The following is a 72,089-nucleotide window of genomic DNA, read 5'->3' as shown; positions in this document are numbered from 1 at the left end:
ATGCTTACCATCCTAGAAAGAGTTTATGGATTAGAATGAAGGAGCAGCTAAATATTGTATTTCAGTTTCCAAGAATGAAATTAAAAATGATTTGGTTTCAAAGAATGGGAAAAGAGAAAAGGGAATTGTTCTATTCTTTTCACTGCATGCTAATACTGTTCATCATCTTTCAAATAGAACCTAATCAAATGTTCCCCAGATGGGTGTCTAAAAATCTGTCCTCTCTTCTTTCCTTTCATTGTTGCTGCTTGAGTTCAGGCCCTCATATCTGCCACTGGAAATATTTTAAAACAAACTTCTGGTTGGTTTACATACAGCCAATTTATTTAGTTCCATTTGACTTGTCATGCTGCCACTCCAGCTACCATGCTTAAAATGCAAATAAATCATTCACTTACCAGTATTAAAATTGTGTTGACACCCTGAAATCCCTTGACTAGGTCTAAAATGTAGGCATACATTTTGTAGCATAAGCCTAATCTATGTATTTCTACTTCATTTGCTACAAATCTCTCGTCTTCCTACTCCATCTCTTACATTGTGGTCCATGAAACTTTTTACCTCCTTGGACACATTAGGCTCTTTCATAGTCTACAGGTTGGCACAAATTAAAGACCCAGATCAGATATCATGTTCTCATTATGATATTCTTTGCAATACCCAAGAAAAGTTGTTCCAATCTCTGTGCTCTTTTAGAACTGTATATGTATCAAAATAAAGCTATATATATATAGCTATATTAAGCTATATATATATATATAAACAGGTAAAATAAGTTGAATGTTCATTTCCATCTATTTTTCTTTTCCTTAATATCTAACATAGTGCCTAGTATAAAAGAAGTAGTAACAAATGCTTGTTAAGTAAATGAATAAATTTGCTGAATTTAAGGTATAGTGAAACTCAGTTTTCACATGTGAATTTTAGAATTTATATTTGCTGCCGTTTCACTAATCAAGTTTATTTCTTTATTCTAGAGTTAAGTATAGTAGCAAGCAGAAGAAAGTTTATGGATAAAATTCATTGACAGTAATATATTTTCTTAACTATGGATTGAGTTTTGCCTGCTGAAGTAAAATACACCCTCCTTTACCACCAATTGTGATTTGTGCCTTCTTAGTATGCCAATGTAAGGATAAGGTTTAAAAATATGTTCTATATTTTTACCCTTGGAGATAGTAATTGCAAAAATTTACAGTATTCTTTTTGGAAAATCTCAACAAAAAATCAAAATTAACTCAGAAATTGGTGAAATATAGGAATTTTAAATGTATTTTTTTCCTAGAGTTGCTCTTCACATTTTAGAAACTAATTAGAAACTTTTTATAGCTTTTGCCCTTTACTTATATCACATATGTTTGAAAGCTTAGATTTCTCTGTCTTTCAGACAGTGAGAGAAAAACTTATTCAAGATGAGTGAAAAACTGCACAACGTGTTTTGCTATTTCAGGAATCCATTCTTATTAGTATCAGCATCCATCAGGAAAGTTCTAGAAATGTAATGGCTGCCCCTCTCCCTTAACCCCCAACAAAAATTTCCTATAGTGTTTTTAGTTTTCATCTCCAAGAATTCACATTAAAAGGCTGAGAGTTCATGTCATAAAGATGTTAAGAAGTGGTTGATGGAGTGGAGAAGGGCAAGTATAAATCTTTCCTACCTGACGGATAATTACTTTTAAACCAAATCTGCTTAATTATGGAGCTAGAAAATATAAGTTAGAAATGATAAAGCAGTAGCAAGGTATGATAAATGTTATGAGAACTTATAAAGCCTATTTTACAGTAGTCATATAACATCAATATTAGAATAAAAATAAATCTTACTAAAACTGCCCAGAGCCCTCTTTGAAAGCCATTCCACTATGACTCAAACATCTTATTGTTCCTTGTTATTGGTTCTAAAAGTGTTTGTGATAGTCATTATAGTTTATTCAATGACTACTCAATTACATATATTATTAGCCATTATTAATATAAGCTTACTTTTTTATCCCTATATTTCTAAACAACTGTGCATTTTCCTTTTGAATGCTGGCACAAGGTACAGAACACAAAATTGTATCAATATGACTAAATATATTTTATATTATACTGATTAATCTTTCTGAAATTAAATGTTATTAAATAAAACTCCTTAATATGAAAAATAATAAAATAGCATTAGCTAAAACTTTAGGAGTTATAATTCAGATTTTTTTAAAGAAATATGAGTTTTAGGTATACATACTTCCTTTCCATTCTTACCCATACATGCACATATATTGTTGTAATTATAACCATACTCCAAATTTTGTTTGCTTGATTTAGCATTGCATTGTATGCATTTTTCATTTTGCCATACATGATGAGTCATTTATTTGACATACTCTAATTTAAGTATTCTTCTTAATGAAGTTTTCTTGTGTCTTAATTTTCAAATCTTGTAGCTAATGCTTCACCCAATTTCCCTTCAAAGGTTACATTTTACATACAATAATACAAAATGAAACTGGGAAGTAGATATAATAGTGAGATGTCATTTTCTCACATATGTAAATTGGTCTAACCACCACCAGTCAAGGTATATACTCTTACAACATCTCAGAGATTTTCTCATCCTATCTTGTTAATGATAACAGCCATTCTCTGCCTGCCCACTGTCCATAACTCCTGGCAATCACTGATCTGCTCTACGCATACATACTTTGTCACTTTGAAAATATTTTATAAATCAAACCATATAGCTTGAAGCCTTTTAGGATTGTGGATTTTTACTCAGCATAAATATCTTTGAAATCTGTCCAAGTTGTAGTATGCATCAATAATTCATTGTTTTTCACTCCTGAGTTGTATTTAATTATATGTATGTACCACAGTATAATTATTCACCAATTACAGGCCATCTGAGTTGTTTTCAGCTTTTGGCTGTTACATAATTGCTATGCACAATTTGTATTTTTGTGTGGCCATAAGTTTTTACCTCTCTGGATAAATACTCAGAGATACAATTGCTGGTCATATGGTAAATGTATGCAGTTTTCCCAGAATGGATATAACATTTTACATTCTTGCCAGCAACTTATGAGAGATCCAGTTGCTCCACATCCTTGAGAGAATTCAGCACTGCCATTACTTTGTAGCTGTTCTAAATAGGTGTGTAGTTGTTCAGAAGCATTAACATAGCAGATCTAGTATGGCTATCATTATTTAGGCCTGCTTATAAGATGGGCTCCTGGGTGGCATCTTGGAACTTGGATTTGAAAGAGCTTCTGTTATTCCCAGATAAGGACAGCTCATGGTACCTGAACTCTTTGTACAATTTAGTTTGCATTGAACACTTGCTCTCCTTCTGGGAGTCTGGAAAGTTGACATACTCCAGGAAGAGGGTGCCTATATAGCCCATGCCCAGTTAAAACCCTGAGCACCGAGCACTTAATGAACTTCCCTGACAGCACTTCACCTGTGTTGGCACACCTCATTGACAGGAAGTGCGTCCCGTGTGACCACAGTGGGGGAGAACGGTGGTAGGTTTACATCTGACTTCTACAGGGATTCTTCCCAACACACTTCCCCTTTGTTCACTGTACTTCTACTGTGTCACTCCTAAATCACAGCACTAAGTATGCCTGTATGCTGAGTCCTGTGAGTACTCCTAGTGAATCAGCAACCTGGGGTGGTCTTGTGGAGCCCAACACAGTAGTAATAGCTCCTTCATCTTAATTTGCATTCCCTTACTGACTAGTCATATTGAACACCTTTCATATACTTGTTTTCCATTTGCATAGCATCTTTAATGAAATGTCTCATTTATTTTTAATTAGACTTTATATATATGTATTTTTACAACTGAGTTGTGTAAGTTCTATGTGTATTCTACATAGGAGTCTCTTATCAGATATATGGTTTGCAAATATCTCCTCTCAATGTGGAATTTTTCATTTTATCCTCAACATGGCAACAATTTTAATTTTGATGAAACCCAATTTATCTATTTGTTTACGATCAAGTCTTTGAGGGATGTCTAAGAGTACCTCACCAAATGCTATGACCAAGAATATTCTCATATGTTTATTTCTAAAAATTGTATAGTTTACCATTTTAGATTTAAAATTGTGATCTTTTGAGGTAATTTTTACATGACCTGTAAGACTTAGATAAAATTTTTTGGCCTATGTATATCTCAGTGCTCGATCTCCATTTGTTGAAAATATTATCTTTCTTCCATTTAATTCCTTTTGCAACTTAAAACAACAACAACAATTGACTATAATTAAATTGTGTTGCTTCTGGGTGCTCTCTTCTGATCCCCTGATATTTTGTCCTTTCCTTCTCCAATACAATGTATCTTGATTGCTCTAGCTATTCAAAATTCTTAATATAGTATAATTTCTCCCACTTTATTCTCCTTTTTTCAAAATTATTTTAGCTATTCTAATTCTTTTGCCTTGAAATATAACTTTTAGAATAATCCTGCCAAATCTACAAAAAGTCTTGCTGAAGATTTCGGTAAGAATTGTGTTAAACCTGTGTAATTGACATCTTTACTATATATAGTCTTCTAATATATGGACAAATATGTCTCTCCACTTATTTATATCTCCTTTGATTTTTATTAGGATTTTGTAGTTTTCAGAATGTAAGTTTTAGGTCTGTTCTACTGGGTTTGTATCTCAGAATTTCTCTTTTTTTCAAATGATTGTAAATTGCATTATATTTTTAAATGTTGATGTCTATATATTCACTACTAAAAATACAATTGATTTTTGTATATTTGTCTTACACCCTGAAAACTTGCTGTTCTCTCTAATTAATTCTAAGAGTTATTTTTGTGGATTGCTTGGGATTTAAAATTCATTATGTTGTCTGCAAATAGGGACAGATTTATTTCTCTTTTTTTGACCTGGATGCCTTTTTTTCTTTTACCTGCTGATTTCATTCTTTTTCCCTTTGTCTTTAATTTTCAGACTTTTGAGTATGATGTATCTTGGCATTTTTTTTTTTTTTTTTTTTAGTTTTATACTGTTTGGAGTTTGCTCAGTTTCTTGAATCTGTTGGTTTTCATTGTTTAAAAAAAAAAACTGTTCTAAATTAAGTTATACTTGATGTACATATTATATAAGTTACAGGTGGACAATATGGTGATTTAATATTTTACATTTTAAAATCGGGTGGAGAGGGAGGTGGGAGGGGGGATCGGGATGGGGAATACGTGTAACTCTATGGCTGATTCATATCAATGTATGACAAAACCCACTGAAATGTTGTGAAGTAATTAGCCTCCAACTAATAAAAAAAAAATATTTTACATTTTATGAAATAATCACAATATCTCCAATTACCATTCTCACAAGAAAAACTTGCTACAAAGCTATTGAGTATATTCCCTATGTGTACATTACATCCCCATAACTTCTTTTTTTCTTAATAAAAGTGTGTTTATTATTTAAAAAAATTTTTGGGATATAGTTAGTTTACAATATTGAATTGGTTTCAGGTGTACAACAAAGTGAATCTGTTACACATGTACATAATCCATTCTTATATTCTTTCCCCTCTGTATACACCATCACAAAGTATTGCAGAGTTCCCTATGCTATCTAGTAGGGATTTAGTTATTAGTTATTTATATTTTATATGGCAGTGTGTATGCGTCTGTCTCAATTTTCCTTTTGGGCCTTTTAATCCCCTTCATAATTTTCACTGTTGCTGGTTTATGTCTTCTGTCATATTTGGAATAGTCAACCACTATTCCTTTGAAAACTTTTTCAGCCTCACCCTCTCCTTCTTATGAATTATTATCACATGATTGTCATATTTTTATTGGCCCACAAGTTGCTGTGGCTATGTTTATCGTTCCAGCCAATATTTTGTCTAAGGTTAAGATGCAGTGGTTTCTGTTGTTCTAATCTCTGAGTTCACTGATTCTTTTCTCTGCCCCCTCCATCCTGTTTTTAAATACATCATTGTAGATTCTTTATTGTTGCTGTTACTACACTGTCTAGTTATTGATTTTGTATTTGGTTCCTTTCTCTTTTCTTGCTGTTTTTTTCTATTTCTTTGAGGAGATATTTTATTTTTGATTAGCTTTAAGCATTCGTAATTGCTAGTTGAAATATTTTATGATGGCTTTTCAACCGTTCTCATGCCATATCTGTCACGCCTGCTATTATTGACTTCTATTGACTGACTTTTTTCATTCAAGTTGAAATTTTCTTGGTTCTTTATATGACAAGTGATTATCAGTTGAAAACATGACATTTTGAGTATTATGAGACTGTATTTTATTTAACTTTGTAACTTCTTTGTTTTAACTAGTGTTAATGACATCATTATAGAAGGGGAAGGAGGGTGGGTACTACATCCTTATTTCCGGGTAGTTGTGAAATTCCAAGTTCCCTTATTGGCCTCCACTGACTAGAGAGAGAGTTCTTTATTACTGGGTGGAATTTTCAGCTGCAAATATGCCTGTGGAAGGACCAAGATGGCCTGAAGAGGCAAGAATGCCTTGTTAGTCCTCCTCAGATGACCTCCACTGTTCCTGCTGGAAGAGGGAGGGCTCATTACTGTTGATTGGTGATGAAAGCTTGTCTTTTCATAAGGGCTTTTTCTGATGACAGCCCAGGAAACAGGGATGCCTCATTTTCACAGGTAAGGGTGGAGTACAGACTCTTCACATGGTTTCTATTAATACTGGGAAACAGGATGAAATGCGGGCTTCTTACTCAGACTTCTGTGTTGTAACCCCAGCAGTGGTGTGGGTGCCATATTACAGCCTTGTGGGCATGGAAGTCTTGGCTCCCCTCTCACCTTTTGCTGCTGGGGTGGAGATGGGGCCACAGATTCTTCTGTGGTGTTTGCTTGAAATATACAATGTTTTGACTCAATCAAACACTTCTGTCTTACTACTCTGCCCTTTTCCCCCTGGTCCTTTGGTTGTGGAGAGCCAACTTTTATTTGTTTGTTTGTTTTGCCTATGGCTATTGACATTTCTGAATTGCTAGCTTCTCTAGCACCAAGACTGGGGAAAATAGGACACAATTTTTAAAACTGTTCTCACCAATGTGTCATTCCTTGAGTCCCAAGGCTCCTGGCTGGTCTGTCTTCTCTCCACATTTCAGAGTTTGTTTTATACACACACACACACACACACACACACACACACATATATATGGAGAGAGAGAGAGTATCTAGAGCTTTTAGTTCTATTTAGTGGGAAGAAGAGTATAAAAGTACTTATACACCATCTTTTCCAGAAGTGGAACTACCAAAACTGTAGGCTTTTATTGAAGATTAAATGAAATAAATTTTATCAAGGGTGAGAATAGTGACTATTATTTTGCAGCATTTAATAATTTTTAGTATCCAATTTTGACATCTGCATAAATATTCTGAAAATTAATTAAAAGAGTAATTATATAAAATGAGAAATTAACTTTCCTCATTGATGCTATAATATATATCAAATTACACATTAGTTTATCATCTTCTATCAGTAACTTGCATAGTTTGTTGGAAACTGAAGATTTTTAGAATACTATCTAATAAATGAAAGTCATATTTCTTCTGTACAGTACTCGCATAGATTTAATTATTTTGAAATCTTTGATACAAGCTCTCAATTTATATTTCTTAAGCATAATTGCTAAAAAGAAATTGCATCAACTGGTCTCACTGCCCTATTGCTTTCCCATCTGTCCTTGACATTTAAATGGATTTTCTGAAGATGAAAGAACATAATACAAAAGAGAAAAGAGAGAAAGTGATCAGAGCATTAATAGAAAGAGGTAAGACTACTGAATTCTCTCTTGCATTTATCAGCTTGAAACCTTAGTCAACAGTTGTAGATAGACTTCCTAGTTAAATTGTTCCACATCAAATGTTATTCATAAGTATTTATTCATAAATATTATATAATAGGGTACAACATTTTAAAAACAGATAGTAGCTAAAGCATAATCAATTTAAAAGAATCATTATCCTATTTTTTCTTTATATGGCGAGTCACGGATTATTACACCTACTATCTTTCAGGGACTTGGCACAAACACTGTTACTGAGAATTTGCAAATTTTCTGTTTCCTGCTTTTCTTACTGTTTCATCCTAACCCTCCTGCTTACACAGCACCTTCTCATATTTTATATGTGTCCTTTCACTATTATTACATTAAATGTTACTCATTCCAAACTCTTTGCATGGAGTTCTGTGTTCTTAGGAAGAAAAGCACTTTATAAATCTAATAAGTAAACCCAACTTTAAAATCCAATAAAGAGGAACCTCTAGAAATTATTAAAGATTTCACTGACAGAGAAATTAAACCTTGATATCCCATTTCCTTATCTTTTCACTGCAGTAGAATCCATGAAATCAATATATCTGAAATGAAGTGCATACAGTTCATTCAGAAGAATGGCTCTGGCACAAAAGTGAGCAGCTTCTAAAAATCATCAAGGCTGCTCATTCTTGAGAGAGTATGCACAGATTTTTAACATAGTTGTTCTCTTAAATTTATCTGAATTTAGAAAAGTGAATGCCAGCACTTTTGACAAATCCACAAATAGATGCTAATGGGCCTCAATATTAAAAACTGAAAGTCTCATAACATAGTCACAATATTATAAAAATGTCATGCACATTACACATTTGAAACTCATATGCATCATGATTAAACAAGTGTTATTATCAATAGGGCAGTTAAACAAATAGTTTATTTGGAATTTAATTTGGAAGCACCAGCATCTAATCTCCCAAAAAGAATATAATCAACATCTAGATCAGCTTGGCACAGGAAATATAACCTTCCAAGAAATAACAGACAATAGTACACACAAAGGGTTTGCGTGCTAAGTCAGTCACTTCAGTTGTGTGCAACTCTTTGAGATCCTGTGGACTGTAGCACACCAGGCTCCTTTGTCCATGGGGATTCTCCAGGCAAGAATACTGGAGTGGGTTACCATGCCCTCCTTCAGCGATCTTTGTTACTCAGGGACTGTACCTGAGTCTCTTATATTTCCTACATTGGCAGGCATATTCTTTGCTACTAGTGCCACCTGGGAGATCTTCATAATCTTCTATTCTGTCCATTATATATATATATTTAAGTTTAAGGAATAAATATATGTTAATACATACATACTGCTATGTCTAAATGTCCAACTGGAAGATAAAATAGTTAATGATATACCAAACACACGCCAGTTATCATATTTTTATATACAGTTCATTTTTGTGTACAGTCATTAACTATCCCAAATTCACCTGCAGATTAGGATGTAGTAGCTTATTCTAAACTTGTAAGCCACAGTTTCTGGTATGCTCCTAGACTCTTAAGAGATGCTTCATCTATTATACAAGCCTCTTTAAAAATATGGTCTAAGGTTGTACTGGGAGATTTTCACTGCACTACCCTCATTTAGAAGAGCTTTGTTCAGGAATAGACACCTCCTCCAAGATCAGTCAAAACATGGGCTACTAGCTGAAAAAGATTCTAGACCAAAAAAAAAAAGTATTCTTATGGGAATTTTAAAGGACAAATGGAAACAATCTATTGGTGGGTAGCTGTATCAGTCAAGGTCCAGTCAGAAGAGATTAGCCACACCAGATATTTGAATAGAGAGAAGTTAAATAGAAACGTGGTAGATATGTAAGGGATTCTTAGGTGGCACTAGTAACAAAGAACTTGCTTGCCACTGCAGGAAACATAAGAGATGTGGGTTCGATTGCTGGATCAGGAAGATCCCAGGAAGCAAGGCATGACAACCCACTCCAGTATTCTTGCCTGGAGAATCCCAAGTACAGAGGAGCCTGGTGGGCTACAGTCCACAGGGTTGCAAAGAGTCGGACATGACTGAAGTGATTTAGCCCACAGGAACAACTTAAAAGGCAGGAAGAAGCATTAAGTTTATCATTCCTAGAGAGAAACACTTACCACCCCTAACACTGCAGAATAACAGAAAGAAATTTGAATTATTAAGACAAGAAGTTTGGACAAGAGATCCCACAGAGCTGAAACCCTGGCTTCTGAGGAGGAATCGTTGGCCAATGTTGCTGAAATTCCTGACTTTGGAGAAGGAAGTATAATTGCATGATACTCAAGCCAGATCTTTAAAAAGGGGGCACGGGGACTGAGGTCTTGGAGTGGGGCATGGTGTGGAGAAAACAGAAAACTTGATTCATCTCCCACAGAAAGGAACAGGTCTTTTTGAGTAAGCATTGCTAGGGTAATGCTCACGGAAACAAAGAGAAAACAACCAAGAAGGAACAAATCTTTTCTTCCTTCTCTTGCCTTCTGCTCTTCTGACACTTCCTGCTGACAGAGGCCAACAAAGAGTGAACACAACAGATCTAGGGCTTTCAGAACTTCAGTACCAGCATCACAGAGCAGATACTAAAAGGAGGCATTTGAATCTGAGAAAGAAAAACTTAATAACATTATATCCTGTTCCTTTGGCCACTCAGCTTTCATATGTGCTTTTTTAATACATATTTTAACTTCCATAAAACAACAAGGTCATTTATGTTTTCATGTAATAAGATGCAATTATCTTGTATTCAAGTGAAGATATCCTTGCATTCTGCTGAAATAAAAAGGTATAAAATACCAACAGTTATTGTATCTGAGTCTGGGAGACTGTCACATTACCTGTCTTTGATCTATGCTAATTTACCTTCAAACTCAATTGCAGTCACATCTGCATATTTTGTTCCCTGAATTATAAATCCCCTTACCTGAGTGGTGAGTTCTGATATTGAGTTATAAATTTAACCTTCTACAAAGTGTGGATAAAATAGTGAGGGGAAGAAAGAAGAAAATTGCATACATATACATGCACGTGCACATACATATGTTCAACAAAAAGGAAAATATATAAATACTAATATAAATACCAACATAAATATATAAAGCAAGGAATTCATCGCTCTGTAACCAATCTTGAAGGCATAATTGATATCTTCAATCTTAAATTATTTATTCCATTTTTCTTTTGTCCTTAAGCATAGGCTTTAAGGCTGCAATGGATATTTATGACTTCCTCCTTTCAGAACTCCTTCTATGTTTTCTTTGCCTTAAGCTAGTCTTGTCATGTTTCTTTTCTTATTGTGGTTCTTCGAGCCTTCATTCTTGAAGGGTCTAAAATCTTAGTGGTTTTTATTTTTTTCAAAGCTCTATTTTTCCATTAGCTTACATTATTAGACATTAAAGTATTATGAGACTTCCCAAGGAATTCTCTGGGTTCCAAATATAATCTTTCCTGCCCTTATTTTGTAGCAGCAACCAACTTTCCCCTTGGTAATCTGTATCAGTCACTCCAGTGAATAGAGTAGCCACCCTGCTTACCCACTGGTTCAGTGGCATGGAAAGCAGGAAAGGTGGCCTCTCAAGTTGCTATTGCGTAGAACAAAGGTATCTTTGGTGGAGATTTCCATTCCTTGGAGACACCTCCAAAAACAGCAGAGACCTATGTTGAGACAGTGAAGAAAGAAAATCTCTGTGATTTAAGCTGTTACTAGTAGCAAGAGGAGTCACTCCCAGGACTTGATCCTCTGGATATAGGAGAAACAGCAAATATGTTGGTCAATGATAAATACAGATGTTGGGCCCTAACATATAAAAGGCTCTTCTTTCAAATGTTTGTGATTCCTCCCCCTCCCCACCCCCCAGATTGGCACTCTGAGTCTTGAGTAGGCATTTCCATCAATGGATTAGGACAGCTACTGCTAAGACCCATGAATTCCATGAGCAAAAGCCCTTGACTGCTCTTATTTTGCTAGGAAATAAGTTTCTTCACCAGAATCAATGTTGTACAAATGTCATGATGATGAATAGGCCATAATAGAAATCTTTGGATGGTGATGTTGGCAGAAGCATTGAGGGCAGAGAAAGCAAACCCATATCCAGAATACATGTCTATTCTAGTGAGGACAGAGCTCTGTCCCTTCCTTGCTGCAAGTGGTCCAGTGTAATAAACCTGCTAACAAGTGATTGTTTCGTCCCCCCAGAGAATGAATCCATACCAGAGTTCACTGTTGGTTTGCAGCTGGCAGATAAGGAACTCAGCAGTAACTAGGTAATTTAGCATTGGTGAAGGACATACATGTGGGTAACCCCTCCACGAATCGTCTCCACTCCTGCCATTATGGCTACCATAGATGAACTGAGCAAAAAAAAAAAAAAAAATAAGGTGCTGAATAAAGAAGCCAACTAATGTCCATAGAATGTATCATTTTGTCAACCAAAAACCTCTTCTGCAGTGGATGACCTGTGGGGAGCATTAAAATAGGACATAATTGCTTTCTAACTCTGTACCCACTCTGACAGATCCATCCATACACCTCTTACCCAGGTTTCACTCTCACTAATTTTTAAATCTTGTCCTTTTCAAGTTTCTAAGTATCCTAAAATCATTAGCATCTACATGTGCATTAATGTATTAAAAGACTTGGTCTTTTGACCATCATTTGGCCTAGATGAAGTGAAAAGCCAAATATATATTACACGTGAAGTTCCAAACACTAGAATAGTGCTTCTCAGATTTTCTCAATATGTTCTTTATGTGTCCTCTTGCAGATTGATGGCTGCAAATGCCCAAACCTATCATTTCATAATAAGAAGCACACATAAATAGTCATTTGTCTCATAGTTAGGTGGTTAGTGTCTTCTAGGGCTCAGTAGCAAGAAAGGAACTGTGTCTTGAACGGGTAAATAGCTGTTTGCAGAAGAGAACAAGGATTTTCCAAAAATATCATAGAACTTACTGTGATTCTTCTATAAGTCTTGCTGCTGCTGCTGCTACTGCTAAGTCTTGCTAGGGGTCCCATAAAGGCGAAGTGAAAGGAGTTCAGTCATGTCCAACTCTTTGTGATCCCATGGACTGTAACCAGTCAGGCTCCTCCATCCATGGAATTCTCCAGGCAAAATACTGGAGTGGGTAGTCATTCCCTTTCCCAGGGGTCTCCTGCCTTGTAGGCAGATTCCTTACCATCTGAGCCACCAGGGAAGTCCAGATGTCCCATACAGCATCCCCATTTTCCACAAACACTTAGAAAAATATCAACTCTATTATTCATAAGGCAAACAGGAAGAGTAATGAAGACCAGCCTAGATTTTCTGCTAGGCCATTTCTTGCTCTGGTTCTCGCTAAAAACTGGCAAACTTACAGGTTACCTAAGGTATATGATGCTCCCAAACCCAAAAGACTCATCAAGAATTGCATTTCTCTTCTGTACAGGTTCTCTTCCTGCAACTTATCTTTGAGTGTGAAGGAAATATTATGACATGTTCTAAATCTTTGTACTCACAGAAACGTCCCTGAGTTATCAGGTCCCTGGGCTTGCTTTTAGGTTTCTATACCATCCTCTCTGTCACATAGATCTCACTAAGGAATCTTAAGTTCTTGCTACTTCATGTTCATAAAATCCAATAAGCCATAATGTTAATGAAATGATGTGATCTTTCACAGAATATCCAAACCATTAAGATCTCTGTGAACTATATTACTGCAGTGAACCAGAGTAGATATAGTCCTGAGGCAAGATATTCAAATGTATACCATTGGTCCTGCTGGCTAAATTTAACAGCTTTTGATAGCCTTTTCAAATTGATACGTAGAAAACTGTACTATTCAGGTCAATAGCTGCATATAAAGTACCCAGAAATGTGTCAGTTTGCTCCAAAAAATAAACTGTCTGCAACAGTGGGGGCAAGTGGAATCTCTGCCTGATTCAGATAAAATAATCCATGTTCTCCAAGAATCATTCATTCTCTGAACAGTTAAAGGGGGCAACTTAGAAGAGTGCTGTCATAAGAATGATTATGCATCTTTCAAGATTTTGATGTTTTCCCTAATACCTGCAGTTTTCCAAAAATTGTGGTAGACTGCTTCTAGCCTACTATACTGGAAGAAAGGAAAATTCTTAGGGTCTGTCTTCCACTTCATCTTTCTTCCTATAATAGCTCTATATTATTGTTTAGATGGCAAATGTGGAGTTTCTTCAAGTTGCCAATTATAACTATTTCCATTATATATTGAGGAACTGGAGAAATAACTATAGGAAGAGACCTCAAATATATTGGACTCAATGTGATATAAACTTTGGTAAAAATCTTATTTATCATCTGAATTAAATAAAATAGTATTTTAGCTGGTGGACGATAAACAGTTATAGGATTTTTGTATTCTCATGATTTGCGAAAATTCAGAGAAAGTCTTCAGTAATTTCCAAAAGGTTTGGACATTTCCACAGTGTGTAATTGCTCAATTAAATGAAATCCTCTTTGGGATATGCTTGAAATAACCATATACTTATAGTATATACTTGTGACAGTGTTTTTGGGTCCCTCCTCAAGTGTATCTAGACTTTTGTTCAATCCATATTCTTTAAGTCTATGAAAAGACATAGTCCTAAAAACTGAACAATGATTTATTATTGTGGTGAATCAATTTATGTTTTTGACCACCAGATTTGGAATCTTGTTTTGTAGATCAAGTACATTATTAGTAACCAGAGGACATACTCACTGGTAGAGGAAATCATGATCAATTAACTATCAACAGCATCCCTGTGGATCAAAACTTTCTAATTCCCACTTTATCCTTTATCCCTGCTGTTCTTTTTAGTGTGAAATAGGTTAAGTACTGCCACCAGCCTCTGTGTTCCTGGTATCCACTTATCTCTACTAAAAGCAAAGGCTCATTTCTATTGCATCATCTCCATCATCATACATTTCTACAAAGAAAAACTAATGCAGAGCATTTCAAGATTACTGATGTTTTACTCACTAGTACATTTTTTTGATATTTTAAGCAATGGAGAGTCTTTTGAACCTATGAGGGTAAGTGTTAGGAAAGTAGAAATATATATTACATATGAGAATTCTATAACAATACTCCTTACACTCTAAGTATTCAGATTTCTTTCCATTAATTATTTTAAGGAAGTTTTAACATCTTAAATGAAGGTCATAATTAAGTTCAAACTTTAGTCAGTCAACTAAGTAAACTGTCACAGTCATTTCCAGGTGTAGACGTTAATGCATTAATCCAAAATCTCTGGTGAATGCATTCACACCAACAAATTCAGTGTTTTATCCTAGCCTAATTCATCTAATATTCTTAGAATATATTCCCACACATATTTCACATGTTTCTTCAGCTGTGAACCAGCAAAATCTTGAAATTATTTTGCCACATAGGCTACTTCTTCCTGGGGTATTTTTATACTTGCCTGTCTGAAACATGCTACAATATGTCCCTACTTACCGGGCCTAGTGACAAGAAGTTGTTACAAGGGTTTCTCTTAGACAAAACTAGAATTTCTTTGAAATAAAGCTGCTACAAATGATTTTATTGTAGGATATTCAAGCAAGAAAAGTGAGGGGAAACTTCTTCCAGAAACTCAGAGTGACAGAGTTCAAGGTCCTCAATGTCTTCTAGGTCCATTCAGGTTTAGATGCTCAATCCTTTATAGTCTTTGCTTTAACATGCCACTGAGAGAATTGCAGGGAGGTGAATTTATCCTTACACTACAATCCTGCAACCCAAACAATAAATCTTTGTGTTTAGTTTTAGATATATTGGCCCTAACTGCTTTATGATAGTCACAGAAACTGTGTTTGCTGATGGTGCCTTGGCCCAAGAAATTAAAGATGAAACCATGTCATTTTGTTTCTGTAGACACATCAATGACCTGAGAAGATCAGAAGTATAGACCTTGTAGTAGTTGGCACTGCTATAATTAAAAAGTACAGTAGCTTATTTGATCTGCTGAGGCACTTGCTACAGGAGGCCCTTCAAGACAGGCATGTAATAATGAATTTATGTAAGATGATACTGTGTGTCAGGGATTGCTAGTATTTAATTTTCCATTGCAACAAATGCATGTCACTGCATTAAAGACCAATAATATGACTGACACAATACCCAAATAATATTCTTTGCTGCAACTGTTGACTAAAAAAATGCACAACACAAAAGTTGCATGTTAAGGTTTATTTGGGGTAGTGTGAGGACTGCAGCCCAGGAGACAGCACCTCAGATAGTTCTGAGAAACTGCTCCAAAGATGTAGGGGGGAAAGACAGTATATATGTGATTTTGGCAAAGAGGGGGTACACATAGTCAAGCACATATTTTTCGTAGAAAGTTTCTGCTAGTCTCATGAAGTTTCTGCTAGTCACAAGAAACAATCATCACCATGAAAGATTTTAGTGTTTTTCTAGATGTGATGATATATAAGAATCGGGCTTATAAAATCAGATTCTGAGAATATCTAACTACCTAAAGACCTGTCCTACCAGTTTCCTGGAGCACAGAGTGCCTCATTTCTGCTCTACACCCCGAACTCCTTCAGGGTGTATGATAGGTCAGCATATATAGCAGCACATGATTTAGTCCTTGCAGAGGTAGTTGTCAAGCACCCACAGCAAGTGCCAATTTGTAGTTTATACAACAATTACTTCATTAATCAGTGTCCAGTCCAGAGACAGAAACCACACCAATTATTTGAGTAGAGAGAAGTTAACCTAAGAAAATTTTAACTAGGCATAAAGTTTGATTAGTTAGCTAAAAAGAAATAAGAAAAATACTCTTTTTTTCACAGAGGTTACATTGTAGGAAGTAATTGCTACCTAGGACTGTAAGAATAAAAGACAGAGGTTGTAATAACTAAATTAGAAGCTTAGAGGAGAGGCCTCATGAACCTGAGAATCATATCCCTAAGGAGGTAATGCCAACTTCTTGGGTATTGTTGTCTTTGATGGAGGAACAACTAAACTGGTTATACAAGGGTTTCCCAGGTGGTGCTAGTGGTAAAGAACCCACCTGCAGGTGCAGGAGACATAAGAGACGCGAGTTCGATCCCTGGGTCAGGAAGATTCTCTAGAGAAGGGCATGGCAACATACTCCAGTAATTTTGTCTGGAGAAACCCATGGACAAGAGGAGCCTGGCAGGCTACATTCCATAGGTATAGTCCAACAGAGTTGGACGTGACTGAAGTGACTTAGCATGTGCCCGCACACACACACACACACACACGTACAAGTGTTGGAAAATTTGCACACTGTATTCACTGTGGCTAAAAGAAAATAACTGCAGTCTTGGTGAATAAGAATAGATAGGCTGACACCAACAGGAACAGGAAGTGGACAGGAAGAAAACTGGAAATGAGAAGGAAGGAACGAGTGTCTTCTTCCTTGTCCAAATTTGCTATCTCATTCTAGTGTCTTCTATTGACAGAGTTACTTAGAAACTAAGAAGTAAAGAATAAATGTGGTTTATAGGATTTAAGCCTGAGTATCACAAAACTGATAAGTAAATGGGTGTTTGGAGTTGAGATACAATAAATTAAAAAGTGGCACAATAGCTAAAGAGAAAGAATCCATTGGGAGAACAGCCAAATCAATGTTCTAATATTACAGGGAAGATAGTGCGCTCTTTCTACAATCAATCATTTCCCTGAGTCAATTGTATATATTTTGTCAATGTCATAAGTGGGTACATCCTTATAACAATCCCTGCTCCCGTATTTGACATTTAAGTGAGTCCATTCCTTCCCACCAAATAAAATACACCTAAACAACCCTTCAATTTAAAGATGACATGACAAAAAAGACTAAGCTCACAGCTAATTCAGAAAAATTAGCAGTTTAATTCAGTCTAGATATGCAATTCTAGAAAATGGACATCTACTTCTTATTTTTAAAATTTTGTCAACTGCTGCAAGTATATTTTATGTGGTAGTTCTTAAAGTTTGGGTGCAGTGAATTCAAATGTCACAATCCACTTTCTGATTTGTTATACACATAGCAATTTGACTGCTTTTTTGTTTTTCAATTTCATTTCTAATGTATGGAATGGAGATTTTGAGACCAAACCTCCTGACTAACCCAGAATAATTGTGTTGGATAATTTCTTTGGGGAATTTGGAGAATTGCATTTTACCTGAGGCAGGTATAACCATCACTAGAAATTAATTGACTTTAACTACAAAACTTATTCTCATGAATTTGGTTTCTTTAAGTATGTCTGCTAAGAGCTTATTATCCTAGGGCTTGTTGGCAACTAAGCTTTCTGAATCATAGGATGAGAAACCAAATCCTTGAAAAGAAGTGATCAGCCTGAGGCAAAATGTTATTCCAAAAACCCATCATTGTTCCTGACAGGAACTATAGCTTCATTCCACTTACAATGAAGTATTAGTGTGGTAATAAGGCAGAATTTTAGATACTTTCATTTTTAATGTTTATACTCTTTTCTTATTACAGAGAAATTATTATAGGTTCTATATACAATATTATGCCTTTAAATGTTTAAAATCCAGAATTGAGTTTAATTGCATGCTGACATTACACAATATATTCAATGTTAATATTGTTAATTAAGTGATTTTAGAGAAAATTATAAAAATGATTCTATAGTTTCTCTAGTCATCATTTATAACTCTTTATGTTTGTATGTCATTATTTTATCCCCAAATGCAACTCTTCCATCATCATTATAATAAAAATTATATCAAAGCAGTGCATTTGCTTTACTTATCTGTCACATATTCTTGCTTTATCTAAACTAGACAAAGAAATTTTTCTATAAATTAATGTATTATAAATTCTATTACTACCTAGAGGGATCAAACCTTCTTAAAACATATGTGAATATTATAATATAGCTATTTTACCACAATTTCTTAATTTTTAGGCTGAGGTCTCTAAAAATTGCATTCTATGCAACTTAATATTTTATATATATGTGTGTGTATATATATATATGAAGTTGCATACAACATACCTATAGTGATGTGCTAAAATTTATAAAATGATAGTCATCAACTTCTGTATAAAGTACATTAAAAATTAACTAGCATAAAGAAACGAAGATTTGTAATGTAGGTCTAAGGCCACTCTATGTTTCATATAAACAGGGCTAATAGTTGCTACTATTGGTTAACTATTTTCACTGTGTTTATTCTTTGTTGTTGCTGTTGTTGTTCTTTCTTTAAGTCGTGTCTGACTCTTTGGGACCCCGTGGACTGCAGCACGCCAGGTGTCCCTGTCCTTCACCATCTCTCTGAATTTGCTCAAACTCATTTCCAATGAGTCAGTGATGCCATCCCACCATCTTATCTTCTTTTGCCCACTCTCCTCTTGCATTTATTCTTACAATGAAATAAAATCTTATCATTTTAAATTTGTCACTCGAATATGTGTACATTTATGGTGCCAATCCTGTATCTGCAAACACCAGGCAGGCAACATTTTTGTTCTTCCAGGAAATTATTCCTTACCTCACTATGTTCTGTGAAAATTAATGTTTACATAAGCATGACATGCTAAACCACAGAGCAGCTAAAATTTTAACACAGAGAAGTACAGAAAGAATTTTATCACTCTACTAAGATTGGAACAAGTCTCAAAGTCTGGCCTCAAAGACTGTTGCTGCAAGAGATAAGGCTTAATTGTGAAACTGTGGAGCATTCATGCTTCAGAGCATTATCAAAAATAATAGATCAATTAGCTGGTGATTAGTGGAGGCTAACTGCTGGTGTGATGCGAGTGGATGCACGTGATTTAAGAGAGATCAGGGAAAAGACAATCAAACAGAGCCCTCCAAAACCATGGCCTCCCGGGGTGACTGTAAGCATGGTCAGGGCTGTGCCCTATGAAGAGTGACATCAGAAGCAGCACATCGTGGATTAATACTTAATTAAGCTGTTAAAAATATATCTATCCTGATTATAGATAGATAAAAAAATATTACTTCAGTTCTCCAAATAACATAAATGTGCAAATATTTTAGACAATAAGATTAATAAATGTAAAATAATTGGTGTTTTATGATTTCAGTTTTAGGTATTACATTTAGGATAGATGAAATGTCTTTCTACCAAAAATCAGGAAAAATCAGATTTCTCCTGTGATCCCTTCTAGTCATTAGACTAATTTTCTCTACTCTTAAATATAGTTACATTGGATTAAGAAGATATTGATATCTTGATTCAGTAGCCTTGAACCTCCAATATTTTGAAGTGTATTACAATTAAAGTTTATACTTTTACAGAGGTTGTTTCAAAACTTAAATTACCATCATGTCTAACTATTAGAAGTACTAATATTAGAAAAAGTTCACAGTTGGTTCTAACTGTTGCTTCTTAACCTGAACACAGGTTTCTCAGGAGGCAGCTAAGGTGGTCTGGTATTCCCATCTTCTTAAGAAATTTCCAGTTTATTGTGATCCATACAGTCAAAGTCTTTAGCATAGTCGATGAAACAGAAGCAGGTGGTTTTCTGGAATTCTCTTGCCTTTTTGATGATCCAAAGGATGTTGGCAATTTGATTTCTGGTTCCTCTGGCTTTTCTAAATCCAGCTTGAACATCTGGAAGTGCTGGGTTCATGTACTGTTGAAGTCTAGCTTGGAGAAATTTGAGCATTACTTTGCTAGCATGTGAAATAGTGCAATTATGTGGTAGTTTGAGCATTCTTTGGCATTTGCTCTTCTTTGGGATTGGAATGAAAACTGATCTTTTCCAGTCCTATGGCCACTGCTGAGTTTTCCAAATTTGCTGACATATTCAGGGCAGCGCTTTCACAGCATCATCTTTTGGGATTTAAAATAGCTCAGTGGGAATTCCATCACCTTCACTAGCTTTGTCTGCGGTGATGCTTCTGAAAACCATTTGACTTCACACACCAGGATGTCTGACTCTAGGTGAGTGATCACACCATAGTGGTTATCTGGGTCATTAAGATCTTTTTAGTGTAGTTCTTCTGTGTATTCTTGCCACCTCTTCTTAATATCTTCTGCTTCTATTAGGTCCATACTGTTTCTGTCCTTTATTGTGCCCATCTTTGCATGAAATAGTCCCTCAGTATCTCTAATTTTCTTGAAGAGATGTTTAGTCTTTCCCATTCTATCATTTTCCTTTATTTCTTTGCATTGATCACTTAGGAAGGCTTTCTTATCTCTCCTTGTTATTCTTTGGAAATTTTCATTCAGATGAATGTATCTTTCCTTTTATCCTTTGCCTTTTTCTTCTCTTCCTTTCTCAGTTATTTGTAAGGCCTCCTCAGACAACCATTTGGCCTCTTTGCATTTCGTTTTCTTGGGGATGGTTTTGATCACTGCCTCCTGGACAATGTTATGAACCTCTATCCTTAGTTATTCAGGCCCTCTGTCTATCAGATCTAATCCCTTGAATCTATTTGTCACTTCCACCATATAATCATAAGGGATTTAATTCAGGTCATACCTGAATGGTCTAGTGGTTTTCCTTACTTCAATTTAAGTCTGAATTTGGCAATTAGGATTTCATGATATGAGCCACAGTCAGCTCCTGGTCTTGTTTTTGCTGACTGTTTAGAGCTTCTCCATCTTTGGCTGCAACAAATATAACTGATCTGATTTCAGTATTGACCATCTGGTGATGTCCATGTGCAGAATCATTTCTTGTGTTGTTGGAAGAGGGTGTTTGCTATGACCAGTATGTTCTCTTGGCAAAACTCTGTTAGCCTTTGCCCTGCTTCATTTTGTACTCCAAGGCCAAACTTGATGTTACTCCAGGTATCTCTTGACTTTCTACTTTTGAATTCCAGTCCTCTGTGATGAAGAGGACACCTCTTTTTTTGCTGTTACTTCCAGAAGGTCTTGTAGGTCATCACAGTACTATTCAACCTCAGCTTCTTTGACATTAGTGGTTGGGGCATAGACTTGGAATACTGTGATAGTGAATGGTTTGCCTCGGAAACGAAGAGAGATCATTCTGTCATTTTTAAGATTGTACCCAAGTACTGAATTTTGGACTCTTTGTTGACTATGAGGGCTACTCCATTTCTTGTAAGGGATTCTTGCCCACATTAGTAGATTTAATGGTCATGTGAATTAAATACATCCATTTCTGTCCATTTTATTTCACTGATTCCTAAAATTTCAATGTTCACCCTTGCCATCTACTGTTTGACCACTTCCAATTTACCTTGATTCATGGGCCTAACATTTCAGGTTCCTTTGCAATATTGTTTTTTACAGCATCAGAGTTTTATTTCTGTCATGAGTCACATTCATGACTGGGCATTATTTTTGCTTTGACTCAGCCTCTTCATTTTTTTCTGGAGTCATTTCTCTACTCTTTTCCAGTAGCATATTGGGCACCTATTGACCTGGGAAGTTCATCTTTCAGTGCCATATATCTTTTTGCCTTTTTATACTGTTTATGGTGTTCTCAAGGTAACAATACTGAAGTGGTTTGCCATTCCCTTCTCCAGTGGACCATGTTTGGTCAGAACTCTCCACCATGACCTGTCAATCTTGGGTGGCCCTACACTTCATGGCTCATAGTTTCATTGGGATAGACAAGGCTCTGATCCATGTGATCAGTATATACAAGTATTCTATTTTGTATATTTTAAATGTAAAATGTATACCTTAAAATGAATTGAAATAGCATTTTACAGGATTATTTAAATCTTGAGTTTGACTTTCAAGTGTTTTACATTAAATAACATGTTTTATAGGTTTTATATCCACATCTAAGCAGCATTTTAAAAATTAAAGGTATCCTTCCTCAATGGAAAAATAAAGTAAATCATGTCATATTAGTATTACATATCAATAACAGTTTCAAATATTGTCACCTTTGAATTCCCTGCATTATTTACACTATTGTATTTAGATATGGATTTTTTTTTACCATAGTTGCTCTATGATATAGATAATATTGATGGTAGTGATAAAAATATAGATATGAAAGTATTAACACTGAATAGATTGCAACAAAGCTACTTTAAATAAAACTGGAAAGTCAGTATCATCAATGAACATGAAAATTTCCTGATTGCAATACCTAGTATTTTTAAAAGAAAATAGTGAACATCAACAGATGAAATGGAAATAAGTATGACATTTTTCCTTCTTTTTAGAACTTTCTCTGCTATTAAAATATCTATATCAAAGGATAAACACAACTCTGAAAATGAATACATATACACATTTCTAATGAATATATATATATTATATATATAATGAAAATGAATACTTATCTATCTAGGACAGATAACCTCAGTCTGTGAAACAAAAAGAAATACTATGGAAAATTAGAGGTGATTTCCATAAAAAACACAATGTAAAGTTTCTTCTCTCTCAGCCATATCAGAGCAATAGATACTACACTCACCTTCCCATTGTGAGCAACTATAATGTGCATAAAATGTATAGAGCATTTCTTTTTAGATGCTGGGTGAAACAGATCCAGGACTAGAATCCTTGAGGGAAGGATAACACAGAATAAGTTCTAAAATCATGTAGCTTTATTCCAGGCATCATTTTTTTTTTTTTTGACTGAGAGCATTTGCATTTTACTTTTTTTTTTTTTTTTATTATTAGTTGGAGGCTAATTACTTCACAACATTTCAGTGGGTTTTGTCATACATTGATATGAATCAGCCATAGAGTTACACGTATTCCCCATCCTGATCCCCCCTCCCACCTCCCTCTCCACCCGATTCCTCTGGGTCTTCCCAGTGCACCAGGCCCGAGCACTTGTCTTATGCATCCCACCTGGGCTGGTGATCTGTTTCACCATAGATAATATACATGCTGTTGTTTTGAAACATCCCACCCTCACCTTCTCCCACAGAGTTCAAAAGTCTGTTCTGTACATCTGTGTCTCTTTTTCTGTTTTGCATATAGGGTTATTGTTACCATCTTTCTAAATTCCATATATATGTGTTAGTATGCTGTAATGTTCTTTATCTTTCTGGCTTACTTCACTCTGTATAATGGGCTCCAGTTTCATCCACCTCATTAGAACTGATTCAAATGAATTCTTTTTAATGGCTGAGTAATATTCCATGGTGTATATGTACCACAGCTTCCTTATCCATTCATCTGCTGATGGGCATCTAGGTTGCTTCCATGTCCTGGCTATTATGAACAGTGCTGCGATGAACATTGGGGTGCATAAAAAATCTTTAGTGAAAAATAAAAATAATCTTATTAATTAAGTCATTATTTTTAATTAATAAGATTATTTTTATTTTTCACTAAAGATTTTTTATGCCATATAAATATACCCTTGATAATATTAAACATATGGTTTTACAATGTAAAACAACTTTTGTCCAGATTTTTTGAGGAATAACTGACAAACATAATTGTATTTGATATATAATGTGATGATTTGATATACATATACATTGTAAAATAATTATCAAGGTCAAGATAATTAACACATCCCTAAACTTACATAGTTCATTTTTGTGTGGTGAGAATGCTTAAGATCTACTCTCAGCTATTTCAAGTATAGAGTACAGTGTTACAAACCTCATCATCCGTACATTAGATTCTCAGAACTTATTCATATTATAACTACATCTACATACACTGTGACCTACATCTCCCCATTTTCCCCTCCCTTCTCCAGGTCTTGGCAACAACCATTCTTATCTGTTTCTATGAGATCAGCTTTTTATTTTTTAAGATTCTATGTATAAAAGATACCATATAGTATTAGTTATCGTGTCTGAATTATTTTGTTCAGCATAATGCCCTTAATTTTCATATATATTGTAAATGACCTGCAGAACATTTAGGTAGAGCTGGTAAATCCATAATTTTGGATTTCACACATTAGTAGATGATGTTCAAAACGAAAGGTTGAAGAAATTGCACTGAACCCACCAGATTTTCAGTTAAGATGCCAGAAAGCCTCTATTACAGGAATAGCCCTGATATCAGGGCCAAAAAAACAGGACTATAGATGTCTCTGCTTTTTAGTATGTTGTCTAGGGTGGTCATAACTTTCCTTCCAAGGAGTAAGCATCTTTTAATTTCATGGCTGCAATCACCATCTGCAGTGATTTTGGAGCCCCCCAAAATAAAGTCAGCCACTGTTTCCACTGTTTTCCCATCTATTTGCCTTGCATATCTATATCCTATTGAACCTGCTTCTCCGGAGAACTTCAACTGATACAAAGGGCTTGTATATGTGGGGGAGGGGCTGGACCGGAATGCTACAAATGGTGAATACTTAAATAAATGTAAAATGTTTCTCTTCTCTGTATATATTTGAAACATGTGGACTGTTGGTTAGTTCTATTTCAGTTTTAGCTGAGTAAACTCCTGGAAGACTGACCTTCATTAGATAGTAAGCACAAGCCTAAGCAAAATACCAAACAAACATTAAAAAAAAAAACCAAAAAACCCCCCAAAAAAACAACTTCCTAAAACCTTCCAAAAAAAAAAAAAAAAATCAGACAGATTATAGAAAGATAACAAAATCTGAAAAAAGAAGTCACCATAGGGTGAGTGTCCTATTTTTACCACTTTTAGTCCAAGGATAGAATCTGAATTATAAAATCTGCAGTGTTTGTGGTCTGAAAAACCTACAGAGGTAAAGGCAAATACAGCAATTGTAGAATGTGGGATGATCATGATAAGATAGCACCTCACACATGTAGGGATGGCTGTTCTCAAAGACATAACTTATTACTTATGTAATGACTTTATAATCAATGGATTCTACACTTTTTAAAAGATACCAATATCATATTATGGTTTCTAAAATGACTCAGTTGAAAATGGAGGAATTTCTTTGATAATTAGGTCTGGCACTAATGATCCAGTTTCTCTGCTGCTGGAAGACAGAGAATCTTGTGCATACTGTCTATGATATATAAACAGGTGCCAAACATTTTATTATTTTATTAAACATATGTCTCAGCCATTAAAAATTTGACAAAAACCTAAGGATCAGAATACAAAGATTCACAAAACATCTGTCCTCTAAGAATCACTGTCTTCAGTTCAACTTAAATAGGGAATCCACGGGGCGGTCCTAAGATGGCAGAGGAATAGGACAGGGAGACCACTTTCTCACCCCCCAAATTCATTGAAAAATCATTTGAATGCTGAGCAAATTCCACAGAACAACTTCTGAACACTGGCAGAGGACACAAGACACTCAGAAAGGCAGCCCATTCCTCTGAAAGGAGGTAGGACAAAAATATAAAAGATAAAAAGAGAGACAAAAGAGTTACAGACAGAGACCCATCTGGGGAAGGGAGTCTTGAAAGAGGCGAAGTTTCCAAACACCAGGAAGCCCTCCCACCGGCGGGTCTGTGGGAGTTTTGGAATCTCAGAGGGCAACATAACCAGGAGGGGAAAAAAAAAAACAAAACACAAAATTCGTGCTTAAACTCAACTCCCAGTGGAGAAGTAGCCCAGTTGCGCACGTCTGCCAGCAGCCAGCGGGGACTGAATAGGGAGGCGTGGGTAGCATGCTTAGGGTAAGGACCTGGCCTGAATGCCCTGAGGACAACTTGAGAGTGCTAACATGAGATAGCAATCCAAACTGGGATAGCCAGAGAAAGAGAGAGAGAAAAAAAAAAAAAAAAAAAAGAGAGAGAGAGAAAGAGAGAGAGAGAGAGAGAACTTTCCAGCAAAAAGCTATAAGTCATAGCTTGGCCTGCTCATAGAAGAAAGGATTGAGCAATCACCAGAGGAGAGCTAGCCGGTTGCAGACCAGTTCATCCCCCCCAATGGAGGCAGAGACGCAGGCACGCGCCAGCCAGAACTGGAAGGCAAGGGGCAATCTTGGCCCCAGAGACAGCTTTCTCCATCAAACCATGAGGAAGCTCCCAGTTGCTAACCAAGTCTTCCTGGATCCTAGGCGGTTGACCTCCACCAGGAAGGTCGCAGCCAGAGATCAGCTTCCCAGAGGAAACACACGGCACACCTGAGATGGCGCTCTGACAGCGCACCCAGGAAGCCAAGGGGCTGGGACTGGGTAGGTGATAAGACGCACCGCCCGCCTGGGCAGAGTGCACTCGCCAAGCACCTGGTACCCTAAGCTGCTCAGACCTGGGAAAGGCACAAATTATTGGCCCAACCAAGCCTGTGCTTTTGTGGAGTACCCGAGACCCTGAACCTGAGCGGCTTAGTCCTGGGAAGTGCACGCATCCCAGGGCACAGGACATAACCCTGAGCATTAAAATAAGGCAGCCAAAAGTCACACAGAACCCACAGACACCTGAAAACTCACTACTGGACACCTCATTGCACTCCAGAGAGAACAGATCCAGCTCCACCCACCAGAACACCGATGCAAGAAAGCTGAGCGCAGAACAGTTGATGCTTTTGAACTGTGGTGTTGGAGAAGACTCTTGAGAGCCCCTTGGACTGCAAGGAGATCCAACCAGTCCAGCCTAAAGGAGATCAGTCCTGGGTGTTTATTAGAAGGACTGATGTTGAAGCTGAAACTCCAATACTTTGACAGAGGATGAGATGGTTGGATGGCATCACCAACTCAATGGACATGAGTTTGGGTAGACTCTGGGATTTGGTGATGTACAGGGAGGCCTGGTGTGCTGTGGTTCATGGGGTTGCAAAGAGTCATACATGACTGAGTGACTGAACTGAACTGAACTGAAGGAATTCCTGAGATGTAAAGATATCATTTAAGAGAAAGTGAAAGGACTTGGGTAAAATTATTGAGAAAGGCAAGGAAGGTCATGACAAATTTGTTTCCAAATACTGTTTTTACAAATACAAAAGCTTAACAATTTATCAAAAGTAAAAGAAGATTTGTATTTAGATTCCTATATTTTTAAACTCCACAACTAATCTGAACTGCTAAGAACACACATGATTTTACACTAGCTTGCTAGACACCTTTTGTAATGTCTGAGTTATGAAAGGTACACAAATGTAGAGAGAATTTACATGATTTCATTGCTAGGTTATGGTAAGGTTTTAAGGAGACAACAGAATGAAGGTTGAAAAAAATAAAAAAATAAAAAAGCAGGCAAACAATGACAACAAAAGAACCTGGGAGGTGAGCTCAATGTAGTGGAGTAGGAGGACTCTAAGCTCACTCCTCTGAGGAACTTATCAAAAGTACAACTCCGTATAGAGCAACTTTTGCTGAAATTGACCTGAAGGCCTGCAGAATGGCTCTTCTACAACAAATACTGTGGGGGGAGGGAGGAGGTCCACACAGAATCTGGTAGGAAGAGAGAAAAGAAATTTAGTCAGAACCCACACCCCTAGCTGATGATCCAGAAGAGAAATGGGGTTATAACAAGTTTGGGGACCCTCCACGGGGCCTGACACTGGGGAGATGAGTCCCAACTGGCTTAAAAACCAGTGGGGCTTACTGAAGGGCTCTAGAAACTGAGACGTTGCTCTGAAGAGCCCGGGCACAGACTTTCTTTCTCCCAGTCACAGCACAGAGGCAGCAGATTGGAAACTGCATCCTCTTCTGGCTGGCTTTCCAGGTACAGTCTAGGATGTTAGCCCCTCTTGCTCAGGCACTGACCCCCTCTAAGGTGGAGGCTCGCATTGCCAATGACAGTGAGCACACTACGCGGGAACAAGGCCAGCTCTGAGCCTAGCTCGGCTTCTGTCTAGGCAGAGGCAGCTGTTGCCAGCACACCCTCCTGGGCGCATAGTTGGGAGGTAGTGAAACCAGCTCCGGGATGGAAACCACCGCTTCAGGCATACATATCCACATGCAGATCTGGGTAGGAGTGGATCAGCTCAGTAGAAAGCTCTAACATCTTTTGCACAGACCCAGCCTCAATGAACTTAGAACATTTTATCATATCCTATCCAAAAGTAAACTCAAAAGGAATTAAATACCTAAAGAGTAGAAAGAGTAGAAACCATAAAACTTGTAGAAGAAAACTGGCAGTATACTCTTTGACATAAGTTTTAGCAATTTTTTTTTAAATATGTCTCCTCTAGCAAAGGAAACAAAAGCAAATGTAAATAAATGAGATTGGATCAAGCTTAGAAAACTGCATAGCAAAGAAAACAAGAAAACAAGAAGGCAATATATTGAATGGGAGAAGATATTTGCAAATAATATGTCTGATAAGAGGTTAATATCCAAAATATAAAAGAACTCATAAACTCAATGTCAAAAATCAAATAATCTGATTAAAAATTGAGAGAAAATCCAAGTAGGCAATTTTCCAAAGAAGATGTATAGATTGCCAACTGGTACATGAAAAGATTCTCAACATTGTCAATTACTAGGGAAACATAAATCAAAACTACACTGAGATATCATCTCATACTATCAGAATGACTATCATCAAAAAGATAAGAAATTAAAAATGTTGCAAAAGCTGTGGATAAAAGAGAACACTTGTACTGTTGGTGTGACTGTAAATTGGTGTAGCCACTATGGAAAACAGTATGGAAGTTTCTCAAAAAATTAAAAATAAACTACCTCTTCATCCAGCAATTCTACTACTGAGTATATAGCTGAAGACAACAAAAATATTGATTCAAAATGATATAAGCACCCCAGTGTTCACAGGCTTCTCTGGTGGCTTAGATGGCAAAGAATCTGTCTGCTATGCAGGAGACCTGGGTTCAATTCCTTGGTCAGGAAGACCCTCTGGAGAAGGGAATGGATACCCACTCCTGTATTCTTGCCTGGACAATTCCCTGGACAGAGGAGACTGGTGGGCTACAGTCCACGGGGTCACAGAGTTTGACACGACTGAGTGACTAACACTTGAACACTTGAATGATCATGGCAGCATTACTTACAATAGCCAAGATAGGAAAACAGTCTATATGTATCAACAGAATAGTGGATTAAGATGTTGTGTACAAACTCAGCCATGCAAAAAATGAAATCTTACCATTTGTGACCCAGGGATTGAACCCAGATTTCCCTCATTGCAGGCAGATTCTTCACCATCTGAGCCACCAGGGAAGCCTGTAGATGGACCAGTAGGGTGTTATACTTCGTGAAATCAGCCCAACAGACAAATATAAATACTGTATATTTTCACTTACATGTGGAATCAAAAAGTAAAATGAATATAATAACACAGAAGCAGACTTATTGTTACAGAGAGTAAACTGGTGGTTACCAGTGGAGAGAGGGGTGGGGATAGAGCCACTAGGTGAAGGGAATTAAGAGGTACACCTATATTACAGGGAATACAGTCAATATTTTATAGAAATTCTATAAAAATATTAAATCACAATGTTTTGCAACAGAAACTAACTTAATATTGTAAGTCAACTATAATTCTATTTTTAAAAATAACTGAAAAAGAAAATGAGCCAGTAGAGTTTCTCTGTTGCTTACATACAAAGCTGAGTGAAAGAATTATGTCGGCTTATGGAAAAATCAGAGAAAGATTGGTTATTCACAAAAATTTGAATTTCTTAACCACTAGCACTGTGAGTAAATGTAAATGTCTTTATATGTAATTATTTTCTACAGCCTAGTAATTTCTTTTATGTTTCTTTTTAGTTCAGCAAATGTTTATTGAGTACTTAATAACTCCTAGGTGCTGAGGAAGCAGTAAGGATATACAGATGCCTTGCACTCTGTTCCTGATCAGATGATGTCTGTAGACTAAAGGCAGAGAGGCTTGTCAAAGTACATAAGTTGCAGTGCAAAAGTGCGGCATAAAGACATGAACAAGTTGCCAAGGAAGAGAGAAAGAACAAGTAAGTGATACTCAAAAGCAGAATGAGATATAGGTTGCCATTTATCATTCTCTGGTGAATTCTTTTCTAGCTAGGCAGAGTCTGCGCTTTTCATTTTTTATTTCAGTGATTTTTCCCTTTTTATAAAGATATTTACTGTATTTTTTACCATATTCAAAACTATTTCAGAACTTTCCTCATTATTCTCTTTAAAATTTCTTATTTGCTAAATGCATCTTTCATTTTTAAATTATAGTATGTGAATATTAATAGCTAAGGATTTTTTCTGATTTTTACATTTTTTTCAGCATCGGAAAATAAATTGACTTGAAAAAATTAAAAGAAACCACTGATCTACTTCCAAATAAAGCATTGAATAGGAACATTGCAAATTTTTTTTTGTGTGTGTGTGTAATAAAGTTTTATTAAAGTATAAAGGAGATAGAGAAAGCTTCTGACATAGGCATCAGAAGGGGGCAAAAGAGTACCCTCTTTGCTAGTATTAGCAATGGAGTTATATACTCTCCAGTGAATCCAAAGAATGTCTGGAGGCTGCAAATACCTCACCAGACCCACTCCCATAATTTACATTTTAAGATAACAGAGTTGGCCAAAAGGTTTAATCCAAAGATTGTCCTCAGGCAGTATACATCCTTGTAAAGACCAGACCTACTCCCGTAATTTATGTTTTAAGATAACAGAATTAGCCAGAGGGTTTAATCCAAAAACTGTCCTCAGGCAGGATACATTTTTGTTATATAATCCTAAGGAATGTAGAGGAAAAAAAGTAAAAAAATTTGTCCTTTCTTCCTCCTTGAATATCCCAGACCTCTCTCTCCTTGGGGACTCCTAGACTTCTTATCAACCTGCCTGGGAAATGACTCTCTCATTCCCCCCTTTTCTTTTAGGAGAATTATGTTGCCTAGGGAAAAGGGGTGTCATTCTCATTCCATAACTGCTTCCGAGCTGACAAGGGGCGTTGTCCCTAAATTGGTGAGGCAACATATTCTCCTAATCCTCATAGTGAGGATGTCTGATCCAGGGGGTCCAAGTAATAGTTGGAGGAGGCTGTGGCACTCATAGGAGCTCGGACAACTATTTGTAAACTAAAAGCTTTTAGACAGTTAGAAAACCCCATTATACAGTTACAGATGTAAGGCAAAATAGTCATTAAACCAAGTTAAAATCAAATAAGTCACATTATGTCCATAGTTACATCAGTCCATCTTAAGGTTTTTAGATGTCATCAGTTTAAGAAGAGGCATCACATGCGATTGTTGAAGGTATTTGCAGACCTGGAGAAAGTCCTTTCCTTGAAGTGGAGATGTCCACCACGGGAAGCCTTCCACTGATGAAGAGGGGAGTGCTCCGCAGACCCAGCCGATTGTGGAATGCAGCATAGGAGTGAGCTCAGGACAGGAAGGCATTGTCTTGAGGATCAAACGGCAGACTGAGGATTTATGGAGACAGCAGAAGTAGGCTCACATAGATTATCAGGCCCATCTGAAACATACAAAGTCAGAGCATAGAAAGTAAAGACATAAAATGACATCACTTAGTTCTGGTCAGGGTGCCATCTCTTAACTTGAGTGTGATATACCCATGAACCAATTCCTGGCACTCTGACAGCTTTGGGAGAAGAAAGGATAAGCTGGTAGTCACCTGAAATAAAACATAATTTTATAAGATGAGGCTCAGATCACCTGGGGAAGGGAATGATTACCCACTCCAGTATTCTGCCCTGGAAAATTCCATTGACTGTTTAGGCCACGGGGCCCCAAAGAGTTGTACACAACTGAGGGACTTTCACTTACTTATTCACTCACTAAATAGACCAGGTGTCTCAAAGGGTTTTATTTTATTTTATTATTATTTTTTGAAATTGACACATGTGAATGCATTCCTTTATGCATGCAAACATTGAGAGTTTCATTCTTTACTATTGAAACAGGATTGGATACAAGAAAAGATAAGTTCAGGTACTTACTAGTCCATGACAAAGGCAAAGATAATAGTCTTTTTATGTCTGAATTCTCCCATTCTATGAAGCTATAAATTATTCTACCCACACAAACAGACAAAAAAATTAAACACTTAAATAGAATAAACCACAATCAACTTGTCTCTCTTTAGTCCTGTGGTGTCTGTGAAGTCTTTTTTTTTTTTTTTTTAATAGAAAGGATTACTATTTACAACATGGACTAACTTATCCATGTTAGCTCTTTCTTACTTTTTGCATTTCCAAGTATGGATAAGAATTCTTAACTACTTCTTATATAGCATGAGGATTAATGATTCTAAGAAGCTTTCAAGATAGAATTTCTTTCAAGTATAAAGCATCATTAATAATAAAGAAAAAGGAAATTAAACCTTAGCATAAATATCCTTGCACGTGATGACAAATTAATATCCTGATGGACAGGCATTTCATATTCCTGGCTGTGAGGCAGATTTTGTAGTGTACCATTATTATTCTACCCAGGTACACAGATAATACTTACAATGAAACTTATACACTCCACGCCTAAAAGTACGTGCATAAAGAGCACACACACTCAATCAAATCTCTCATGTTCTTCACAAGTTTACCAAACAGAGAATTTAATCCCATGAATGGATTAGAATTAATGTAAAAGTGCTTCCTCTTCTTCAAAATTCAAAAATACGTTGACCCCAAATAATATATGTGGGGCTTCCCTAATGGCTCAGACATTGAAGAATCTGCCTTCAATGTGGGCGATCTGGGTTTGATCCCCAGGTCAGAAAGACCCCCTGGGGAATGGAATGGCTACCCCACTCCAACATTCTTGCCTAAAGAATTCCATGGACAGAGGAGCCCGGTGGCCTATAGTCCACGGAGCTGCAAACAGTCAAACACAATTGAGCACATGTATGTATGTATATAAATAATATATTCTCATTTGAAGGCTGTATCTAATAAAGAATCTTTGAGACCTAACATATAGTAAATGATTATTGTATAAAACCATGAAATGTCATATTCTAAAATGATGGGATATTAATTTTAGAAACGTGAAAGTGTTACTCAGTCATGTCCACCTCAGACACCAGGGAGTATGAATTAAAAATCAATATCTTTGAAACGTATGCATAACAGTTTTGCTGGTAAGAAAAATAGTTATATTTTTCAAGTCAGACCAAATTCCATGATTGCTTAAATAGACAATTTTTAATTCTTGCCAGCATATGTGACAATCTAATATGCAAAGACACACACAGGCATTTGTAGGAGAAGAACAATTAATTCTGATATGTTTAAATAAGATGGTACTTCAATCAAAATATATATTCCAAAACAATTCTCTGTGATGCTTTTGAATCAGAAGTTTAGAGATGATAGTGTGAATGAGAATGTGGATAGTAAAATATCAAACCTGGCAGCACACAACTCCAATTTAGAAAAGAAATTAGATTTCCCTGAAAAATAGATTAGGAGAGGAAGTGGAGACAAAGTGTAGCAGAACACAAAAACAATTCAAGCAACCCTTTAGAAACTGGCAGAAGGAGTTGCACCTCTGCTTAATGAGGTGGATGATTTAGACACGAACTCCTCAGGTTTTAAATGGTGTTGGAGGGGAGGAATGTAAACTAGTTACTGAGCAAACTGCCTGAAGACTTTAAAGTCTTCATGCTCAGAGTCTCATACTTCCTTTGCATTGTTGTAGTTCTAACACTTCAAAATATTTGATTACCTAAAAATGGAAAATATTTTAATTAAAAATGTATAAAGTCATAGTGAACAAATAGCTATCAAGTGCTAAAATTGAAAACAGCATGACAATGCTAACTGAAGTTGACAAATGGAGACAACGTCTAACACTCTCGTCTAAAAAGAGATGAGATGATTACGTCCCTAGTTATCTAAAATATTCATTGAGTTCCTATGAGCTGCCCAATCTTTCTGTGCTGCAGGGATAACCTTCACCGGTTTGGCATTCTAGTGGAAAAAGACAGAAAACAGAAAAAAAGAAACAACAAGAAAGTTATAGGGAATATTGAAGGGCTTCCCCAATGGCTCAGGAGGTGAAGAATCTGCCTGCCATGCGGGAGAAGTGGGTTCAATCCCTGATCAGGGAAGATCCACTGGAGAAGGAAATTGCAACCCACTCCAGCATTCTTGTTGGAGAATTCCATGGACAGAGGAGCCTGGCTGGCTACAGTCCATGGTGTTGCAAAAAATGAGACATGACCGAGAGACTGAGAGAGACAGAGAGAGAGAGAGTACTGCGTATTACGATAAGAATGAAACAGGGGAGGAAGCTAGGAAGTGCCTGGGCTTGGGGTGAGCGTTGAAATACAAAGAGATGGTCAGAGGAGGACTCACTGAGAAAGTGAAATGAATGAAGGAGACCTGAAGGAGACAAGGATTCAAACCTCCTGGTTCTCAGGGGAAATCATCTCCAGTTGAAGCTTGCTGGTACAAATGTCCAGAACCAAAGTGTTGCAATTACTCCAGGAATATCATGGAGCAGTTGGAGGGCAGTGAGTGAGAAAGAGAAAGAGAGGGTAAAAAATGAAGACAGGGGAAAAGATGCAGTTTGGCTGAAGCCTTGTAGGCCATTAGAAACGTTTGCTTTTACTCTGCATGAAATAGGCATTGGATGCTTCTGTGCAGGAAGTGATGCGTTTTTATTGAAATACATAAGAACATATTTATCTTTTATGTGTTATATGTTATATATATATATATGTAGTATTTAGATATTGCCTAAAATAATACTTATATCCTTGCTAACTTTAAAAGTGTGAAGTCATTTCCATTAATCCTTATGTAAAAAGGTCATATTATTTACAATAGGTATCTTCTTAATTTGGCCTGTTGTTCAAAGCTACTTCAGTAGAATACCCTATAATACTGAAGTTAGAGGACAGGATTATGGCAGAAATCATTGGTTTTCTCCCTAAATTCATTCTGCTTTTTGCCAACAGTAGTAAAATGGCTAACTGAGAATGCTGCCCTCCAGATATGATTGCATTTTTCCCTTCCCTGACAGATAGGTGAGACCATGTGAGTGGATTCTGGCAAGCAGTAGTGTCCTCCAGCAGTTCTTGAGATTCGTCCTAGAGAAAGAGGGGTGCACACAATGTGTCCCTTATTTTTCTCTGCTTCTTCATTCTGTTAAATGACAGCAGCATTTTATAGCGCTTGAGTTGCTTTCTGAGCTCACATGTGCACGTTAGCTTTATGTCTCTGGACACAGCATAATGACGATGCGGTTATAAGAATGTGGGCTCTAATGCAAGAATGGCTCTTCAGATTCCAGCTTTGCCGCTGGCTTGGCTGTGTCATCTTCAGCAAGCTATTTAACTTCTGTACCCTTAAGTTTTTATTTCCTGTAAAATGGGGTTGTTGTGAGAATTAAATGACAAGAGAATTAAATGACAAAAAATGTGTATTTTTTACACATATAATGTAAAAAAGTACCTCACAACAGTATACCTCACTCATATACTTCTACTGCTTTGCTGCTGTTCAATCACTAAATTGTGTCTGTCTCTTTGCCATCCCAGGGACTACAGCATGCTTCGGTCCCCTGTCCTTCACTATCTCCCAGAGTTTGCTCAAATTCATGTCTATTGAGTTGGTGATATATTGAGTTGGTGATATATTGAGTTGGTGATATGTCTACTGAGTTGGTAAATACTTTTGTTTCAATATGATAAATTGGCCCAAAATGTGAACAGTTTAGAAATCACAGTTACCAAGTTTCACAATGTCCTTCCTTAAGACATGGGCAAGGAGGAGGATCACCTAAAATAGTCTTTGTATTTATTTTCAGAGCCACAGTACCAAGACAAAACTATTTTTCTATCCGATTTAACCCAAGTACAATCCAAATTTGTATTTTATACCCAAGTTCCCAAACAGCTGTTGTTTACCCTTGTTACCAGGACCACAATAATGCCAAGTACATAATAGCTGCTCAATAAGTTTTCATTGAGTAAATACATGAAATTAAAAAAAGAAGTTTGAGAATCTTTAAGACCTTGAGGACTTAAATAGTCTTCAGCTCTGGTCTTTATTTTCAGACCATTAAATAAAGCTTCACTAAAGTCAACCTAGTACAATTTAAAGGCAGCTATATGGTGGAAAATATATATTAAGTGCCTTTTCCAGAAGGAAACTCAATAAATGAGTAAGTACAAAGAGGAAAAATAATCAACATTATCTTTATCTGGTGATTATTTCTAGTATCCTATCCTAAGGCTACTATCCAAACACAGAAAAAAGGCTTGGAAAAATAAATAAGCAAAAAGCTTTTTTTTTTTAATGCTGCTAGAATATAAGTTTTAATGAATGAGACAAGGTGATGTTACTGCCAGAAAATAGCCAACCTGGTGGAAAAGAACCTAGAGGACTCAGTTTGAATACATGCTTCTCTTTGAGCAAAGTTAGAAGTAAGGATATTTTGGTGCCTTGGAGACTATGATGTCTGTTTATAAGCAGTCCATTTAGACCAAGACTGCCTTCCTTGGAGGGAAAATTAAAAGAAAATTTTTGCAAAGAACAGAGGAACATAAGATGCATGTGGTGCTACACCTGGGTATAAAGGTTTTATGCTGTCCTTTTCATTTGTTTTTATCTCTGTACAGTGGAATTATGGGTAATTTTTCTCCCATTTTGAACTTCTCTGTACCTTTCCAATTTCCGGGAAAGAGCATACTGTTTTTAATAATCAAAACAAACAAATACTAAGTGAAGCTGTAAGTTAGCAGAACCTAAAACTTTCAACTAGATAGGTAATATTACCTGAAACTGTCATAAATAAGATAACTTTTTAAATATGTTAAAAATAAGGATTGGCTAGAGAAATAGTTTGAGTGAGTTAAAAGTTATGCAGATATTGTGAGTGTTGTGAATTGTGAGATGGTGTGACTCTTAAAAACAATTGTATTTATTTGTTTTTGGTTGTGCGAGGTCCTCATTTGCTGTATGGGCTTTTATCTACTAAGTGTTAGTCGCTCAGTCCTGCCTGACTGTTTGCGACCCCATGGACTGCAGCCTACCAGGCCCCTCTGTCCATGAGATTTTCCAGGCATAGGTACTGGAGTGGGTTGCCAGTTCCTTCTCCAGGGGATCTTCCCAACCCAGGGATCGAACCCAGGTTTCCTGCACTGCAGGCAGATTCTTTACCAACTGAGCTACAAGGGAAGCAGGTGCAGTGAAAACTGCAACCGTCTCGATTTGGGATGTGGGCTTCTCTTCCTGAGGAGCACAGGCTCTGGAAAATGCACAGGCGTCAGTAGCTGTGGCAAGTGGGCTCCACAGTTTTGGTTCCTGGGCCCTAGAACACAGCTCAACAGTTGTGATGCATGAGCTTAACCGCTCTGCAGAGCGGGGGATCTCCCTGGACCAGGATCAAATCCAAGGCTCCTGCATTGTCAGGTGGAGTCTTCACCACTGAGCTACCGGGGAAACTGCTGAGGTAGTGTAAATCTTACAGGAGTAAAAACCTGGAGGATACATGGGGCAGAGCCAAGAATTAATAATGAAGGCTCATCTTCATAGCGAAGAAATAAATAAAAAAAAAAAAGCAATTGAACCTGTGAAATAGGTTATGGGATTTCAACTTATGGATCTATAAATTATGGGATTTCAAATTGCAGATTAAAGGGATACCAACAGACCACAGTATGAACAAGCAATTTGACTTTGGGCCAGCTACCTAAGGGAGATACCACCTATCTCTAAGAATGTTTATGAAGATTTAATCAGGTAATACAGGGCAAACAGTCCTCATCAATTTTTTTCCTGAAGTGGTGGCACAGAAAGTGAAGGAAAAAAACATAAAAAAGCTTTAACCCATCTTAAAGAAAGAAATTCAGAATTATTTGGTGAGCACTAGAAATTAATAGAAATTAAAGTTAGATATTAAAAGCTGATATTTTTCAAAAACAGAAATATATTTACCTTCTGACAGCTAATTTCTATTAAACTACTTATAGTATAAATAAAAAATATAAAAAATTACAATAAAATAATCTTACAGTGATGTACACCATATTACAATTCTGATACTATACCACTAAATATAAACCTGCTAATTTTCTTTAGCACAGATGGCAACAAGAATAAACTGAAGAATATGTCAAATGTCACTTGGGTGTTAAACTCCGGAATCAACACATTATGGATTCTAACTGAGATAGCCAACATTATCTTGACAGGATAGACTGTGCGTGAACAAAGTGAAAGTGAAAGTGAGGTCACTCAGCCCTGTCTGACTCTTTGGACCCTGTGGACTGTAGCCTATCAGGCTCCTTGGTCCATGGGATTTTCCAAGCAAGAGTATTGGAGTGGGTTGCCATTTGCTTCTCCAGGGGATCTTCTCGACCCAGGGACTGAACCCAGGTCTCCCAGATTGTAGGCAGACGCTTTACCCTCTGAGGCCCTGGGGGAGTCCCTGCATGAACAGAAAGACATGCCAGTTCCTTGGAGTCAGTGCTAAGCAAGCCGTTCAATGCGCCAAGTGGCAAGTTGGTGTTCTTTGGGAGAAATCATGTATCAACATTCATGATAATCTGTCAACATATATGTGGACATGGGAGTCTGGGACCAAGAATGTTTAATTACTAGGAGGGGAAGAATTGCTGTGAATTCAGGTTCAGTCTCAGTCAGCAACCTTTCTGTGGCTAGTCGCTTCCCATGAAGTTTGCCTACTAGGAGAGAATGTGTGGGTATGCAAGCTGCAATAATTTCTTTCACTTAGCTCTTATATTTATAATCTAAATTCATAAATTATCATTCTGCTCTTTACCTGTCATCTTTGCTACAGTGGCATTTGTTATTATAATAAACTATGTGGCAAAGACAAGGTCAGTGTTAATATCCAGAAGATGGAGAGCTGAGTTATTTATCATACCAGACTAACTTTCACAGGATTTTCCCTCAACTACCCACTTGTATTTTTAAAACAGACTACATACATATATATTATATATATGTATATATATAAAATAAAGCTCAACTATTGTACTTTATATATATATATATAAAATAAACCTCAGTTATTATAGTTTTCAATGTTAATCTTCTACTACAGACATACATTTACAACCAAAAGACTAATTACTCGGTTCAAGTCAACTTTGCAGAAAATTCAAGAAATAAAATAGATTATTATTTTGGTGAAGTGATTAAAATATGTAAACCATGTTATAATAGCAGGAGATACAATTAATCAGAAAACATAAACATTATAAAGTTCATATTTCAAATTAGCTGGTATAATACATTGAAAAGAAGATCGTTGAAAAGAGATCACTCAGGAGATAGCTAAGAGTAATAAGGTCTTAATCATTAGCAGGGCTGAAAGGAGAAAGAGTTGTAATTAGGAAACTCTTAGTATGTGTCTTGCACTGTAAGCACAGAAATGGCCTGGCAGATTAAGCAGACAAGTTTACTGAAAGGATATCGGGTGACTCAAAGAACTGAGGAGACTAGATTACTTCTATCAGGTTCCCAGCTGAACTTTCAGTAACAAAGCTACAATCCTGGCTATCGAAGTGACCCAATGAGAAAGCATTCTTTTTCCACGGAAGCCACTGATTGTGATGTTATGCAGCTAACATCATTGCTCTTATTGCTATGACCTAGAATTTAACGTCACTGTTAATTCTTTTCCAGGATCTTGATAATGCAATCATTGTCAGGCACCTCTCACATCACCCCTTGCCAACAGTGGATTCTATATAGAAACTCCTTCCTTAGTTTGCTTCTTTTTGTATTAGACCCTCAAACAAGTCTGTTTGTTACAGATCAGGTCCTAGATACAAAGATCCAGGAAGCTGATTTTTCTTCTACATGGGGAAAGCAGAATTCAAAGGATGGAGATTTCCTGAACATAGCAAATGTGTTCAGAAATGTTGAGTGTCCCAGAAAACAATGATAAGTTGTACTATAAGCATACATTTTAGAATTTATTTCTTTTTTTATTGGAAGTGGTTGACACGATGTAGTAAAGGAGAGGAGTGAGGTAGAATGAGATGGAGAATAAGGGATCAAGGAACTTTAAGCTTTTTTATTTTGTTGTTTTGTTTGTTAAAACTTAAGCAGTTGTCTAACTCTACAAATAATATAGCAAAATGGACTGTCATTTAACTAAATGTTGCACTATTATATAATTAACTTGAGTTTACACATTTTAAAATGAAGTAATGGATCTATAATATTGGGCACATAACAACACTGTAGATGAAAACAAGATGCATCAGAGTTTTTTGACCTCAAGAAGTCAACACAGACATATGAGAAATTCTAGATCAGACTGTTAGACCAGTACTTATGTGTGTGCTATTGACAGAGGCTGGAAGTCTAGTGGTAGCTTAATGAGGGGTGAAGATTCCTCAGTGACTCTGCCCTTAGCTAGAATGTTAAGGGTACACATGGGTTACATTTGGTTATATGTGCAACTATGTTTATGCTCTTATTTCCCACATATAATAGATTGAGGAGATAGCCAATAATCCTTCATTAAGCACATATTTGAGTAGGATTCACCAAATATCAGGAATTTTGCAAGGTACAAAGGATACACAGAAAAATAAAACAAGACCTCTGTTCTGATAGAACCTGATAATGTGATAAATGTTATGAGAAAATTAAACATTGGCAGTATGAAAGCAGGCACAAATTCTCTAATATAACAGAGGTGGCAAAAAATAGATCCCTTAAAAAAGAAGTACCTAAAGGGCATTTTAAGAGAAGAGTCAAATAAAGCATTAGGAGAAGAATCATTGAGTCAAGACTTGCAGCTACAAGTGATTTTTTTTTTTTTAATTAGCATCGTCACTTTCAAACATTGGATCTTTGAAAATAGAAAAAAAAATGGTAATAAGTTTATCAATATCGGAGTTTTTTCAAGGCAACCACAAATATAATTTCTTCCTATAAACTAATAAGGAAAACACAAAATAATAAATAAACAAATAAAAAATATAAATAATAATAAAAACACAAAATAATAAAAGTCATAAACTGAAAAATCATAATTTCTTATATAAGAAGTATGGTATAGATAAACTGAACCCAAATGCTTCTGATTGAATTATGTTTTCATACCCAGGAATGTTTAATATTGAACAAAATAAGGAAATCATGAGTATCATTCAACAACATCCAGGCATCATAGTAATATACTCCATAATCATTATTTCACAATATTTATTTTTTATTAATCTATATTAGTTACAATACCAACCAAAACCCAACAAAAGCATGTTCTTTCTAAATTTATGATGTTTCTCTTTTTCAGTCTCAGAAGTTTTACTTAAGAAAAAATAATGCTTAATCTTTAATCAGTTCAAGTGTTCAGAAAGTGTCCTGGGGAATTCTTCGGTCTTGTGTTGCATTTCCCACTGCAGTGCTTTTTGGATGTGCTAAAGTGATGTAATAATCTCTTTCCTTCACAGTCCAGGTTCTTTACTTAGGCTGGACCCTTTACAAACATAGTGATAATGTGCCTGTCTCCCCAGACACCTAGCTGACCTCACAGCACTTTAAAGTTCTTCATAATACAGAGTCTCTGGTACCTGTCAGAACTTCCTCACAATCTTCAAAAAAAAATTACAAAGAAATAAATTTAAAAATAATCTGCCAAGTAAATTATTTTATAATATAATGCAAATATAAGAACTAGTCCCTGAAAAACTTGAGATTTCAATGCTTGAGAATCACTTCTATGAGTTTTACAACATAAAAGTAGGTGACCAGTGCTTCAGTATTGGGACAAAGATGCCCTGAAATGTCAGTGGTATTAGAAAGTGAGAGAAGCATCTCTAAAAGATGATGAGAAGAGAAACTCACATGACTGATAGTTAATATTTTTTAAAAGGTATCTTGAAAGATTCTTGCATCTTAAAATTAAATAGTTATTTTTTCATGGTTTAAAGGAAAAAAGAGAAAAATATATCAAGTACAATGAATTTAACTTAAATGATTAAATAATCAGTTGCTAATCAAATATCTTGTAACCTGAGATGTTTGCAACAGCTTTTGGAAAGCAATGAGATCATTTTTTAAAGTTCAATCTAAACTAAACAAATGGGGAGGGAGGGGAAGCATTAAAAACACATAAAATAAAACAGATGCAGACATTGAAATGCACTTGACTAGACCTAAACAGAAGTAGAATGCTAAAAGAAATAAAAACTTCTATCTTCTCCACTAGAAGTGGAGCCTGATTTCTTAGGTTGCTTTTTAGTATCTCTTCTTGTTTAACTCAAAATTTCTTACACTTGAAATTTAAAAATCAGTTAGAACTACAAGGATAACCCTACTGTTATCTTCAGAGAGTAGGTTGAATTTAACTGCTGAGTTCACGACACTATCATCAAAATAGAGTACTTTTCCTTCCCCATAGAAAACTCACCTAGCTAGGATCCTCATTCACTTCAAAACAGTCGGCTTCAAGAGAATTGCCTTGAGTTAACCTGCAAATGTGAGTGAAAGTTTCAAGGTGCAACTCAAGATTTAATACAATTAATTAATCATTGAAATAATGGGGGTGTCCATAGACCATCAATTAACTACTTTAAAGAAATGTTCCATCTCTCACTCAAAGTACCAGTTTTAATGGATGTTTTTAAGTCACATTTAACACATTTAAAGTGATCATTAACTCAAAGACTAAGGTATATGAGTTCTCTCATAGAGTAGCAGGAAAATAAGTTGATTTATCAAATAAAGTGCTAGAATTTCTGCCAGAGTTTTACTCCAGGAAGCAAATGAATTCTCTCAATCTAGCTATTATCAATTTATCAGGAAGTTGACAATCAAATTGAATCACTCCATGAAGTGAATGAATGAGATCTCCACCCACTGCCCCCATGGATTTTTGCATTTTCAGTAGCTAATTTTTTAAATGGTGGTTCTTCAGAAATATGACATAGCAAAATGAAATCAAATCATGACAAAAAGTCTTTTTTGAACTAGGATAGTTTTTTTTTAAGACAGTTAAATCTTACTTAACAATCTCAAAGCCTATTAGTCTGTTTGTGCTGCTATGGCAGAATGCTGTAGACTGGGTGTCTTATAAAACAGAAATTTATTTTCCATAGTTCTGGAGACTAGGAAGTCCAGGTTCAAAGCACCAGCCGATTCTGTGTCTGGGGAGAACCCACTTCCTGTTCATCTAAGGCAGTCTTCTTGCTATAACCTCAACATGGCAGAAGGTGCAAGGGAGCTTGCTGGGGTCGCCTTTAGAAGGACATCAATCTCATTTATGAGAGCTCAGTCTTCTTGACTGAATCATCTCTCATGTACTAATATTGTCACATGAGGAATAGGTTTCACCATATGAAATTGAAGGGTACACATGTATCCAATCCACAACAATTCTATTTTCCAGATTATTCCAGCCCTTTGTAGGGCTTCTTTGTTCATATGTACTTTGTATATATATGTGTGTGTGTGTGTGTGTATATATATATATATATACTGCTTGTGGAAAAGCCTGATTTTAGGAAAATTTTCTGAAGCCATAGGTAATTTGGGAGAATGAGGAAAGTCCTTTTTATCATAAAAAGTCATAGATTATTATTTGGGTCAATTTCTGCTTTTAAATATAAAGAGGAACATCATTTTATTAAAGTTTTGCACTTTAAACTGTACATTTGAAAATAAATAGTTCATGTCTTATTTAGCTTGACACTTACTCTGATGACTAGGTAAATGGAAATATTTCTTCTCTTTGTCCTCACTCTTTCATTTCATTATGTGATACTGATGACAAGCTTTTCACCTAGATTGCAGCTAGCAGTCTTTGAGCATCGCCTGCCAGAAGTGATTAATACCAATCAAACAGAGTTTGTTCAGTTGGAAAGACTGGCAGAAAACATTTATCATCTTCTCAAGGCATTAGAGTTCCAGATTGGCTCTGTGCTTGAGATAAACAGGATATAAATGCATTTGCTCCAATATTCACCTTGTAATCGCATTTATTGAGTCTATTTTCCCAAGAAATGCAAGTAACTGTGCTTGCACTCTTCAAAGGCCTTCAAAATTAAATTGCATACCTTTAAATTTTTTCAGTAATAATTCTAACATCCGTATTGTAAATTAGAGAGAAACCAAGTAATACCCAATAAGACAAAATGTCTTGATCAAAATTTCTGAGATTTCTTCTTAGATAATGAAATATAAATGAGCTATTACCAGCTTCATGTTTTGAGGCATTTGTTTATGTTTCCCTGGTGTTGCTGTTTAGTATAAAACAAGTGTACTTTGGTGAGGGGGAAGGGGAGATGTAAGAAGGGTACAGGCCAAAACTAACAATCCTGTCTTTTTCAGGGAGTTGAAAACAGGTAGTTGAGATAGAACCCAGAGATGACAGAATGAGAGCAATGAGAAAAACAAGAATGTAGCATTTGGTAATCTCATACTGCTGCCCACGTCTCACCAACTCCCTGCCTCTGCCTCACCAGCACCGACCTGTCCCATCTCTAAAATCCTCAAAGCTCACTCCCCTTCTTCCCTGCCATGCACCTTCCAACCTCAATACTGTTTGGTTCTATATGATCATCCAGGGTCTGGGTATAATGCAGTTTATTTCCTCCTCTAATCTCTTTCTGGTCTATTATTTGGTGTAAACTCTATCTGGGTTTCCCCAATTTTTTTTTTAAGAATCTACATTGAAGCTAAAAATAAACATTAGAATAAGCATTTCTGCTATAATAATTTTAAATATCCTCAAGGCAATGTGGTCCAGGCTTCTCAATGACTAGGGAAAAAAAACATAAACAAAAGAGAAGCACATGTGGAGAGCACACAGCCATCGTTTCATGGTTTGTCCTTTCCTTCACTTAGTAAACATTTATCTAGCATTTGCCTTGCATGGCCAAGCCCTCAAGGGGCACACTGACTAATGGGCTAGACAGAACAACAAAAAAATCAATTCTCACAATACCTTACATCAAAATAAATGTGTGTATATAGTGTATATCTAAGAGGCCCACAGAGAGGGTGTTTGGAAGGACACCCAACTGTTAGGGAAGAACAAGGGAGAGTCAAGGCTGTCTCACTGAGCAGTGGCTATAAAGACGGAGGCATGAAGGAGCAGGATAAACTTAGGGAATGAAAAGTGGTTCAGTTTGCCCACTGATGACAGATGATGAGAAGGGAACAGGGAGCAGAGTTTTGATCAGGAAAGGTCTTATTTGTCATAAATACTTTGAGCATTACCCAGAGTCAGTGAAGCCATGATCATATCTCAGAAAGAGTTTAAACAGGGAGTAATATAATTAGATTTACAAATCACAAGGTTAATCCTGGTAAGTTTATTTTTTATTTTTTTTTTTTTAATCCTGGTAAGTTTAAAAGATGATTGGAGAGCAAAAAATAAAAACCAGGAGACAAGTTACTGCAATTATCTAAGGGAGAAATTATGAGAGCTTTGAAAGCAGTGGAAGCAGACATTTTCAATTCAGGTTTTCAATACAGAAACCTAAACAACCTATACTTATATGTCATGCTGTTGCTTTTTAAATTAACTACTGCACATATTTATGCAATATAGTCGCCATCAACTGATGTTGCTCTCTTGATATTCCTACTCTGAAACTCACAGTGGTTGCAGTTTTGCAGGAAACATCCTTCTTCACATAGTAGAAGTCACATACTGACTTTTGTCATAGGGGCAAACCTGGCAATTAGTTAATAAACTCAAGACATCTTGTTTTATCCTTTGATGACCTTAAAATATGAAAATGCCTAAAATTAGTTTTACCTAAAAATTCTGCTTTTGACGTGTAAATATAGCTTTAAGAAAACCATAATAAAAGGTAAATAGAAAGTGCTATAAAACATAGTTCTTCAAACTAGACAGGTAAAATAATCTTAAAATTCAATTATTCTTACAATGAGTTTGGGATTCCTAGGAAGTAGGAATCCCAAGCCATAAACGGTTTCTTACTAATCAGATTTTAGGAAAAGTCACACATAGAAAACTGTTAAGGTGGAAGGTCAGAGTTAGTACTTCAAGAACTTACTGAAAAGCATGTGTTACTTAAAACTGTTTGCTCAAGTCAGAACCTTTATTAACTGCATTCTTTTCTTCTGGAAGATAGAATTCAACTATAAATTATTTGGATAGACTACAACCTCCACCTTATTTTACCAAGGCTTTTATCCTCCTACACAGAAGTGTATTTCTTAACACAACTCAAAAGACATCAAGTTCCTCATCCAAGCTATTCACCAACTCTAAATGGGATTTGACATTACGAGGTCAGCATTGCTTTTCCTCATAGATGACTAACAAATTTACGGAGACATAAGTTCACTGTTCTCACATGGATCACTGCGCAACAGACCAGTGGTTTTTGATTGTAACATTTAGGTTTCAGTTATTAAATGAAAGCGGAAACTCAGGCTGTGACAAATTGCTTGGCACCTAAACAATGATCCAGAGAGGTGGCCATAAGGAAAGCTAACTTATTTCCAGGTTTCAAGAAGAAGATTGGCCAATAATAATGAAGTTACATCATTTTGTAAAATTTTATGAAATTCAAATATTAGAATAAAATATGATTTACAGTCTTAGTGTTTCATTGGTTTACACAAAATTCTTAGAAATTATAATGCATTTCAATTTTTCTTAAAATGTTCACAAAGCTAACATATCATAAAAGTAAATTTTAAACAATTATAGTTTATTTTGTTATGCATTAACCTTTTAAATAAATTCAGCACCTTAAAAGCATAGGAAACTAATTGTCTTATTAGTGGAGAAGCTAAGCAAATAAAGAGAAAAATCCAAGTACACATCCAGTGAAAAGTTGGTTCATAGTTTTACAGCTATATCTGCATTGTCAAACATTCAAATGAAGAAATCATTCATGCATTCCAATATGCCCAAATTCAGGCAAGTTTTAACTTAAGACAAGTGATTTAGGAATGGCTTGTTCATAGGAAAAATCAATAGTGGCATATTTTGTCACTTTATCAACTTTTGCTTCTAATTCAGAGCAACTAGTAAGTGACTGGTCTGGACAGGTGCCTTGTCTTATTTATGCACCCACCATGGTAATTGCACACTCTTTCTTCACTTAGACGACAAGTTTTTCATGCTTAAAATAGTAACTTCACCTCTCTTTCACCCCTCACTTCCACTTCATTGCTTTGCCTTCATCTCCACAGCTGGAGAATGTGTTTTCAATATCTTTGGTCATAAACCTAAAAGCATTTTCGCCATTGAAAGCATAGATACTCAAAGAATCAATGTGATAATGCTTGGTAAGTAGAGGTGAAGAAGCACTAAAGAATTCCCTTTCCCAATGCGTAATTCATACCTCGATTTAATAAATATATATTAAGAAAGCAGTATATGCCAAGTACTAGGGATAAAAAAGCAGAAAACAAGCAGAACTTCCAGAAATGTCCTTTCTAGTACCGACAATGACAACTAAATTGCAACAGAGCTGGTGGATACTATAGATTACTTGCCCAACATCCATTCTTCCCTTCTTCTTCTTCAATTATCTGTAAATCCTCCATGAGGTCAGGAATCCAGCCAGTGTCTTCATTAGTCAAAGCCAGTGGTCCTCAATTGCAAGTAGCTTTGCCCTCTAAAAGACATTCAGCAATGTCTGAAGACAGTGCTTGTTATTGCAACCTGTAGGATGGCAAACAGTGTGCAGAGTCTAAGGATGTTGCTAATACCTTACAATGCACAGAGCATAAAAGTATCTGGTCCAAAATAGCAATGCTGCCACCCTTGAGAAACCCTTGTCTAAACTGAGGTTAGTAGCACCATCCCGTCCTCACTTAGAAATATGAGCATGAGATGATAGTTTTCTTCTAGCAACGGCTATTTGTTCAGTTGGTCTAATCAGGATAACAGGGAAAGGCTTTATCTTTCATCCTTTAGACTTAAATGATGAGACACTTTGCTCTGTTATTACTTGCAATTACCTTGGGTTCCTTGGACCGTCAACAAAAGAATAAAGCCAGAATCAGGAAGCGTGCAGAAACTCATTCTTTTGCCAAGAGAACTAAACCTTGATAATAGCGTACTTTGTGGGCTTTAGTGTGAAATAATACATTTCCTCATTAGTTAGCATGTTGCAGGCTTTCTGTTACCTAAATGTAAAGTTTCCTAAAAGAAGGTAATATTAAGAATCATATGTATTGACATCTAGAGGATTTCAAAGGAAAGACAGTGAATAAAGCCTAGAAAAGCCTGGCATGGTCTCTCCAAAGAGGAGGTATCCGAGTTAAGTCCAACTGGCCAAATAAAGGTGCAGTATGGGAAGGTACTACAAGCAGAGAGAAAAAATCCTTCTTCAATTAGCACTGCAAAGAAATAGAGGAAAACAACAGAAGAGAAAGACCAGAGATCTCTTCAAGAAAATTGGAAATATCAAAAGAACATTTCATCCAAAGATGGATTCAATAAAGGAAAGAAACAGTAAAGACCCAATAGAAGCAGAAGAGATCAAGAAAAGATGGAAAGAGTACACAGAACTGTACAAAAAAGATTTTAATGATCCAAATGACCACAATGGTGTGGTCACTCACCCAGAGCCAGGCATTCTGGATTGTGAAGTCAAGGGGGCCTTAGAAAGCACTGCTGTCAATAAAGCTAGTGAAGGGGATGGAATTCCAGTTGAACTACTTCAAATCCTGAAAGATGATGCTATCAAAGTGTTGCACTCAGTATGTCAGCAAATTTGGAAAACCCAGCAGTGGCCACAGGACTGGAAAAGGTCAATCCTCATCCCAATTCCCAAGAAGGGGAGTAATGAAGAATGTTAAAACCACCGGACAATTGCACTCATCTTTCATGCTAGTAAGGTTATATTCAAAATCCTGCATACTAGGCTTCAGCATTACATGAATTGAGAAATTCCCAAAGTCCAAGCTGGGTTTAGAAAAGGCAGGGGAACCAGAGATCAAATTTCCAATATTTGCTGGATTATAAAGAAAGCAAGGGAATTCAAGACAAACATATGCTTTTCTCTCATTGACAACACTAAAACCTTTGACTGATTGTGTGACTATGTGTAAAACGTTTGACTGTGTGACTGCGTGGATCATGATAAAATGTGTGGAACAGGACTAGCTGTGGAAAACTGTGGAGACAGGAATATCAGATCATCTTACCTGTCTCCTGAGAAACCTGTATGTGGGTCAAGAAGCAAAGTTAGAACTGTGTATGGAACAACTGACTGGTTCAAGATTGAGAAAGAAGTATGACCGGGCTATTGACGGTCACCCTGTGTATTTAACTTCTATGCAGAGCACATCATGAGAAATGCCAGGGTGGATGAGTTACAAGCTGGAATCAAGATTGCCAGGAGACAAACACATGGAGATTAAACAATACATTTCTAAATAACCAACAGGTTACTGAAAAAATCAAAAGGGAAATAAAAAATAATTTCTAGAAACAAATAACAATGAAAATATGACAACTCAAAACCTATGGGATGCAGCAAAAGCAGTTCTAAGAGGGAAGTTGATAGCAATACAACCCTACCTTGAGAAACAAGAAAAGCATTGAATAGACAACCTAACTTTACACCTAAAACAACTGGAAAAAGAAGAACAAAAAAACCCCAAAATTAGTAGAAGGAAAGAAATCATAAAGATCCAAGCAGAAATAAATGAAAAAGAAATGAAAGAAACAATAGTACAAAGTAATAAAACTAAAAGCTGGTTCTTTGAGAAGATAAACAAAATTGACAAAACTTGGCCAGACTCAAAAAAATAAAGGCGGGGGGGGGGGGGGGGAGAGAGAGAGAGAAGAACCAAATCAACAAAATTACCATGGCTGATTCATGTCAATGTATGGCAAAAAACCACTGCTATATTGCAAAGTAATTAGCCTCCAATTAAAATAAATAAATTTTAAAAAAAGCAACAAAATTAGAAATGATAAAGGAGAGGTTACAACAGATAATGCAGAAACACAAAGGATTATTAGAGACTATTATGAACAACAATATGGCAATAAAATGGATAACCTGGAAGAAATGGACAGATTCTTAGAAAAGTTCAGTCTTCTAAGACTGAACCAGGAAGAAATAGAAATTATGATCAACCCAATTACAAGCACTGAAATTGAGCCGTGATAAAAAATCTCCCAAAAAACAAAAGCCCAGGACTAGATGGCTTCACAGGAGAATTCTATCAAACATTTAGAGAGGAGCTAATGCCTATCCTTCTAAAGCTCTTTCAAAAAAATTGCAGAGAAAGGAACACTTCCAAACTCATTCTACAAGGGCACCATCACCTTGATACCAAAACCAGAAAATGACAACACAAAAAAAAGAAAACTAAAGGCCAGTATCACTGATGAGCATAGATGCAAAAAATCCTCAACAAAATTTTAGCAAGCAGAATTCAGCAACACATCAAAAAGCTCATAAACCATGGTCAAGTTGGGCTTATTCCAGGAATGCAAGGATTCTTCAATATACACAAATTAAACAATCTGATACACCATATTAACAAACTGAAAGATAAAAATCATACAATAATCTCAATAGACGCAGAAAAAGCCTTTCACAAAATTCAGCACCCATTTATAATTAAAACTCTTAAAAAAATGGGCATACATACATCAATATATTAAAGGCAATATATGATAAGCCTACAGCAAAGATCATTCTCAGTGGTAAAAAATTGAAAGCATTCCCCTAAGATCAGGAACAAGACAAGGGTGTCCACTTTCCCCTCTATTATTCAACATAGTTATGGAAGTCCTAGCTACAGCAGAGAAGAAAAAGAAATAAAAGGAATCCAAGTCAGAAAAGAAGTAAATCTCTCACTGTTTGCAGATGACATGATACAGTACATAGAAAACCCTAAAGATAGTATCCGAAAATTAATAGAGCTAATCAGAAAATTTAGCTAAGTTGCAGGATACAAATTCAATACCCAGAAATCACTTGCATTTCTATATACTAACAATGAAAAATCAGAAAGGGAAATTAAAGATAACAAACATATGAAAAGATGTTCAACATCGCTCATTATTAGAGAAATGCAAATCAAAACTACAATGAGATATCACCTCACACCAGTCAGAATGGCCATCATCAAAGTCTGCAAACAGTAAATTCTGGAGAGGGTGTGGAGAGAAGGGAATGCTCTTGCCCTGTTGCTGGGAATGCAAATTGATACAGCTACTATGGAGCATGGTATGGAGATTCCTTAAAAAACTAGGAATAAAACCACCACATGACCCAGCAATCCCACTCTTAGGCATATAACCTGAGGAAACCAAAATTGAAAGGACATATGTATCCCATTGTTCATGCAGCACTATTTGCAATAGCTAGAACATGGAAGAAACCTAGATGTCCATCAACAGATGAATGGATGAAGATGTTGTGGTTCAGTTCAGTTCAGTTCAGTCACTCAGTCATGTATGACTTTTTGCGACCCCATGAACTGCAGCACGCCAGGCCTCCCTGTCCATCACCAACTCCTGGGGTTTACCCATCTCATGTTCATTGAGTCGCTGATGCCATCCAGCCATCTCATCCTCTGTCGTCCCCTTCTCCTCCTGCCCCCAATCCCTTCCAGCATCAGGGTCCTTTCAAAGGAGTTCAGCTCTTCACAACAGGTGGCCAAAGTATTGGAGTTTCAACTTCAGCATCAGTCCTTCCAATAAACACCCAGGACTGATCTCCTTTAGGATGGACTGGTTGGATCTCCTTGCAGTCCAATGGACTCTCAAGAGTCTTCTCCAACACCACTGTTCAAAAGCATCAATTGTTCTGCATTCAGCTTCTTTATAGTCCAACTCTCACATCCATAGATGACTACTGGAAAAACCATAGCCTTGACTAGATGGATCTTTGTTGACAAAGTAATGTCTCTGCTTTTTAATATGCTGTCTAGGTTGGTCAAAACTTTCCTTCCAAGGAGTAAGCATCTTTTAATTTCATGGCTTCAATCACCATCTGCAGTGATTTTGGAGCCCCCAAAAATAAAGTCAGCCATGAAGTGGCATGTTTTTGCCACTTCTATTTGCCATGAAGTGATGGGACCACATGCCATGATCTTAGTTTTCTCAATGTTGAGCTTTAAGTCAACTTTTTCACAGCTCTCTTTCACTTTCATCAAGAGGCTCTTTAATTCTTCTTCACTTTCTACCATAAAGGTGGAGTCATCTGCGTATCTGAGGTTATTGATATTTCTCTCGGCAATCTTGATTCCAGCTTGTGTTTCTTCCAGCCCAGCATTTCTCATGATTTACTCTGCATACAAGTTAAATAAGCAGGTGACAATATACAGCCTTGATGTACTCATTTTCCTATTTGGAACCAGTCTGTTGTTCCATGTCCAGTTCTAACTGTTGCTTCCTGACCTGTATACAGATTTCTCAAGAGGTAGGTCAGGTGGTCTGGTATTCCCATCTCTTTCAGAATTTTCCACAGTTTATTGTGATCCACATAGTCGAAGGCTTTGGCGTAGTCAATAAAGCAGAAATAGATGTTTTTCTGGAGCTCTCTTGCTTTTTCGATGATCCAGTGGATGTTAGTAATTTGATCTCTGATTCCTCTGCCTTTTATAAGACCAGCTTGAACATCTGGAAGTTTACTGTTCACGTATCGCTGAAGCCTGGCTTGGAGAATTTTGAGCATTACTTTACTAGCGTGTGAGATGAGTGCAATTGTGCAGTAGTTTGAACATTTTTGGCATTGCCTTTCTTTGGGATTGGAATGAAAGCTGACCTTTTCCAGTCCTATGGTCAGTGCTGAGTTTTGCCAATTTGCTGACATGTTGAGTGCAGCACTTTCACAGCATCATCTTTCAGGATTTGAAATAGCTCAACTTGAATTCCATCACCTCCACTAGCTTTGTTCACAGTATTGCTTCCCAAGGCCCACTTGACTTCACAGTCCAGGATGTCTGGCTCTAGGTGAGTGTGAGTGATCACACCATCGTGATTGTCTGCATCGTGCCGGAGCAGTGGAGAGGAGCTACCCCACGTCCAAGGTAAGGAGCAGTGGCAGCACTTTGCTGGAGCAGCCGTAAGGATGTACACTATGTCCCAGGTAAGAGAAATCCAAACAAGACAGTAGGAGCTGAGAGAGGGCATCAGAGGGAAGACAGACTGAAACCACAACCACAGACAAATAGCCAATCTGATCAGGCAGATCACGGCCTTCTCTAACTCAATGAAACTAAGTCATGCCATGTGTGGCCATCCAAGATGGATGAGTCATGGTGGAGAGGTCTGACAGAATGTGGCCCACTGGAGAAGGGAATGGCAAACCACTTCAGTATGCTTGTGTTGAGAACCCCATGAACAGTATGAAAAAGCAAAAAGATAGGACACTGAAAGATGAACTCCCCAGGTTGGTAGGTGCCCAATATGCTGCTGGAGATCAGAGGAGAAATAACTCCAGAAAGAATGAAGGGATAGAGCCAAAGCAAAAATGACACCCAGTTGTGGTTGTGACTGGTGATAGAAGCAAGGTCCAGTGCTATAAAGAGCAATATTGCATAGGAACCTGGAATGTTAGGTCCATGAATCAAGGCAAATTGGAAGTGGTCAAACAGGAGATGGCAAGAATGAACGTCAACATTCTAGGAATCAGTGAACAAAGATGGACTGGAATGGGTGAATTTAACTCAAATGACCATTATATCTACTACTGTGGGCAGGGATCCCTTAAAATAAGTGGAGTAGCCATCATAAAGATGGCTAAGAGTCCAAAATGCAGTCCTTGGATGCAGTCTCAAAAACGACAGAATGATCTCTGTTTGTTTCCAAGGCAAACCATTCAATATCATGGTAACCCAAGTCTATGCCCCAACCAGTAATGCTGAAGAAGCTGAATTTGAATGGTTCTGTGAAGACCTACAAGACCTTTTAGAACTAACATCCAAAAAAGATGTCCTTTTCTTTATAGGGGACTGGAATGAAAAGTAGGAAGTCAAGAAACACCTGGAGCAACAGGCAAATTTGACCTTGGAGTACAGAATGAAGCAGGGCAAAGGCTAATAGAGTTTTGCCAAGAGAATGCACTAGTCATAGCAAACACCCTCTTCCAACAACACAAGAGAAGACTCTACACATGGACATCACCAAATGGCCAACACCGAAATCAGATTGATGATATTCTTTGCAACCAAAGATGGAGAAACTCTATACAGTCAGCAAAAAAAGACTGGGAGCTGACTGTGGCTCAGATCATGAGCTCCTTATTGCCAAATTCAGACTTAAATTGAAGAAAGTGGGGAAAACCACTAGACCATTCAGGTGTGACCTAAATCAAATCCCTTATGATTATACAGTGGAAGTGAGAAATAGTTTTAAGGGACTAGATCTCATAGAAAGAGTGACTGATGAACTATGGATGGAGGTTCATGACATTGTATAGGAGACAGGCATCAAGACCATCCCTGAGATAAAGAAATGCAAAAAGGCAAAACAGCTGTCTGAGGAGGCCTTACAAATAGCTGTGAAAAGAAGAGAAGTCAAAAGCAAAGGAGAAAAGGAAAGACATACCCATTTGAATGCAGAGTTCCACAGAATAGCAAGGAGAGATAAGAAAGCCTTCCTCAGTGATCAGTGCAAAGAAATAGAGGAAAACAATAGAGTGGGAAAGACTAGAGATCTCTTCAAGAAAATTAGAGATATCAAGGGAATATTTCATGCAAAGATGGGCTCAATAAAGGACAGAAATTGTATGGACCTAACAGAAGCAGAAGATATTAAGAAGAGGTGGCAAGAATACATAGAAGAACTGTACAAAAGATGTTTTGGTACATATACACAATGGAATATTACTCAGCCATAAAAAGGAACACTGTTGATTCAGTTCTAATGTGGTGCATGAACCTAGAACCCATTCTACAGAGTTAAGCAAGTCAGAAAGAGAAAGATAAATATCATATTCTGACACATATATATGGAATCTAGAAAAATGGTACTGGAGAATTTACTTACAGGACAGCAATGGAGAAACAGACATAGAGAATAGACGTGTGGACATGGAGAGAGGCGAGAAGAGGGTGAGATATATGGAAAGAGTAACATGGAAACTTACATTACCGTATGTAAAATAGATAGCCAATGGGAATGTGCTGCATGGCTAAGTCAAACGGGGACTCTGTATCAACCTAGAGGGGTGGGATGGGGAGAGATTTGGGAGAGAGTTTCAGAAGGATATATGTATACCTATGACTGATTCATGCTGAGGTTTGACAGAAAACAGCAAAATTCTATATAGCAGTTATCCTTCAAATAATAATAAGAAGAAATTGCCAGGAGAAATATCAACAACCTCAGATATATAGATGATACCACTCTAGTGGCAGAAACTGAAGAGGAACTAAAGAACCTCTTGATGAGGGTGGAAGAGGAGAATTAAGAAGCCAGGTTAAAACTCACTATTAAAAAAAAAAAAAAAAAAGACTAGGATAATGGCATCCAGTGCCATCACTTCATGGCAAATTGAAGGGGAAAAGGTAGAAATAGTGACAGATATCCTCTCCTTAGGCTCCAAAATCACTGTGGATTGTGACTGCAGCCATGAAATTAAAAGATGATTGCTTCTGAAAGAAAAGCTATGAGAAACCTAGATCACGGTTAAATAACAAAGACATCACTTTGCTGACAAAAGTGCATATAGTCAAGGCTGTAGTCTTTCCAGTAGTCATGCATGGTTGTGAGAGCTGGACCATAAGGAAGGCAGAGCACTTAAGAATTGACGCTTTTGAATTATGTTGCTGGAGATGACTCTTGAGAATCCCTTGGGCAGCAAGGAGATCAAATCAGTCAATCTTAAAGGAAATTAATCCTGAATACTCATTGAAAGGACTGATGCTGAAGCTGAATCTCCAATACTTTGACCACCTGATGCAAACAACCAACTAAATTGGAAAAGACCCTGATGCAGGGAAAGATTGAGGGCAGAAGGAGAAGAGGGTGACAGGATGAAATGGTTAGATGGTATCACAGATGTAATGGAGCAGTACTTGGGCAAACTCCAGGAACTGGTGAGCAGGAAGTCTGGCGTGCTGCAGTCTATTGGGTAGTGAAGAGTCTGACATACTTGTTGACATAAAAAACAGCAACAGGAAGGTATCATACAGAGAGTGAGCAGCCTTCACAGAAGCCTGAAAGTAAGAGAGGACATGATACTAAAGGAACATTAAGCAGTTTCGTATGGATGGACGCGGGGACTCATGCATTATAGGTGAGGTGAAGTGAAGGGAAGGGAAGTCGCTCAGTCATGTTCGACTCTTGGTGACCCCATGGATTGTAGCCTACTAGGCTCCTTGATCCATGGGATTTTCCAGGCAAGAGTACTGGAGTGGGTTGCCATTTCCTTCTCCAGGGGATCTTCCCAACCCAGGGATCGAACCTGGGTGTCCTGCATTGTAAGCAGACACTTTTACAGTCTGAGCCACCAGGGAAGTCCCTTCATTATAGGTAAGGGAGAGTGAAAAGATGATGACTCTTAAAGTCACATGGTTGGCAGAAATGGAATGTTCAAGAAGAGAATAGAAAGTCATTTGTCTTCTGGTTTGAGGTGATGTTAGAGTATTGTTAGAGTATTGAGGTGAGGATAAGTTCACATATTCCTTTAGTTAATAATGTTGGCCTCCTGCTAACATATTATATTACAATTGTGTGATGAAGGAGAAAGCAGGACCCAAGGGATTTCTGATGCATAGTCTAGCCTTGGCAAGGCTTAAGGGCAAGTCATATAGCACTAGTCAAGGTGCATTCTTTCAAAGTTGCTGTGTTTTGGTTGTTGTAAGATTTGATTCAAATGGTCTGTTTTTTTTGAATTTTCTCCTACCAATACACATTTTACTATGAGTATAGTGTCAATATGTTTTAATTTACATAGTACAGGTAAGTAAATTTTAATAATTTTATGTTACTCATTTTTAATTATTGTTCCTACATTTATTCACTATATCAGTTGCTCCTGCCTATATTTACTGCATTTAGTTACTAATTTCTAAAAGAAACAACTTTGCATGAGTGTAATCAGATTACTACTGCGTTCATATTACTTATATTTGCTTGTATTGTAATACACACAACCATTAGCCACTGATGCATAGCCATAAGATTTCTGATTATGAAAGAGCTCTAACCATAAAATAGCATGTGTATTACTCATTTTACATAATCTACAGAATGCTTGCCCTTTTTTTGTTCAATAAATTCTAGAGATGAAATACTTCCCCTGCCTTTAAAACACAAAGACTTTTTGAACCTTATGCTGCATATTTTTTGAAACCAGAATTGCTTAAATGATGCAACTTGTGTTAATTATGTTCAAATGTGATAATCAATGGTCCAACAGAGCTGAGAGATCTTTTTTTTAAGCCCAAATAGCAAATATGTTTGGTGTTGTGGGCCTTATGATCTCTATTCAGCACTTCAGGAAAGCAGCCACTGACAGACATTAATTACATAAACCAAATGGGTGTGGTTGTGTTCCAGTAAAACTTTATTTACTAAAATGGGCTGTGGGGGCATATTTATTCTGCTGCCCACAGCCAGTCTACCTCTGTGTTGTGGAACCTCAGATAAAGTTGTTCCGTTCAGTTCAGTTGCTCAATGTGTCCAACTTTTTGCTACCCCATGGACTGCAGCATAAAGTTGAGAGGACAAATATTGTGGTTGGTTGTACATGTGTGTATGGAGAGCTGGAAGCTGGGTCAGGGTCAGGGAGGGGTTTAGGTAAAGTTGAGTGGTGGGAATTTTTCACCCTGTTTGTTGTCAGATTGTCTAGTTGTCTCCTTTAAGCCTTTTTTATTTTTTATTTTTTCCTGAGCATTCCATATTGTTTCTCTCCCTAATCCAGTAGGGGGCAATGAAAATCAATCAAAACCATAAAATGAATATAATTATGAATCTTCAATAATCAAGAGTCTGCCAAGAGAGTTTAGAAACTCAAAATTTGGAATAAAGAGGCCTCTTTTTTCCCCTCCATCTTCATGCAATCTTGTCTGAATAGTTCTGCCCTATATTCCAAGTCGCAAATTAGATTTTTTTTTTTTTAATTGCAGTACCTAAAACTTCAGAATGAAAGTGGGTTTCTCTTTCCTGGTAGGGAAAATGACTGACTACACTGACTCGTAAGGAAGAAAGAATGAGAGAATCATATGCCACATTGTACTAAGGACTCAACCTCCAAATGTCCTGTTACATAGTCACTGTACAACCGAGCTCTCGGCTGAACAGAATTGAGAGAATGCTGTTGGGCTCTCTAGCAAACAATAGAAGAGGTAGAGCATAAAGTAGCAACAAGACCATCTTTACCTCATTCCCTCAGTCCTCTCAGGCTATCATCTAAATTACGAAGCCCATAGAAACAATCACTAGAAGACGATGCAACAATATTTAGTCTCAGCACCATCACTTGCAATGATTTCAGAAAACAGTTTTGTTCTACATTTGTACATTTCTTTGACTAGAAAGTTGCTGTCTTAGCAATCTTTCTAACTCTGATAGAGAAATACTATATCAAGAAGGGTAAATATAATTGAGGCTTATGCATTTACAAAATAAAATTGGAAAACTTCTAAAAGAAAAACCCAGTGTAGAGGGGACCTACTGTTTAAAAAGAAAGAAGGGGGGAAAAGGAAAGATTAATAGATATGGGCTCCTACGGAATGAGAGCTCCCATGCATTGAGCGTGAAATTGGTATTCTGCCATTAAAAAAGGGAGACATTTTAGAGACCTTTTCAGTTATAAAAGGAGGTACTGAAAAAAATTTTTTTGAGGGGAGTGAAGGAGAGGATAACTATAACAAAAAGTTATTGGATATCTTGCTATTCTCACCTGATTTAAAAAACACATTAATATCTGTCAATGAGTGTGTTATAGAAATTTTAATGAGTCACCTCTCAAATGTTTACTATAATCACCTCAGAGAACCATCTCCCTTGTATTAATAGAATGCTTAGTATAAACATACTTATTATAAACTTTCCAATGAATATAATTTGGGGCAAAACTTTATTAAATTATATTTGTATAGAGTTAAAAGCTGCAAAATTATATATGTTTATCTAGTAAAACATGTTAATGTGATGCCTAAACATGGTAGATATTCCAAAAAAACTGAGCTTCTAATAGATAGTCTATTTATGTGAACATTTGTTTGGGCTGGAAGGCAGGGCACAGTCAATTTCTGCTATAGTTGGAACTTAATAAAATCTCTTTGTCTAAGATCTTTATTTTCTCTTGAAAATATGATTTTCATTTGATGATCTTGTTAATAGATATTGTTGCTTTCCTTTTTCTCCAGTCATACTAGGACTTCTCTACATTGTGAGATGCTGTGGACTGAATTATACCCTCACAACATTTATAGGTTGATTCTCTAATTCCAGTGATATTTGGAGATGGAACTTCGGGGGCAGTAATTAGGTTTAGATAAAGTCCAGAGGAGGCTTCCCAGGTGGCTAAGTGGTGAAGAATCTGTCTGCCAAGCTTTAGTTCAAGAAACACGGGTTCAATCCTGGGTCAGGAAGATCCCCTGGAGAAGGAAGTGGCAACCCACTCCAGCGTTCTTGCCTGGAGAATCCCACGGACAGCGAGGTCTGGTGGGCTACAGTCCATGTAGTCTCAAAGAGTCAGACATGACTGAGCATACACACACACCGAAGTCCTAAGAGTGAGGTGCTCATAAGATGAGATTCAGTTCAGTTCAGTTCAGTTCAGTCGCTCATAGTTCCCTCATAAGTTGAGACCAGGGAGCTTGCTCTCCTTCTCTCTCTCTTTGCCTGCCTTCTAAAGATGCAGCAAGAAGACAGCCTTCTGCAAGCCAGGAAGAGGATCCTTGCTAAAAGTCTATTAATAACCAGCTGCAATCTTGATCTTGGACTTCTCAGACTCCAGAACTGACAGAAATAAATGCCTGATGCTTAAGTCACCCACAGGTGGTTTTTTATTAAAGCAGCTAAGATTGGGGAACCCATTCCTGCCCCACTTTCAGGACAGTTGTAAATGTGGGTTTCAGCTTGATCATACTTCTCCAGGTTAATCAAAGTGTTTCTCAGGTATTCTTGTGAGAATTTAACATTATTTGTTATGCTTTTGAACCTGGGAGAATGTAGCATCAAGTGCTGACAAAACCATCATGAAACCATGATGGAAAAGCTGTTCTAAAAATAGAGTCTGCACTAGAGAAGTCTTTCTGGGAAAGGAGTGGGGGTGGAGAGAGACAGATAACCAGTGTCTTAATGATATTTTTAGTTTCGGGTAATTCACACGTTGCAAAAATATTAATAGGTAATATATAAAATAGCAGAAAATAGATAAATTAGAAAATTACTCAGAATCTTTTGATTAAGATTCTAATCCTGTAGCTTTGGCTTTTGTGACTTCAGTGTCTGGCATATCATTTGTATTCAATTCATGGTTGTGATTTGCAAAAAAAAATAATTATTGAATGAGGTCCTAAGCTCAGGGGACCTAGAATGATGCTGTACATCCCTAATGAAATACCTTGTTTATCAATTATTGCTTATAAACCAACCCAGGATTTAAAACAACCACCATTTTATTGGTTTATTATTTTGTGTGTCAGCAGTCGATACTGTATTCAGGTAGATCTTTCTGCAATCATCTGAATTTTGATTTGGAGGCTGTCTGCTCTAATGGAGCCCTCCTGAAATGGCTCATCTATTCCAGATGATCATACCTTCCAAGAGGCTAGTTGTATTAGTTTGATAGAGATGCTATAGCAAAAGATCACAGACTGGGGAGCTTAAACAACAGAATCTCATTTTCTCACAATCATAGGGGACAGAAATCCTAGATGAAAGAACTGATGGGTTTTCCCAGGTCTTTCTCATTAGCTGATCAAGAATTTACATATATTTACACACACACACACACACACACACACACACTTTTATAATGAAGATTTTAAATAATAGGACAATTGCCTTGGCCCTGATGTTGAGAGAGAAGAAAAATATGATGTTACATGTCAGTTAGATCAGGCTTTGTTATGTTCTCACAACAAACTGTCTCCAAATTTTGTATTCTCAACACAACACATGTTAAATGTTCACTTGTACTACAGGTATATAATTGCAAGTCATCAAGGGGTTCTTTTTTTATTTTTTCATCAGAGACTCAGGCTAACAGGCTTCATTCAGATATATCCTTTCACCGGGTCTGCAGCACTGGAAGGGTAACACGGTGATTGAACAATGGTTTGTAAAATTTGCTCCAGAAATTGGCACATGTAATTTCCCCTCACAAGCCATTGGCCGAGTCACATAGCCTCACCAAGCAGTGCAGAGCAGGTATGGTTCTGCCAACTTGCCCTGCACACCCAGAGGGCAGCGGAGACAGAGAAATGGGATTTTCCAGGCAAGAGTACTGGAGTGGGTTGCCATTTCCTTCTCCAAATGAGCAATTTTACTAACTACTAAATACACACACTTAGACGGTAAAGAATCCATATGCAATGTAGGAGACCTGGGTTCGATCCCTGGATTGGGAAGATGCCCTGGAGGAGGGTATGGCAACCCACTCCAGTATTCTTGCTGGAGAATCCCCATGGACAGAAGAGCCTGGCGGGCTACAGTTCATAGTGTCATAAAGAATCGGACAGGACTGAGCGACTAAGCACATCTCAGCACAGTGGAAAGCTCACATAGCACCCCCTCCTACAACAGATCTTTGGATAAGTTTTAGGGGTCTGTTCAACTAGAGTGTAATGACCCTCAAGTACACACACACACACAAATACAATGGTCAAGGTTAAGGAAAGGAAAAGAAAATAGTATCCATGGAAAACAAAGCTAGAAGAAAATCTGGTCAAGTTATGCTAGTGAATAAATTTCAGATAAAAGATCATCTATCTACTTTGTTACATTTTCTATGATAAAATACATTCTTTCATAATGGAAAAATATATAATTAACTGTGTAAATTATTGAATTTTAAAAAAGAACATCCTACCTCCATTTTTTTATTACTTCTCCATTTGTGAGTTATCAATTCTCCATTAAATGCACTATGCTTATTAAGAAAAAAAAGGATTTTTCCAAAACATAAAAGTTGAAAAAAAGCATCAGTGATTGTAAATATTTGTATTATTATTAATACATTAAAACCTGAAAAGTCTTATCAATTTTTCTCTGGCTATATTTGTCCAGGACAAATGTCAAATTGATTAATGTGCTGAACATCTATTGTAATTTATTGCACAGCTCTGAAGCGCAGAGCTGAGTAAGCTGACAAATTAGGAATAAAGTTTCACAAGAAGACCAGTGGTATAAATTATATTGTTACCAGACACTGGGTGACAATATTTTAAGAAAAAAAAAGTTATACTTTTTCGAGTAAAGTCTAAAACCTTGTTTTATATAGTTACAGATTGAAGACTATTCCTCCTTTGGAACAGAAATAACATAAAATAGCTAACTGATGTCATTAATCAAAGAACATATTCATATAAGCCAAACTAAATTGAATATTTCAACCATATAGTTTCAACAAAGATTTGCATCTGCTTTCTAAATCCTTAGCCAGGAACTTGCACACACATGGATAGTTCTTCAGAATTATGCTCACTCTATGAGTTTGCCTAAAATATAAAATCTTATATATGAATACCAGAAAAAGAGAAAACTACAAAGTTCACCCTGAGAAACAATTCAGATTCTTTTGAGGATGTAGAACTACAATAGGTTCATTTGGGAAGGGATGTTGGAGGTAGGGCAATTCAGTGGATTGTCGATTTTTTTCTGCATTTTCTTTTTTCAAAGGAAACTACAACAGGAAGCCTAAATTTAAGAGACTAAATACAATTATTATGATAGAAGTAGACTGGGAAAATTTGTTGTCCCTCCTCTTTCTCTCTTTCTCTGTTGGTCTGTCTCTTTCTCAGCATGGATTTTAAAAGATAAAAGTATTTAACAGAAGAGAGACTTGGAAACAGAAATCAACTCATATTTGTTCAATGACTTAAAATTTTCAAATAATTTTATCATACTCAAAACAACTCAGAACTTCTTCTTATTCTTTTTTTTAAAATATTATGTATCCATATCTCAAGAAGGATATCTTTGGATTCCAAATAAGGTATCCTCATTCTGTTAAGCCTGGCCTTGGCACTGTGCTAGATTTTTTCAGAGTTTTATGACCTTATTGTTAGAGAGTCTATGTCCTATGTCAGTGTAGAGTATATTGCTGTTTGCTACCCTCTTTTCCTTTCTGCTCACAAAAGGCCGTTATCACCGTTATTTTTTTCCCTCTGCAAGGTCATGAGTTCAAGAATGGTGACCCTATTTCCAGCCCCAGGAGTGAACCATGATTGGTTCAGTCAGATCAGTTTGGTCTTATTCCTTTTGGCATTGGATATTTTATATATTGCCATGTGACCAAGTCCTGGTCGATGCAACCTAAGAAAAACTCTACTGGTAAACTTCTGTGGGAGATTTTTCTCACAATAAGAGAGATGAACAGAAATGTATTCTCTCTTCTTCCCTGAGTAACGGTTTTGTCTGCCTACGATACTGGAGCTGTCACAGCCATTTTGTCACCATGAAGAGAGGTATACTGTAGAAGAGAAAAGCCTTGTCTTTATTTCATGTCATTGTGAATAACAGACACAAAGGTTTGATCATATTTAAAAGGTTACTTTTTTCATTCAGCAGAATATCTGAAAGGTATTATTCACTGGCCTTGGAACAGCAGCTCTAAGGATATTAAAGCCAAGATTTCTTAAATTCTCCTCATCTACCTGCAATCCAGGAGACCCAGTTTCAATCCCTGGGTTGGGAAGATGCCCTGGAGAAGGAAATGGCAGTCCACACCAATATTCCTGCCTGGAGAATCCCAGGGACAGAGGAGCCTGGTGGGCTACAGTCCTGGTGTCGCAGAGTCGGACAGGACTAAGTGACTTTCACTTTCTGTATTAGTATAAGATGACTGTCATAGTCTCAACCAACAAATCTTTGTCAAAACAATCAGAAGAGGAAGGAGGAATGAAGACTAAGTTAACTAACTGCATGAGAAGACACAATACTTTCCCACAGGGGCACTCTTCATGGGAAAATTAATTTTTTCTTCTTATAGACTCTGTAGTCAAGGAAAGAAAGAAACCAGTGCCCGAGATGGGTGCTGAGTGAATCTATCTGTATCTGTCACACTCCCCTATGGAAGACAAGGGGACAGAGAGAAAAAACTAGATTTTTGATGACATAGTTGATACATTGAATAAAATAACACAGGACAGAAGTTCCAGACTTAGTTTTATATGAGAAAATGAAGGTCTCTGCTATTTAAAATATCTATATTTTGGGATTATGTTGCTTTCACTTGAGAATATCTTAATTAACAGAATCATATAAACATTGAACAAAATGAATCCTAAAGTCACGTCAATAAAGGTCAGACTGATCATGTATTCCTTCAGGTAAGAAGGAATACATTAAATATACCTAAAAGTTTTATGTTTCAATTTATGTACATTCATTCTTATTCTTAACTTTTAGAGAAAGAGGTTAATCATCACTGCATAGACATCCCTTATGAACTATTTATTTACTGTCTGTCTTCCACCGTTAATAAAGTCTTCCTGAGAGCAGATACTGTTTCTGCTTTGTTCATTGCTATGCGCACAATGTCATTCATACAGTACATGCTAAATATACATTTAAAAGAAAGAATATTTTTATCCATTTATTCGGATATTTGGAAAATGTGCTTAAAAACAATTGAAGACTCCTTGTAATTAGTGCAGTCTATAATACTGTGATTTCTACTACATCTGAGGTCAGTGGTGTGGAAAAAAAATTTAAAAAAAACCTTTATTTTCAGAGGTTGAGTAGTTGAGATGTTTGAGGAAATTAATTTTGTTTAAATAAATACACTCCAAAAATAATTTAATTTTGTGTGAAGGAAAATTAGTCATTCTCTTTCTTTTATATTTACCATTGATATATGAGTTAATGAGAGCGTCAGATCAATATCTCTACTCATAAAAGGGGTTCACAGAATCTTAGTGTATAGGTCATTTAATCCAATCTTTGTCCCTTAATCGAGTCCTAATTAACATGGAGAGATTGAATATACAAACAAACAATGGCCAGATGATATATAAAAATGTATCTTTGACCTACAATGTAGCAACCTGCCTAGAAAACCAACCCCTTATATGCAATCAAGAACACAAGAAGCTAGGATGCTCAGATTGCTGTCTCTAGTTACAATCAAAAATGATAAACAATATCTTCTGTAACAACTGGCCCAGAATAGGCAGGGCACAATTAATAACTGACAGCATGTCCAATCTTTATCCCTGCTTCCAGTTTAGGACCAACTAGAGGAAGCCAAATATGCAGCCCAAACCAATCACATAGGATACTTACTTCTAGTCAGTCCACCTACAGCTTCCCCAGAAAAACAATCTTTAGTCAGGGCATATCTGAAGACTTCCTTTTTCTCAATGTAAAATTGTCCCACTGCTGTCTGCCTTTGAGTAACTGCCAAACGTGAGTAATGGAGGCTGACTGCTTTGCTATAGTGAGCTCAGAATAAATACTGTTTGCTTTTCTCATTTGATTGGTTTTTGTTTATGTCCATATCATAGTCTGTCAAATATACTACAACAGTTATTCTATAAGACCAAATTTGCATTAACATACATGGAGTCTGTGTTGGATGTTGTTAAAAAAAATATTCCATAAAATAATGCAGCAAAGATGATCATTAGAAAGTGATGCCTTGACCAGATGGACCATAGGTGTGTCAGCTTAATTGGTTAGTTTTATTAAAGATAATATTTATAAGATCTTGATGTATTTTAAGCATATTTATCAGTTAGAATATAGAGCACTGTAATGTTTTCCTAAAATGATTCATTAAACACGTATGTATGTGTGCTCAGTCGTGTTTGACTCTTTACGACCCTGTGGACTAGAGCCAGGCTCATTTGTCCATGGAATTTTCCAGGTAAGAATACTGTAGTGGGTTGCCATTTCCTTCTCCAAGGGATGTTCCCAACCTAGAGATCAGACTCATGTATCTTGTGTCTCCTGCATTGGAGGCAGATTCTTTACTTCTGAGCCATCAGGGAATAGATGAAACCAAAATAGATTCAAGGTTAATACCAATTAATAAAACTGAAGCATTCTGAGTTACCTTTCAAAAGCTATTTACTTCACATTTAAACATACGAAGAAATTTATAAAGCATTTTTGATAAATTTGTCTTTTAACACAGTAGAAGAAATATAGCTGTTATTCTAGGTTTTTAAGTTGGTCTTATTAGATTTATTGGAATTAGAGTTTTCTAGGAAGAAACTATGGACACTCATGTGTCATCTTCTGAAAAATCCAAGATACAATTTCCTTCTAATAGTTTTTCACATGTTTGAGTATAAATACATAGAAACTTATAAAATTAAATCATCATGAGATTAGACATACTTCCTAAGAGAAGATTCCTAGATGAATTAAAATCATCTATTCTTACTGATCTTTCAGTTATTTTCTTTTAACATGTAGATTCCATGTAAAGTTGTGATATTTATTAAGATAACAATGATTTCTTTTTTAATCTCAACTGGAGCCAAAATGTAAAATGATAATAATACATTAATTTATCTTGATAATTTTGAAGAAAATATACAATTTTCAAAAACTGAATATGATTATAGACTCTTTGCTTCTCCAAAGATATTCTGATTGATTTTTCCTTCTCCTTAAGATTTGTCTTAGATCTCAAACATTTCTTATTGCCACCAAAAGAGCTTGGAGACAAATATGTTGCTAATCCTTGATCCATGAAATAAGAATCCAAGACATAAAAATCAAGGGAGGCCTTTTAAGGGAGCATAATAAATCCTGCATCCCCCAAGGGGAGAAGACACAGATGAACACCTTGCTCTGACTGGGATTGCATAAAATTGCAAAACTTGACATACTCTCTTCTGACAATGATTTTGGTCAGAGTCCTGAATATCCTTAAGATAGTTAAACAATCCTACATTATAATGAAGAGTTTCTGTTCAATATATATATAATTTCAGTTATGCAAGGTGAATAATTTTTAGAAATCTGCTGTATAATATTGCATTTATAGGTAGCAATATTATGCAGTACATTGATAACTTGTTAAGATTGTAGATCTCGTTATTTTTTCTTACCACAATAGAAAGAATTGGAATGTTAAGAAGATATTGCCTAGAGCAGTCTTTCTGATGCTCTGATTTTATCATCCCAACACACATAATGTATGAAATCACATAGTATTCATCAGCACAGTAACACGGAAACTTGCAAGGCACTGATTTCCAAACAGGACTTTTGTTTGTCTGTTTTCACACATGCTTCCTAAAGTATACTGTTAACAACTTTGAATATAACTAGAATAAAATGTTAGGCATTGAGCAGAGGGAGAATGAGTAAAACTAGAAAAAAGAATGAGAGTCTACACAATTGGCTTTAGTTAGCATTCCCTTTTTCTGTGACATCTTTACATCGGTAACATATGTAACATGTAACTGGATGTTGTCAGCTTCATGCCTAGGAAATACAGCATTGTTCTATAGGAAAGGTCACATTGCTGTGAATAATATCCAGTTTCTCTTTAAAAATTACACCAAGTTTCAGTGGGAAAGTTCAGATCAATGAAATAAACATGTACTTAAATAATATAACAGACAGTAGTTAGAATATCATTTTTTACCAAGATCCTAGATGTTCTGATACAGTGATATCTTCAAAAAAGAAAATGCAAATATAAAGCTGAAAATAAATTGCTGCTATTTTGAAAGCATAAATTAATGGGACTGTTTATAGATGAAATTTAGATTAGAAATATATATATGTAAGTACTAAAATAAGACCAAGTTAGATATATTATCAGACACTGGCATTTTATCATGAAACTACACTCATATTTGTCCTTTTGGAAATGCTCATATTCCAATCTTTTTATTTAAATGCTGTTTATTCCCGTGTAGAAGTCAGAGGCCTTATTATTTCATAACTTGTTTTAATTACAAGTAATAACAATGCTACATGCATGATTATAATCCTTCAATTTTACTTCAATAAATAAATGTAATCAATTGATTCCTCTGCCAAAGCAAACTGAATAATTTTCTTTTGCTATTTATACTGTTCCTTTTCCATCTAAAATATTAATATGATATCATTATACATAGAATAAACATAGGCATTTGGGGGGAAAATTCCAAAAATCATGTTTTCATTCAGTTATCCAGCATATGTGAGTAAAATTAAAAGTGCCAAAGAGACAGAGAGGGAGAAGGAGAGATTTAGAGAGGGAGAAAGAAACAGAGGGAGGGAAGGAAAGGAGAAAGGGAGGGAGGAAAGGAGGAAGGAAAGAGAGAGAAAGAAAGAGAGCTGATGTAATACTCCCCAGGTACTGGAGGAGATGCCTAAGGAATTGGAAATGGTGTTGGTAATGTAATGGTCTGTGTAACCTCATGAGCTGTCAAATCCTAGACTGCACAAGACTAATAGCTCTTTTATAAAGAGTTTCTTTTAGCACTGCTCCCCAAACTCAAAGGCGCAGAACACTAGCTATTTAAGGGCAAAGTGATAAAGACTCACTTACTTAGGTTGATAAGCTTTCTCAGGAGTAGCATTTTGATTCTGAAACAAGTCACAGAACTCATTAGCAGAACCAATGGCGATGATAATAGACTATGACTATCTTTAATTGTCCTTCTGTTGTGTTATGCATTTAAAGGCCGCATTTCAAATGAAAGCTTTGTTGGTGATTTAATGGCAGGATTTGGGTTTTAAAGTAAGATAATCTCACACCTATAACAAGATCAGTTCTGCATTAGACACATGCCCTGGATCACCTTCAGAATTCTTTGTTGATGATATAAAATGAAAGCATTTTAAGCTGCTGGTTTTGCAAAATAATAGTTAGATTCTACTTATAATTTAATATTCAAAGATATTAACTTTATGTTTCATGAAATATGAAATAAAATGCTAGCTTCAAACCTGGCACATACTTCAAATGGCATTCTAGAGTTTAAAGCATCAAAAGGTTTTAAACAGGCAGTACCATTGTACACGGCAGAGATTTATAAGGCTGTCAGCTTGGTGAAGAGAAATATTGCGGCATCCTTGAAAGGGTGTATAAAGTATAAATAAGCATATTCATTATGACAGTATAATTTTACTTTATAATTGTTTCTTAAAATTACTATTTTTTTTAATACAAATTCAAGAAAGTAAGCTCAAAAAGAAAGCTTTACTATTATGTGCATTATTGAGTCTCAAGGCAGAAAGAGCTATCTTAGATATGGAATATGTTTATGAGATGATTGTTTTTAATGAAACAGAGTTTATATAAGTTTGAGAATTTCCAGTAGAATGAAAACATGCAATAGGGACTAAACTGGGGCCCAGAGACTTGGATTCTAGCCATGGTCCTATATTTTGTCTCAGGGGCTTTAGATTCCCCAGCTTAAACTTGCATAGCTTAGCACCCCTATGGGTCTATCCCTTACTTGGAGAGTAGTACTATAGAATGTATTATAGATCCCATTTTGGTTTTAGTGTCCTCTGTCGTCAACTAAGGAGTTTGGATTAATTACCAAATTATTTCAGATAAGCAATCTAAAATATTTTTTGAGAATGTAGTGAATTAAATATTCCCAATTCTTATCTATGTGGATATTCTTAATACTAAAACTTATGCATAAAAAATACTGAAAATCACTGAAAAGTTATTTCAGTTCAATTCAGTTTGATTCAGTCGCTCAGTCTTACCTGAATCTTTGTGACCCCATGGAGTGCAGCACGCCAGGCTTTCCTGTCCATCACCAACTCCCAGAGCCTACTCAAACTCATTTCCATTGAGTCAGTAAATCCATCCAACCGTCTTATCTTCTGTCGTCCTCCTTCTCCTATCACCTTACCTTCAATCTTTCCAAGCGTCAGGGTCTTTTCAAATTAGTCAGCTCTTCGTATCAGGTGGCCAAAGAATTGGAGTTTCAATATCAGCATCAGTCCTTCCAATGAATATTCACAACTGATTTCCTTCAGGATTGACTGATTGGAACTACTTGCAGTCCAAGGGACTCTCAAGAGTCTTCTCCAACACCACAGGTCAAAAGCATCAATTCTTCACCACTCAGTTTTCTTTATAGTCCAACTCTCACATCCAGACATGACTACTGGAAAAACCATAGCTTTGACTAGACAGGCCATTGTTGGCAAAGTAATTTCTCTTCTTTTCAGTAGGTTGTTTAAGTTGGTCATAGCTTTTCTTCTGAGGAACAAGTGTCTTTTAATTTCATGATGCAGTCACCATCTGCAGTGATTTTGGAGCCCACAAAAATAAAGTCTCTCACTGTTTCCACTGTTTCCCCATCTATTTGCCATGAAGTGATGGGAACAGATGCCATGATATTAGTTTTCTGAATGTTGCATTTTAAGTCAATTTTTTCACTCTCCTCTTTCACTTTCATCAAGAGGCTCTTTGGTTCTTCTTCATTTTCTGCTATAAGGATGGTGTCATCTGCATATCTGAGGTTATTGATATTTCTCCTGGCAAACTTGAGTTCAGCTTCTGCTTCATCCAGGCTAGCATTTCCCATGATGTACTCTGCATATAAGTTAAATAAGCAGGGTGGCAATATACAGCCTTGATGTACTCATTTCCTGATTTGGAACCAGTCTGTTGTTCCATGTCTGGATTCTAACTGTTGCTTCTTGACCTACATACAGATTTCTCAGAAGGCACATAAGGAGGTCTGGTGTTCCCATATCTTTCAGAATTTTCCACAGTTTGTTGTGATCCACACAGTCAAAGGCTTTGGTGTAGTCAAAAGCACAAGTAGATGTTTTTCTGGAACACTCTTGCTTTTTAAATGACCCAGTGGATGTTGGAAATTTGATCTCTGGTTCCTCTGCTTTTCTAATCCAGCTTGAACATCTGGAAGTTCACAGTTCATGTACTGTTAAAGCCTGACTTGGAGAATTTTAAGCATTACTTTGCTGGCATATGAGATGAGTGCAATTATGTAGTAGCTTGAACATTCTTTGGCATTGCCCTTCTTTGGGATTGGAATGAAAACTGACCTTTTCCAGTCCTGGGTCACTGATGAGTTTTCCAAATTTGCTGACATATTGAGTGCAGCACTTTCACAGCATTATCTTTTAGGATTTGAAATAGCTCAACTGAAATTCCATCCCCTCCTAGCTTTTTTCATCGTGTTGCTTCCTAAGGCCCACTTGACTTCACATTCCAGGATGTCTAACTCTAGGTGAGTGATCACACCATCATGGTTATCTGGGTCATTAAGATCTTTTTTGTATAGTTCTTCTGTGTATTCTTGATGCCTCTTCTTACTATCATCTGCTTCTGTTAGATCCATACTATTTCTGTCCTTTATTGTGCTCATCTTTGCATGAAATGTTTCCTTGGTATCTCTAATTTTCTTGAAGAGATCTCTAGTCTTTTCCATTCTGTTGCTTTCCTCTACTTCTTTGCATTGATCAGAGGAAAGCTTTCTGATCTCTCCTTGCTATTCTTTGGAGCTCCACATTCAAATGGGTAGATCTTTCCTTTCCTCCTTTGCCTTTCACTTCTATTCTTTCTCAGCTATTTGTAAGTCCTCCTCAGACAACCACTTTGCCTTTTTGCATTTTTTTTTCCCTCTTGGGGACTGTTTTGATCATTGCCTCCTGTAC

This window comes from Cervus elaphus, chromosome 31, assembly GCF_910594005.1.
Source record: "Cervus elaphus chromosome 31, mCerEla1.1, whole genome shotgun sequence".
NCBI lineage: Eukaryota > Metazoa > Chordata > Mammalia > Artiodactyla > Cervidae > Cervus > Cervus elaphus.
The sequence above is the reverse complement of the archived record's forward strand: the minus strand, read 5'-3'. Positions refer to the sequence as shown.